Below are 72,089 nucleotides of genomic sequence, written 5' to 3'. Positions count from 1 at the left end.
CAATTTTAGGTGAATATAGGACGTTTTTAAGGATAAAAGGTGGGAAAGGTTTGGGAAGGTATTTTGTGCCCTGTCCTAATACCGGAATGGTGTCGCCATTTCCTACAATAATTTTTTGAGACGCGCACGAATTAGAAAAAGAATGGTAGTTAGCTTATTCATGAGATGTGTTGGATGTCGCTCTTGTATCCATATACTGAGTGGGGTCAGGCTGCTGCAAAGACATGGTGTACATGGCTTGCTCGATGTCCGTTGGGCTATAGACAGTATGAGCTTGAGAGGGGCGTGGGCCAAGAATGCCAGAACTTTGAGCCGAATTATTGTTGGACCGATTTGTAGTTGGATACGGGCCGGGTGGTATAGGCCAGTAGGCCTGTGGAGATGGACCGAAAGATGGATATGGGCCGTAGGGTGGGTTAGGCCCCTGCCGCCGGTCCAGTCATCTTGCCTGTTCAAGTCAAATGTTGTCGCACGGTGTGTGGTGGCGGTGAGAGCTGAACCAGCCGCGTTGGACGCGTGTAGAGCTTGTTCGGCTTTACGGCTTTCGACTTGAATAATCTTGGAGCGAGCAGTGTAGAAAGACGGCAACAGATCCTGTTGTTGTAAGATGGTGGCGATTCCGTCATACTCTTCATTTAAACCGGCAATCAACTGAAGCACCAGACGATCACTATCCACAGGAGCATTAACGTTGGCAAGCTGATCGGCCAAGACTTTGAGTTCCTGGCATTAGGCGGACACGTTCGGGAAGCCGTCAAGTCTGGTGTTCGAAAATTTATGCATGAGATGAATCGCCCGAGTACTCTTGTTGTCATGAAACAGGTTTTCGATGGCAACCCAGGCGTCGTACGCGGTGGCAGTCTTGTTAATGATTGTGTGTAAGAGGTCGTTTGAGATCGTGCTGTATATCCATTGTAGAACAATGGCATCCAGCCGCTCCCAATCATCCGACTGTTTGGTGGTTCCGGAGGAGGAAGAGGAGGTTTCCGGTTTGCTTTTGATATGGTCATAAACGAGGCAGGCTTTACAGTGCAGTTTGAAAAGGGTTGCCCAAGAGTTATATTGCCCAGATTCTATTTCGAGAGTGATAGGTATAACGGTTTTGATGTTGGTAATTGTAGTAGCAGGGTGAATCTTGGATTCAATGGAGATTGGAGGGGTGCTGTTTGAGCCAGTCATGGCGGCAGAAACAGATCAGAAGCAGAAGGGTGAGCCGAGAAGGGTTAGAGAGAAATAAGGAGAGGATCGAAGGGGGAGGGTGATACCATGAAAGAGTTAATTCGTTACCTTTCTCTATTGATACACATGACTATAAATAATACAATGAGATCCACAATTTTGGGAACAAATATTAACCGAATGATACATATAATCGATACTAAATATATATGCTATTATAATTGTTTTGATCCTTTGTTTTATAAAGCATATATCACTTCTACGAAAATATATCGGAAAATATGAAAACTTTATTGCTCTAAAGATAATTTTATCGAACAGTGACAATGACGTCACCACGTTATTTATTGATGTTCATTTACGTTTGTTTATTGGTGTTTGTTCATTCAAAGGTTTTTTATTATGTTATGTTTATTGGTTTTAGTTTCTAAAATTTTTAAATCATAGTTATACTATACGCCTCCGTCAACATCATTCATTTGACTATTTCAATTTCAGTTTGTGTTAAAGATTGACAAACTTATTAATTTTTGTGTTAATTATGCTTATGATAATTATATCAAGAGTAAATTACAAGTTTTGTCCTTCGTCTAGATACCAAATTGCAAGCGGTGTCCTTTACATTTAAAATTGACGAGTTTTGTACTTAATGTTGCAAAATTTTGCATGGTATGTCATTTGAACCTAACCCAATTTATTTTTATTGTTAAGATATGTCACATGAGGGCAAGTCAAAATCAAATGGTGGGTTTGGATGTGGTGGAGAACAACGGGGAGGAGAAGCAATGGAGAAATTCATGAAATTTGGATGGAAATCTTCATCATGTAATTGCATAATCCAATTCTTAGCATCATTTCCTCCATACAAGTGTAAAATCCTCTCATAACACATGTTCTTTCCTTTGTGAGAACTCAAGTAGGTTTTGATTAAGGTGAATGAAATTATGGACTTTTATGATGTTAATTGTTTAAAAACTTCATATGATTGGATTATGTAAGAATGGAATCCATCAATTTGTTAATTGGGTTCATGTTGATGGTAGAAGCTTGCTAAATGCTCATGTATGATGAAGATACTAAAAGTCTAATATAAGTGAAGTATGAATCTATGTATAAATGGTGTGGTATCTGTTGATTTAATCTAAACGCATGTTAATCTCTTAAAGGCTTGGTAGAATACATGGTCATGATGCTACGAGCTAGGAAAATAAGCATGAGTTACTTGTATATTGTGCGTTAAAATTTGTACACATACCAAGTGTTTGATGAAAAGTTTAGGTGACAATATTAGGTGGAATTGTATGCAAATAATGGGTGAAAATGCGTGGAATGTGATAATGATATAATTGATAGTAGATTAGCATGAGGAATGTGTCTTTGAGGGAAATCCATGTGGGGATTTAGCTGATTGTATGATTTAGTAGAAGTATGCATTGGGGAATTGTACTTCATGCCTTAAAGGCATGATGCACACCATATGTAGAATTAATCACTTAAAGAGTGCTAAGGAAATGAATGTACACTAAATGCGAAGCGTGTGGACTTACTGTAGGATCGAATGCTGACCCGAACGAGTCGTTCAGAGGTTAACTCTTGCAATTCAGATGCGGAATAATAAGAAAAGCAAGTAGATATAGCTTGTTCTTCTTCCTAACTGCTTGTTTTACTGATTTGAAACGTTTTACAGCTCAATCTTCACACCGGCAGAGCTTCGGCGTGGAATACAATGTATCTCTACTGAGGATCGCTCTTGATATACCTATATATAGTGTTCTGGGTCCGCTCATGTGGACATGTAACACATGAGCGGTCCAGGCTAGTTCACATAAGTGATCCACAAGTGCCATATAAGCGACCCAAGACACCTATGACCCTATGAGCGACCCAGACTCCTAAAACATATACAGTCTACCGTTTTCTCGTATTTCGTGCCCTATGCTATACAATACAATGTAAGACTTGATCCTAGACACCTAGACGGAATCAACAGATGTAGTGCACCAACAGACTCCCCCTCAGATGTTGATGGAGTCGCCAACACACCTTGACTTCAATGCTGTGTCTTCATATCTTCAAGCTGGATCAGTCTCTGGGCTTTCTCTTCTTTCAATCTACAGACTCCCCCTCTCGATTTACTGGCATTCTTTTGTTCTTCAGTAACATCTTCAGGATCTTTGTCTGGCTTTCAAACACTCTAATTCTCTTGATCTGATCTCTTGATTCCTTAAGTTCATCAGCATCAATTTATAACCAAGATTTTCAGAATCAGAATCGATCAACCTGGCTCTCCTCTAATCTTTAGAAACCAAAACCTGATTACCTGCACAATCTTAACCTGGAAATAAATTTTCTAATTTTATCACAAATCAAATACCTATGCACCAACATATGACTCCCCTCAAAATACTCTATGATGAACCACTTGAAGAAGGTTAGATTTATACAAACATTTAGATTTTCACAAACACTCCCCCTCAAATTCTGCTCATCATGTTTAGCACTCGGAATTTTGAAAATCAGTTTTCCAACGTCAGTTGTCGAAAATCTTTTTGATTTTTTTCAAAAAATATGCTAAAACACACACAAAATGTTTTTGGATTTTTCAATGTAAAGTAATGAAATGCACACAATGAAATATTTACAAACAATATTTTTGTGAGTTCGTGCAAGAGGATCATATCAGCTTATGAGACAAATCACCAACACCGTTAAGCTTGATTTCATTATAAGCTTTAAACAAATTTACCTAGATTGTCAGTATGTTTGTCCTCTTAAATTTTCAACACAAATTTCAATCGATTCGAGATACGATATTAATGTTTTAGAGACTTAAACTTAATTGTGTATCACTCCACTTGAATATACTCCTGTATCCAGATCCCAAATATTCAGTCTTACAGGTGAGTATACCACAGCTGATATCTGTAAAGGGGTTAAATGCGAAACCGTGAGAGCTCAGGTCAGAACTTCCGTTCAGCAGAGAGATGACGGCTCGACTTTTGGTGGGTCCCCTTTAGAGGATCTTTTTGCATTTCAACAGCAGCGACTATCAATTTTATTGTTTCATCAGCATGCTGAGGGCGAAGCTTATGTTTCAAAGCTTTAGCAGAAAGTATTATCCGGGGACTAGGTCAGTATTTCCATACAGCAGAAGTCCCGGGATAATACCCCAGATATCACTGAGTATAAAGACCTAGTATCTCAGAATACGGGACCTTTCAAACAAGATTTCGGGGTTTACCCATATATTCAAGAATAGTTACCCACAAATCAAGCAAGTTTGAATTAGGTTTATATCTCGTTTCAATTTACTAAATGTGTGAAAATCTACTGACACATCCGCAGTAAGATTGTTTAACATTTTTAATCTTTACATTTCTTTAGCATGCCGTGATAGTCCACTGATGTACTATCATTTCCTCTTTTTCGCAACAAAACTCATTTTTGAATTTTATAATGTTTTTGGCTTTTTCAAATTTTCAAATGTTTTTGGATTTTCAGAAATTTCCCTACTCCCCCTAAAATGCAAACACATTTTAAAGAAAATTTGAAAACTTCAAGACTCTTGACCTACTAGAAACATAAAATGCAAAAACAAACTGTACAGAAACTTGACAACTGACACTGAAACACATCAAATCGCCATTCACTAGGCATAAACAATCTGAACTCCCCCTATCACAAATCATTTTCTCATTTAGATTTCAAAACACTTAAGTTTGTTTTAATCAAAATGACTTTTCCGGAAAATGAATTTGTGTTGATAACAACCACTTGTAGGTTTATCAATTTTAAGAACGGGGATGTGGTTCATCATCTTGTCTATCTTTTGCCATGAATAGTAAATCAAGTACAATTTAATGTCCCTGATTTACCATTTGCATTTAATAGCCTCCTGTACCACTTGTAAATGTAATCACTTCAAAGTATCCAAACATCTCAAAATTTAACCACAAATACCACTTGTAGGATCAAGATTACCACTTGTAGATACCCAAAAAACTACCAATTGTAGGAATGTTACGTCTACATCACCATTTTACCAATCAAAATGCCGATTCCTACTTCGCAATTAACCACCTGGAAGCTCCGGCGTAGTCCTTTCACCTGTAAAAACATCCAAACATTAATCACAAACATTTAAACTTCTCAAATACTAGAAAAGTGCCGATTCCTGATCCACGATATAAACTTGGGATCTCCGGCATAGTCCTTCGACTATTATGGGAAACAAACTTCCCTCCAAGTCTTCTCAGACTTGAGGACTTTCAACTCTTCAGCTGTAGGGTTGTATGTCTCCTTTTTAGTTGCGTAAAAATCTTTTACCCCTTTAGCTTTCCCACTCAACATTTTCCCAAATATCTTCTTAACATTCCCGTTAAATGTTTCCCGATATCAAATTCTTTTTCATCGTTATAAAATTGATTTGAAATTTCAATTTTACCAATTTTCTTTTTAACTTCCTCAAATTTCAGTGATGGAAGAACATCATCATTTACTGAAATTTTCTCCACAACTTGTGGCTCTTCTGGCTTTGTGGAACCAGATTCATCGCCGACTTTTTCTTCTACCCTTTTAGCAACCCACACTTGGTTGTCATTTCCTTTTCTTTTGTAAAATTTTTCCTTTTTCGAACATTCCCCAACCTCATTTTTCGAATTTTTAAAAATTTTGGATTTCTCAGATTTTTCAACAACTTTTTCTTCCAACTTCTTAGAAGCTCCCTGTTGTACTTTGATATCTTTCGGACAATCCGATGCAATGTGACCAGCTTCATTACTTTTAGAACAGGTTTGAGTATTTCTCGGATGAAATACTCCAGTTCCATTCTTTTTCCTCTCAGCAAGAAACTCTTTGTTAGTCTGTTTCCAAAATGGTTTCTGCTGTTCATCTTCCGAGCTTCCACCTGATACAAATTCAGTGTTTGAATTAGAATTTTTCTCATTTTTATGATTTTCTGGTGGAACAAAACCTAAACCTTTCTTTTTGTAGCTACGATTTTGGTTAGGTTTCTTTGGAAAACCAGGACCAGAATTGTAACCTTTTTTCTTGTTTAGACGTTGTTGAACTCTAGAAGTATATTTTTTAGGTTTATCAAAACTTTTCAAAACTTTTAATTCAGGAATATTAACCTCTATTAGTTTAAAAGTTTTGTTGATTAATTCTGTTTTGATACTCATTATCGGAAACTCTTTGTTGTAATATAATTTGTCAGAACCATTCAAAGTATACACAACTTCGAATGTTTCATCATTCAAATCTGCCTTTGATAACAAAAATTCTTTACTATAAGACCGTTTAACCGACGAATTTTGACTGTTGACTGACAACTTTTGCTTTTCAGACTCAGATTTCGACTCTGTCTCCTCATCAGTATCTAACACCTGACCGACCACCTTTTTGATTAATTCAGACTCATGATCAGTATCGGATGAGGTAAACGTCACATCAATGTTTTCTGGTAAGACGACAGTTTTGTCGGTTTTAAGCTTTATATTGACAACTTTTGCAAGTTGCTCCTCATTTGGTTTCCTAGGTGAATACCCATCCCAAATTGGAGGCGGACACTTGTTATAGCTAACAGTAGTTTTCTTACCACAGTCTCTCTTTTCTTTCGGCTTCTCGTCTTGAAAAGCTTTCAATCCTGCAACAGTTGGGTAAACACGATCAATAAGATAATCAGAGGTAGAATAGCTCAACAATAACCTCCTAATCCTCTCATTTTCAATCTTTTTAGTTTCCAACTCTTGCTTCCATTTGGCACTTTCTTCAATGTAGAAATTTATAGCTTTTTGCTTCGACATTAAAGTTGCATTCATCATCGTCAGTGCCTGTTCTCTTTCTGTGTTTGTCTTTTGGAGACCAGTTACTGTTTTGTTCAACACGTCATACGATTCCTTCACATAATTGAGATTGAACAGTAACTGTTCTTTCTTTTTCTCGTACTCAGCTATGATATCATCTTTTGCTGCACACTCTTTGCACGCTTCCAAACACTTTTCACAAGGTTTGACGACTTCAATAATTTTTTCAACTTCGACTGTTTTAATAACTTCAACCACTTTTTCTACTTCAATCACCTTTTCTACTTCTTTCACAACCTCACCAATCTTCTCAGCAACATTTTCAGCATTCTGAACATCACCTTCAGATTCAGATTGTTGTTCTTTAGTAGCTTGTTTCTCTTTCAGTTTCTCCATTCTTTCTGCAAAATAAAAATGAAAACTTTCAGGAGACATATGAGATTTTGCAATATTTATATGTTTCTCTTCCTCATCATCACTGCTACTATGATCTGGTGATTGATCAAATTGAACTGATTTTTCAGAATCAGCATCAGATACACTAGAATCAGATGGTGTTTTGTCAAATACAACATCCTGTTCTTGAACAGTTTCATCTTGTACAATTTCATCTGAACTATCTGAAACATCCTCAGAGTGTTCTGAAAGTCTATCAGTACTATCTGAACTTTCATCAGATGACACAGATTTTTCATCTCCACTTGACACATTCTCTCCAATAGATCCCATCCAAGTAGCAAACAAATTTGGCTCTCGGACGATCTTGGCAATGAAAGCTTTAAAACCTCCCTTTTCATCCACAAACATATCCCAACTGAAACCTTCTGGTAGTTTCTCATCATCTTGATCGATAACACGTTCTGCTGTGGCTTCAGATGATATGTAATCACTCCAGCTGAAATCTACAACACATGCTCTTTTGGAGTCTTCAATCTTTCTCCCATGAGCTGTCTGCGGTTCTTGGGATTGACCAACTTGTTGATAGATAGCTTTGCGGTAGTAATCATCTTTCCCGAATGGATTCTGTGCTCCACTAGCTTCTCTTCCTTTGCATTCCCGCTTGAAATGGCCTTTTTCCCTGCATCGAAAACAAGTAACTTTAGATTTATCAAAACCTAAAGTTGAAACATGAGCATCTAAAAGGTCATTTCTCCCGATAATGGTTTTGAATTTCTCAGCCCGACGAAGAACACTTGCAAGACACCATTTAATATCCATTAGTTCCATTTCCTCAGCGTCTATTTGATCGTAATCCTCTTTGGTGAGCATAGGATTTCCGATTCGACCAGCAACAAGACCTTCATAAGATAACAGAACTGAACCCAGAAGTGCCATATGATCTTTAGCAGTGTCTTCGGAGAAGCTTTGACCTTCTGGAAGGTTGAGAGCTATGTTGCATTGAATCACATATCCGTTTCCAGTTTTTGTACTCTGAGACTGAAAACTAGTGTTAGTCTCTTTTGGATTTACACTCGGAAATGAGGAAAACCCGCTGCTGCTCTTGTTAGAACCCTGATCAACTTTTTCTGATGAATCTCCAGCACTGAAAGCGGTTTGAATCTTTGGACTTCTTTCAGCTTCAGAAACTGGAATACTACCTTTATAGTACATTTTAACATCCTGTTGACCACTCGGGTTATTCATCCTCGCGATCTTTTGCTGCTCAAGATCCTGACTCTCAATTTTCTCAATAAACTGACCAATTGTTAGTTTGTCATAAACACCCGTGTTTTTCAGTATCATCAAATACGTTCCCCACTCTTTCTGAGGTAACGCATCAGCCAATTTATCAACCCATTCCTCACGACCTTTTTCAACTCCCAACATCGATAACGATCGCACTAAGTGACAGTATCTCTCAATCAGCTTTTTAGTATCCTCTCCCGGCAAACTGCTAAACAAATCAAATTCCTTTTTAAGCAATGCCTTCTTGCTTTTGATCATACTTTCACTACCCTCGAATTTTACTTTAAGAGCATCCCAAATTGATTTTGCAGTTTTGTCGTGTTGTAGCAGAATGAATATATCTTCTTTAATAGCCTGCTGTAACAAACTGATCATCATTTTCTCTGCTCTGTACATTGCACGTTCTTGTTCTGAGAATTCAGATATCTGTTTAATGACTTGCAACTTTGTTCGAGGCAATGTGTACTTTTCCAATATGCATTCCCACGATCTGAGATGATTTGCCTGAACCCAGTTTTCAAACCGATCCTTCCACCCATAATACTCCTCAATGCTCATCAATTTCGGGGGTTTTTGAGTTGTTCCCGTCTCATTTTCTAAATTCATTGCTTGAGCAATTGCGGCTGGAGTAGTCGATGTAGCAAAGGCGTTGTAAAATTCAGAATTCATGATGACTTAGCACGATTTTCAAGGCAACTGACAGAAAAGCGATCCAGAGAAATTCTTAGGAGCGGTCCAGTACAATGTCTTTAAAGTAAATCAGAAAAACTACATTCGAGCGGTCCAGGTGACTAATTTTCGAGCGATCCAAAATCTGTCTTTCAAGCGGTCCAGGGATATTCTAAGGGCGGTCCAGAAAGGAACAAATGAGCGATCCAGAAAATCTTTGGAGCGATCCTAAAATGTTCTTACGAGCAGTTCAGGACAATTCGTTCGAGCGATCCAGGGATTGATTTATGGAGCGGTCCAGAGGCAAAACTGTACGAATGAGCGGTCCAATACGTTGACCTAAAAGCGATTCACAGTGACGTCACTTCGAGCGGTCCACAATCCGAACATGTTTTGATCTGTTTTTAAGCTGAATTTCGGTCTGAAACTTCCAAGGATTTGTCTAAGTATGATGTTATACAGTCTGTGAGCTTTTGAACGAATTTCAACCGTGAAATCTCCCGGAAATAAGAAAAGAAGGTGTAGAAGTGAGAAGAAATGATGAAAAACAACTACAATCTGCAGAAAACCTCCTCCAAGGCTCTGATACCAGTTGTAGGATCGAATGCTGACCCGAACGAGTCGTTCAGAGGTTAACTCTTGCAATTCAGATGCGGAATAATAAGAAAAGCAAGTAGATATAGCTTGTTCTTCTTCCTAACTGCTTGTTTTACTGATTTGAAACGTTTTACAGCTCAATCTTCACACCGGCAGAGCTTCGGCGTGGAATACAATGTATCTCTACTGAGGATCGCTCTTGATATACCTATATATAGTGTTCTGGGTCCGCTCATGTGGACATGTAACACATGAGCGGTCCAGGCTAGTTCACATAAGCGATCCACAAGTGCCATATAAGCGACCCAAGACACCTATGACCCTATGAGCGACCCAGACTCCTAAAACCTATACAGTCTACCGTTTTCTCGTATTTCGTGCCCTATGCTATACAATACAATGTAAGACTTGATCCTAGACACCTAGACGGAATCAACAGATGTAGTGCACCAACACTTACTAGTAAGTAAGGATGATAGAATTATGTTAAATTGGCTAACTTTGGGTTTTGATGTCAATTGTAGGATTATGAAAACATTAGTATGTGTAGAATTGTTTATGTGTATATATATGTATGTAACTAAGTGATCACATGATTGTGTGTGTGTTCTATAACATGAGTATGAGACGTGTGTAGTGTAGTGCATATGTTATAGCATGAGAAGATGAACATATGTTTCTAAAGTGGAAGTTAGCATGCTTAATAGTTAATTTTTTTGAAAAGTCAACGAACGTGGGAATGATACGGTAGGCTTTCTAACACGAATGTAAGATTTGGGAGATCATGGGGTGCATGTTAGATCAGTATTTGTTATACACAATGAAATGTTGAATTGTGTGGGTTGAAATGATTGTGATTGTTAATGAAAGTATAATGTAAGATATGAGTTAGATATGATTGATGATATGTATGATCGTTTATGCTAACAAGTATATGTCACACCCCAACCGATGGCGGAATCATCGGGGCGCGGCACTGAGCGAAACAGATTGTCCAGAAGTTTCCACAACAACTATTATTACAAATTCAGTTAAATGATACGTCCCATACCGTATCCCAAATAAATAAACAAGTTATCATAGAAAGCAACTAGGCAAGTAATTCCGTTCCGACAACTCAGATTCAATTATTATTACAGACAATTGTTTATTATATCTAGACTCCCTAGCCTCGATTTCATCACCACGCGCCTAAGCATCCTAGCAACTTAAGCACCTGTCACATACGTTAAAATAAAGTCAATACATAAAATGTAAAGGTGAGCACAGAAGTTTGATAATAGCATATAGAGTTCGAATAGTTTACGCATAACCAGGCACGTACACAGGGGAAAACGATGCATGTTAATTATCGACATGGGACCATCGATACCAACGACTGCGGGTTGACCATCCGAGACGGTTCGCAATACATGATTACCACCGTAATCCATGCAAGTAATTGTCCTTAACAACCCCCGTGTGAACGGGTGCTGAGTCCAAACTATAGTACTATGTTGCTAAGGCAGGTAGATAGCATTCCACGTGTAAACATAATAAACAACATTCATTTAGTCAAGTAGCACATGCAAATGGTTAGCGTTCAAATAGTTTGTGTTTGATCGTGATTTGATAGGTAACGTATGTAACACCCAAAAGTGCTAAAAGCAAAAGGGATCGAGAATACTCACAGTGATTGATTGTGGATTGAAGGGAGCGCTGAGAGTGAGATTAGCCTGAATAGTTCGATAGCATAACAATAAGTAACGCGGAAAGGTAAACAAGTATGGATGGATCGAATGGGCTGGTCGATCGAACGGCAGGTTTGATCGAACGGGCTGTTCGGTCGGCTGGTATGTCCGGTTGGACAGTCCTGTTCGATCGGCCGGCAGGCTCGATCGGCTGGGCCATTCGAGTGGATTGTTTCTTCCTCTGGTGTGTTTGTGTTTGAGGATTTGAACTTTTTAAGTTTTCGTTGTAGTATGTGAGAACACTGAAGTGTTCTTACCTTTCAAGTCGGTCGATCGAACGGTTCGTTCGATCGGCTAGCTCACTCGATCGGCTATCTCACTCGATCGGCTAGGAATTCAGAATTAGTCCTCAACTGAATGTCACTCGATCGAACAGTCTGGTTGATAGGCTGGCATTCCCTACTGCGAACGAGTTGTGGAAACGATTAAGTGTTGAAGCATAGTATCTCATGATCCGAACAGTAATGTTCACCAATCGAGTGACATATTCGATCAAACACTACTTCGTCAATACTATACCTCAAAAGTTTGGAAAAGTGAGACGCCATGTACTAGCCGATCGGCTGGCCCGGTAGATCGGCTGGTGTGTCCGATCGGCTGGGCTGTTCGATTAGCCTAGCCGTTCGGCCAGCAGTCTGACCTGGTCGGCCTTTCGTCTAACACTTGGTCGTCTGGTTACTTGTCATTATATCGAGGTAGTTTGATAACGAGTTGAACTATGATACCTTCGTTCTTACCCGTCTCTCCGGCTCGGACAGGAATCACCCAAGTCCGGCCAGTGAACGGTTCGGAACGTTGGTTTAGAGTCTAACCCAAAATCGGTGAACCTTGTATATAGAATCCGAATCTTGAACCTTTTAACTTGTTAGAATGATTAGTTAGCCGGTTCAAGCTCCGTTTCTAGCGGTTTGAAGGCATTTAGTGTAAAAGAGTTGAAAGAAAGTTGGGATTCCTTCTTTCAATCCTTCACAACTTGTGGATGTTTAGATCTTTGATAGATCTTAACTTGTTTATGTGGAAATAGGTTAGATCTAAGCCATTCATAGTTGAATGAGGCCAAAACATGATGTTCTTCAAGAACACCATGATGACATCACCCAAGAACACCTAGATCTTGGTGATTTCACGGTTAGAATTCAAGTTTTGAAAGATAGAAAGGTGTAGAATCAAGTAATGATCAAAAACGTACAAGGATTAGGGTGAAAACTTACCGGGATTGAGAGAAATCTGAGAAAAGATGAAGAATAGGAGCTGGCCGGTCAGAACTTTCCAAAAGTGGAAATGAAGACAAGGACAACCCTATTTATAGGCTTCCAAAAGAGGAAAGTGGCAGCCGATCGGCCAGGAGCTCCGATCGAGTGGGCTGCTCGATCGGCTGGCAAGTTGCTAGCCGATCGGCTGGCCTGTTCGATCAGGATGCTTCCTGTTCGATCCGCGACATACTTTGAGTATTTCACGACGATTTTCGACGTTTCGATTTCGATAGACGCTGATACGAATACGATAGGGTTCTTAGTCAAATTACTTTTAATCCCAACCCTATATCTAACATACAATCTTCTATAAGTCACGTTTCGATGTCGGTTTCGATTGTGTTGATTGCTTTTCGAGTTTCGATTCGATCTTCGATTGTTTTGCTTGAATACCACACCAAACATAAAGTAAACATGCACAAGTAACACATAAGGCACACGCACACGTATAACAATACCAAAAATTCGCATAGTTCGAGTCTCGAGTTCGATGATTGTTAGATCGGTTTGATTGCTGATTAGTTAACTTTATCGCATTGTTACTTCCCATCATTCACAGTCGTAGATCGGTTCGCGTTAAAACACATTCGATTACTTCGATTCTTGCTGATTACAACACTTACTCCACATAATACGACTAAAACATAAATCGACTATCTACAGTCAAAGTAAGTCAAAGTTGACTTGGACTTTGACTTTGACTTTGACATTCGAAAACACGGGGTGTTACAGTATATGTATGTAATGACATGTAAGGGTAAGAATCATGTCAAAATAGACTCAAGCACGGAAGGCTAATGGGTCAAGACGAGGCAAGGAAGGAAGCATAAACATGGAAGCTCAAGATAAGTGATTCCCTAACTATATTTCTTACTATGTAATGAAGTCTTGTATGCAAGAGAAGTGGCAATCATGAAAGGATGGGTAAAAAATGGTAGGACCAAGGTAAGTTAGGTCGTAATGGGTTCAATGTAGTTTATTTATGGTTAAAAACACTTGGTGGGAGCTAACGGGTCAAAAACCAGAAAATAGTGTATTAAGATGTGGATCGTGGATGTTGGGGGGTATGGGGATTGGTATTGGACTGATTTGGGGGCTTGGAATAATGTTATGTTACGTTTTGGGACTCTTGGTATGCGTTAACACGGTCGGAATGGGCAAAAGACCAAAATCCAGGCGCCAGACATGCAACCTAAAGGGTCGTCTACGCGCCAATCAACGCCGTATGGCGTCGGCGACAGCCTGGGGACCCGTTTTTACCCTGTTTCTTCATTTCTTCGACTACCAACCCCGTAGCCTCATTAAGCTTTCGAAATGCACCCTAAACTTACCAAAGAGTTTTTGTGAGGTGTGGGTAAGGATAGAACTCGTATATGAGCACGTATAGGGATGAAATAAGTATGGGTGCATGTATGTATGGATTTAATTGTGTGTGTACATAGATGGGATTCGCATGGGAGCATAATTAGGGGTGGATATATATATATATATATATATATATATATATATATATATATATATATATATATATATATATATATATATATATATAGGGTAAGGTTCATGCGAGAACCACCTTATTGCGAGAACCGCGAGAACCAATGTGAACACAACCTAAAATAGCTAAAAAAAACCTAAAAAAACCCTAAAAAACCTAACCCCCACCCCCCACCCCCCAAAAACCTAAACCCCCCCACCCCCCCCCCCCAAGCTAAATGCTAAAAACTAAAACCCTCAAAAAACCTAAAAAAAACCTAACCCCCCCCCCCCACCCCCCACCCCCAAGCTAAAATGCTAAAAACTAAACCTCCAAAAAACCTAAAAAAATAAAAAAAAATCAAAAAAAATCTAAATTTTTTTTATTTTTTTACTATTTTTTATGTTCAAATCGCTACCTTTAGTAGCCAAAAAAAAAAAATTAAAAAAAAAAAATTTTTTTTTGGATACTAAAAGCAGCGATTTTTATATAAAAAATAGTAAAAAAATATAAAAAATTTTTTTTTGGTGTTTTTTAGATTTTTTTAGGTATTACTGTTTGTGTTCACACTGGTTCTCGCGGTTCTCGCAATAAAGGGTGGTTCCTAACGGATCTTTGTCCTATATATATATATATATATATATATATATATATATATATATATATATATATATATATATAGAGTAAGGTTAACATACAAAAAGCCTTATCATACATCACGTAGGAGACAATGGTAACCGTTGGATCAGAGGTATAATCACGCATGGGACCACATAATCACGCATGGGACTATAATCACGCACGTTCTATGATAATAACGCACGTTATATTTTTTGTCATGTATGTTAATGTAGGTTAAGCCTTGAAGTACATTATACTTTCCCTATATATATATATATATATATATATATATATATATATATGTGTGGGTATGTATGTACGGAATTTATATGCATGGATTTATGTGGCTAGGACTTGCAGGTAAGAATGTGTTAGGATGTAAGTTACATATATGTGTATGGATAGAAATGTATGTTTGTACGTATTGGAATTTAATATATGTGGACGAATGGAACTTGAATATGTATACATGGGTTTAATTATACGAATGAGATCTAACGATACTAATCATGTTGCTATTGAAAATAAAATGGAAGTGCAGGCAATTAATAAGGGGCTCTTAAAGGTTCGACATTGGAAACCAATGATAGGATTCGGATAGATAGCCACATAGAGCAGTATAAGTGGAAAGAATGCGATGTGGACATTTAAGTATACATGTTTTAGTTTATGTATAATGTCACCAATTACCAATGATGTAGATGTGCATGGTGACTGCAGGTTACACGCATCATCATCATCATCATGGAGTGCAAGCATTTGAAGATCGAGTTAAAGAATGTGGATTGTACGGAAGGATAGTCACGTAGTTTTGTAATTGTATGTTATAATCGATATGTTAAATAAGAAGGAAGGTTGTAATTCTTTTGAAAGAGTCGTTTAAAAAAGGTTTACAAGTATGCCAAAACATTTGTATAAAAAATTATGGTTTGCTTTTTCCGATGCGTGTTTTCGATTAAAACAATACAGGGTCTTACACTTGTGTTCTTTCGGTTTGTTTACATTCCTATATACAATTCTAAGCTCTTGTTTAGAATATGAATTTAACGCGTACTTTTATTAATTTACTCTATAAGAGTAAAAAAATAACTTAATTTCTTAATCAGGTGGATTTATGTCATGTGGTTATCAATACAAAATATATTAGAGCAAAATAACAAAAAGAATTTATTGACGAGCTAATGTCGATTTAGGCTATTCAATGTTTTTGCGATTGTATGCATGTGTTCTTCGTGTATATGTATCTATGTTCGATTAAAGTCATTGAAATCGACATTTGGATTTTGGTTAGTTTCTTCACACGATTTATGATTCCTACTTCCGATTTAAATACATAAGCACGCACCGATTTAGGCTTTTCAGTACGAGTTTCAAGTGGGTATTTTAAAATCAAAATCTGGGTATAGTGTTTGCATAAGGTTATCAGATTCTGATGATCGATAATGGTGGCGGATGTTGGTCTTGCTAGTGTTCTGTTTCAAGTTTGGTAAATAGTTAGTTTAGGATGGTATACATCTAATCATATAATTAAACCAACTATCATAAATATTATAATCGCACACGCATGTAATTAGTATTAGCTCTTGATAGGGGTGGTTTGATATCTAACCGAACCTAAATTCAAAATTTCGGTTAAGAGATTTTGAAACCGATTATTTTTTTGGTTATTTATGTTTTTGTTAATCGGTTATGTGATATGATAAAAATATCACTTATCAGTTTCTACATGAAGAATGATGCATTTGTAACATAATCTTTGTTGTAGTATTGTTACACATACTTTGTCTCTATTATTAAGATAATAAGATCGAATAACATAGTTTCTTTATGTGATTATCCCATTATGATCGAGCATGCCTTGTAATTTTTCTTGTAAGTTTGGTACCAAAAATAAAAAAGAAGACCGAACAAGGGGGCATGATGATTGATGAATAGAGAATTACGAGGGATAAGAAAAATGAAGTTATCTCTATTTATTATTTAACAAATTAAATATTTTTTTTTTCTAATTTGGATTAGAAAGCACAAAATTACAAATTATATATCACTAATCTTCTCGTGTGATTGCATGATTACTTCTCATGGAATTCCACACCAAGTTGGTTAAAGCTTGGCTATTACAAAAGCCATAAGGGTGTACGGGGCACTCTTCGGGGACCCCATCGGTGACCCAAAACCCCTATTAGGGGGGTGCTGCCAACCTTTAGGTGAGTTAGAGAGAGGGAGTGAAATGGGTGAGTGGTTGCCGAAGAGAGGGGAGGAGAGAGGGAGGAGAGAGGGTGAGTTTGACCAATCAAATTTTTTTTTTTTTTTTTTTAAAACCAACTCCCCTAATAGGTGAGTGCCGCCATCAAAAAGGGGTATTAGGGGAGTGTTAGAGGGGAGTTGACGTGGCTTATTCTGGTTGGTTGTGTGTAAGAGGGGGGACTCACCTAAGAGGTGAGCACCCCTTACACCCTAACTGAAATCAAACATTGGTTTTTGATTGACTTAGTTAGTTAATTCAGTTACATTTCGATTATGCATTTTTTTAGCTCCCCTCTATTTTAGAGTAATGATTGTAAATATGTTTTTTTTTGAACGGCTAGTAGACCAACAGGTTGGGCTTTCGCATCAACTTCAGTGGTACACGAAAGACCCGGGTTCGAAACCAGGAAACTCTCTATTTTGAGTTAGGTACATCCAGACCCTCAATTCACTCGTGGATAGTGTAAAAAGAACTTGATATGTTTGCCATTTAAGTAACTATGTATCAAAATAATTTTTATATATAACTCTTCTTTCTACCAAGAAAAAAATGACATGAATTTACATCCTTTTCTTTCTTTTATTTTTTCTATTCATACTTTCTTAACAATTACATTAGTGAGACATGCAGTAGAAACAATATTACAATTCTTAAACCAATTATAGCATAGCATAAACCAGTGATGAATCCAGTAACTTTTTTCAAAGGGTTTCTTTTTTGCTAAATTCACAACAATTTTCATCATTTTTACCAAATCATACAGGTTTACATTAAATTTTTCCATTTTTTTTCAAACCAAGTGCCATTTATGTGGAATTTTGTATGCCCATGTTTAGTTGATGTTAGGTTTGTTAATTACACTTTTTAGAAATTTTTAGATTGAAGTACACAAATTACTAAAGAAGACCAAAAATATCACCATGGGTGTCTTTTTATTTAGCATAACCTGTTAATAATATGTACTCTATATCATTATATTATTATCATAAATATATACAACCGCATTATCCATACTAATATGTATTTATCTACAGTTCTATATATATATATATATTAGTAAAAGTTAACTCACCAAAATCATTTCATTTTGTATTTGTTCACATAACTATTTGCAGTACATAACATATCATTTTTCATCCTCTGTTTGGAGAGAATATAAAATGTTAAAATAAAAAAAAAATGTAAAGCATTTTTAACAATGTACCTATTACAATAACAAATTCTTTTTATTGTATTAAAATTATTAACCAAAGAAACTTATTACAATGTACCTACATAACAATGACAGAAGTGGTGGGTTATCGGGTTTTCCCCGGAAATGATGGTGGACTCGGGTTACTTTCGGAGTACTCCGTTTGGTTCAGTGGGTATCCCGAGAGTGCTCGGGATTGATTCTGTTGGCCGTTAAAAAAAAAACAATAACATATTTTTTTATTATATTATTAAAATTATTATTAACCGAAGAAACTTAAAGTTACGTGAGATATTTAGGCTTTTAGAGGACACGTGTCAGCGAATAACTGGTCAAAGCATCACAATCTTGCTCTCACCACCTTCTTCATGAGCAGAGCAGCAATTGCATCTTCTGCAACACACACACTCTCTCTCTCTACTCTAAATTTTCTCTCTCTAAAAATCTTTATAAGATCATCTTCTGCAACACACGCTCTCTCTCTCTCTACTCTACATTTTCTCTCTCTAAAAATCTTTATAAAACACTTTCTCATCCATCATTCACTACATTCTAGGGTTTCTTCCTCAACATTTCATTTCAGTTTCTTTGCGGAAAGAGATACATCAAGTAGGTAAATCATCTCATATTTTCTCTATTCTTCGTGTAGTATGCGTGTGTGAGTTTGTATATAGTATGTGTGCGTAGTGTGTGTGTTGTCTAGTATATGTAAAGTGCGTGTAGTGTAGGTGTGTGTAATAGTGTGTGTGTAGTGTGTGTGTAATATGTGTGTGTTCTTGTAGCATGTGTGTGCAGTGTAGGTGTGTGTAATATGTGTAGTGTGTGTGTTGTGTGTACTGTGTAGTATGTGTAGTGTGTGTTCTTGTAGTATGTGTGTGTTGTCTAGTATGTGTAAAGTGTGTGTAGTGTGTGTTTGTGCGTGTAGTATGTGTGTGTGTAGTGTAGGTGTGTGTAGTGTGTGTTTGTGCGTGTAGTATGTGTGTGTGTAGTGTGTGTTTGTGTGTGTAATATGTGTATGTGTGTACTGTGTAGTATGTGTAGTGTGTGTTCTTGTAGTATGTGTGTGTTGTCTAGTATGTGTAAAGTGTGTGTAGTGTAGGTGTGTGTAGTGTGTGTTTGTGCGTGTAGTATGTGTGTGTGTAGTGTGTGTTTGTGCGTGTAGTGTGTGTTTGTGCGTATAGTGTGTCTAATATGTGTAGTGTGTTTTTGTGTCTGTAGTGTATTGTTTGAGATTTTCTGGGTTTTTTTTGAAATAAATCATGATACTCATAGTGTATATCTTTTGATTTAAGTGTGTGTATACTACACACACAAACACACATTACACATACTACACACACAAACACACATTACACATACCACACACACAAACAGACTAAACATACCTGTATATAACAAACAGGAATCCTTGTGGGATTCTGTTATTCTCGGAAACCTGAAAGCTATAATCAGATTATGCCACTTTTTCTCTGTATATACATACATGATGAGGATGATGATGATATGATATACACGCATATATATACATGGATGGAATGTCTGTCTTGTATGTACGGACGTCTGGCTTCTGATTTTCTTTCAGAAGTCAAATAATGAAGATATATTTTATAATTTGGATAACTTATTTGTTTGTGTTTAGTAAGTTCTTTATAAATTTTGTTGTTTATTACCAGATCTAATTACTCTGTGTGTGTGTGTGTGTTTATACATACATATTGATTTCTCAACTTGTCATTAAAATTTCCTTACATAATGCCAGATTTGATAACTTTTATAAGTTATTTGTTTGTGTAAGTAAAATGTTTACATACTTTGTTATTTTTATTAGTATTATTAGTATAATAATTATTATTATAATTTTTGGTTTATTATCAGATCTTATTGTGTGTGTGTGTGTGTATCATGTATATACTGATTTCTCAACTTGTATAATTAAGATTATATCTAACAATTGTTGTATATGGTGATAGAAAAACCAAAATGACAGAAGCAGAATCAAAGGCACTGCCACCATCTCCACCGAAACATATTCCTAGCGGCTCAAACCGCAGCCCCATGGCTAGAAGAGGGTCCGGCACCAAAGGCCAGAAGATCCAACTAGTGACCAACCATTTTAATGTGAAATTCAGCAGCACCACTGACCACTTTTACCAATACAGTGTATGTCTCTAGCTATTCTTATATATACTACTATTTTACTAATTGTTGCATAACATGTTACCCAAACTAATATGATTGACATTAATTGTAATGCAATTTTACAGTAAATAATACACACCTGGAACAGGGGCGTGAATATCAGACACGAATGAACACGTTTAGCTAAAGGCTTTGTGTTTGTGGGTTGACCCGTTTAACCATTTATTTATTAAAATTAACAAAAACCGTGTTTTATATTAAAAAATAAATTGCTCAGAGTATTTTATCCTAAAGTTTAAAAGTTTTAAAGAATAAATTGACATAAGATTTATGGTTAAAATATAACTGCTTTATATACATTTGCAATGTTTTGTGGTAAAATTGTAATTTTATATACTGATATGCAAAAAAATAATTAAAATATTTTTGTCAATCCACAAATATTGGTGTTGTGTTCAGGTTCTAATGTTCGACACGATTTTCGGGTTTGTGTCAGGTTGGACCCGCCAACCCGTCAACATGACCCGTTTAGCACCCCTATTTGGAAAACATACAATTCATTCTGATCAGATTATCAAGTAAACTATCACTGATTTATATGATTAAATATAATTATATTAAATATGAACCTTTATTAGATATGAAAAGGTAAAGAAATCTAATCAAAGTTGTTGGCTAAAGAAAGCTGCTATCTTTGTATAATGATTCAGGTGGCTCTGTTCTATGAAGACGGGACTCCTGTCGAAGCAAAAGGTGTAGGAAGAAGGGTACTTGACATGCTTTATACGCTATACAGTTCAGAGATGGGTGGAAAAGGATTTGCGTATGACGGTGAAAAGACTCTGTTCACTATGAGCCCGTTGCGTGGGACTAAGCTTGAGTTCCCTGTTTTGTTGGAGAATCTGTCGTCAAACCGGTAAACAATGTTTTATGCATATGTATTTTTTGATCCATTTAAGAATCTAGTTACTAATGAATAATAACGATCCTGTGTTGTTTGTATAGAACTGTACGCGGAGGTGGAAGCCCAAGTGAAGGGGACGCTAAAAGATCAAGGCGTCCACCGCAATCCAAATCATACAATGTGAAGATCAATTATGCGACAAAGATCCCCATTCAAGCGATATTCAACGCACTCCGGGGACACGATTCTGAGCAATTCCATGAAGCCGTAAGAGTGCTGGATATCATGCTGAGGCAGCATGCAGCAAAACAGTAAGCATACTTAGAACTAATGACATTCACTTTATAATGTTTCTGTTCATTAATCTGAATCATTCATGTTTGTTCTGTATGTATATGTATGTGCAGAGGTTGTCTTCTTGTGAAGCAGTCGTTCTTTCACAATGATCCGAGAAACTCGATAAGCATTGGTGGTGGGGTTGTGGGTTGCAGAGGCTTTCATTCCAGTTTCCGGGCCACTCAAGCTGGTTTAAGCTTGAACATGGGTAACTTTAGACTCTACACTCCGATTATCTTAATTTGTTTAAATCAAAATATTAATCAATTATTGATCATTTTGCAGATGTTTCTACAACAATGATAGTCAGGCCCGGGAAGGTTGTGGACTTTCTTTTAGAGAATCAAAATGCGAAAAGCATAAGGGATATTGACTGGATGAAGGTAACCAACCAACCCACTAGTCTGTTCTGTTTTATATCGTTTTAAGTAGCTTTATTAATCATGTGTTTATAAAAATGACAGGCTAAAAGGATGTTGAAGAATCTTCGGGTCAAGACCTTTCCTTCTAATCTTGAATACAAAATCATCGGGTTGAGTGAGAAACCGTGCAGACAACAGATGTACATCCTTCGTTAATAATAAGTCTGCAAAAATATGAATGGTTTTAACTTTTAACAAAATGGTTTACATGATTGTTTTTGTAGGTTTCTGATGAAACAAAGGAATGCAGACAGTCCTAGTGATCCCATAGAGATCACAGTCTCTGATTACTACGCTAAGTACCGTAATCAAGAGCTCATCATGTCTCACGATTATCCATGTCTAGATGTTGGGAAACCAAAGCGTCCGGTTTACATCCCACTCGAGGTAATCTATAACCATAATCTATGCTAATTTGAATTAAATAAAATTTACATAATACATATAATGTTTCTGTGTTGGCTGTAGCTATGTGAATTGATCTCGCTTCAACGGTACACAAAGGCGTTGTCGAGTTTGCAAAGAGCTAAACTTGTTGAGCAATCCAGACAGAAACCAAAAGACAGGATGAACTGCTTGATGGATGTAAAAATATAATATTGACTTATATGTTATGTCAGCAAAGATTGGTAAAAAGATATATAGAACGCTAACATGTGCATAATTTGTTGTTTTAGCAACTAAAGAGAAGTAACTATACTGCTGATCCTTTGATCAACTCAACCGGCATCACAATCAACACTGCGTGTACACAAGTTGAGGGCAGAGTTTTGGAACCACCGAAACTGAAGTTCGGAAATGGTGGAGACCTGGTTCCTCGTGGTGGTCGTTGGAACTTCAACAACAAGGTAAATAAACTCAAATTTAGTTATTTACAGTTCTAAAATGATTAAAAGTTCAGGTTTTAAGGAGGTTATAATATAAATTGCATGCAGACACTTGTTGAGCCAACAGCGGTTACGAGATGGGCTGTTGTGAACTTCTCTGCGCGGTGCGACACCAATAGCCTATGCAGAGATCTACTCAGGTGTTGTAAAGCAAAGGGAATGGTGAGTTTCTTTGTTTATGGCGAAAAAATAAATAAAAAATATAACTCAAAACATTATTTTGGCACTTGCAGAATCTTGAGGCGCCGCATTCTGTCATCCAAGAGAATCATCAGTCTAGCCGCAATCCCGCTCCCGCTCGTGTGGAATTGATGTTCGAAGCTATCAAACAAACACTTCCGGGCCCACCTCGGTTTCTTCTGTGCATCCTGCCCGAAAGAAAGAACTCTGGCATATATGGTTTTTGGCACTCTTTCTTCATCTTAATTTTGCTCTATTTTTTAATTAATTTATAACTAATATGAAGTTTATTTATGATGATAGGTCCTTGGAAGCGGAAATGTCTTGTGGAAAATGGGATTGTTACGCAATGCATAGCACCCACCAGGATCAACGATCAATATCTCACAAATTTGCTCTTAAAGATCAATGCAAAGGTCTTCATTTCAAATTAATACAGTTTTAGTTTCTCGCTTCTTGACTTTATTTTTTATAATTTTTAGATGGGTGGTTTAAACTCGGTGCTATCAGTCGAACATCTGCATTCAATACCAATGGTTTCGAGGATTCCGACAATAATCATTGGTATGGATGTGTCACATGGTTCACCTGGCCGTTCTGATGTTCCGTCAATTGCTGCTGTACGTTTTCTACTTTAAGTTCTCAAATCCATTATATAAATAAAAATCTGAACTTGTAAAAGTAAAGACAATAAGTCTTGTGTTTGAGAATGTGTAGGTTGTTAGCTCGCGAAAATGGCCGTTGATATCTCAGTACCGAGCTTCTGTCCGTGCGCAATCTGCACGATGTGAGATGATCGATGCTTTGTTTAAGCCTGTGTCACCTAATGAAGATGAAGGAATGATAAGGTTTAATTTATTATATAAACATTACAAAATCTTTTGAATTTTCAGTTCTAGAACTAATTTTATAAACTGTTGTGATTTCAGAGAACTGTTAGTTGATTTCTACCAAAGTACTCCTAAGCTGAAGCCGGCGCATATGATCATATTCAGGTACGACAGTTATTTTGATATTTCGATTTATATACCATTTTTAATGGATTATGATCTTATTGCAGGGATGGAGTGAGCGAATCGCAGTTTGACCAGGTGCTGAATATCGAACTCGAGCAAATCATGCAGGTTTGAGCTTTGAACACATAATTTCAAGATTTTATAACTTAACGTGCTCGTTAAAAAAAATTGAAAAGGTAAATTTTGTGTAATGTAGGCCTGCAAGTATTTGGATGATAACGATTGGAACCCAAAGTTTTTGGTAATTGTGGCACAAAAAGCTCACCACACAAGGTTTTTTCAACCCCGATCTGATGCGAATGTTCCACCAGGTTAGGTATCCAGTTCTTGAAAATCTCATGATCAGGAAGTACAAGTACTCAGTATTTTTCCTTTTTTTATGTTAATGATTTCAGGAACAATCGTTGATACCAAAGTCGGTCATCCAAAGAACTATGATTTTTATCTGTGTGCCCAAAACGGACCAATCGTGAGTATTATCCGAACACTATTATCTATTTACTTTTTATACATATTCGTTGTGACTAAAAGTTACATTGGTATTAAGGGGACTACACGGCCAACGCATTATCATGTTCTGCTGGATCAAATTGGTTTCTCGCCTGATGACTTGCAGGAGCTGGTGCATTCATTGTCTTATGTGTAAGTTAAATAAAGAATATTCACTATGGAAAATAGTTAATTAGTGACTGATTTAAGGGGTTATGGATTATGCAGGTACCAAAGGAGCACAAGTGCTATATCTGTAGGTAAATAAATTAACAAACTGACCTCTTTTTGCATATGGTTTGGTTAATAAATAATAACAACCCAATGAGATAACATGTGTTGGTTAACATGTGCAGTTGCTCCAATTTGCTATGCCCACCTGGCGGCGGCTCAAATGTCCCAGTTCGTGAAGTTTGAGGATATGTCGGACACGGCATCTAGTCACAGCGGTGGTGGCGGCGCTGGTAGTAGCAGTGGTGGTGGGGGTTTTACCCAAATTCCCAAGCTTCATGAAAATGTTTGCAGTTCTATGTTCTTCTGCTGAACACCTAGGTAATTGACAAGAAGTGGATGATTTTTGATGGTATTGTCTGAACATTGGTATTTTAGGTTTATCTTATTAGTATTTTGTCTGGATGTTTTTATTTTGATCTGAACAATGGTATTAGGTTTATCTTATGTGGTAGTATTTGTGTGGATGTTTACATTTTGGATCTGAATATTATCTATGCAATGCCCATTTGAAGTATCTATATATATTTTTGTATGATGTGGGAACCATAGTTTTTAGTTCTGGCACAAGCAAATGTCACATGAACCTAGCTTATTGGTTCTTGGCAGAATAATAAATAAATACACATTCAAAAAGAAGTAGCCCCATGGACTTGATCACATGTATAAAAGTTAGGATCAGACTTGACTTTTGACAGAGTAAACATATGCTGGGAACGTGATGTTTGGGATGAGGACGGATGGCACGTATCATATTTGTAGGACTTTTATCTTCGGTTTTTGCCTTTTCTTGATGAATCTTTCTGATTGGATCTTCATAAACCTTAAGTAACTTTCTGGTCATCAGGATATTAATCAATCCGTTGGGGTGTCATTAAAGCAACCAGTGGTGCATAATCTTTTGCTATTTTGTTTAATTTCGCTCTCGTCGCTTCTCAAAAGTCCTTTAGATTGCATCATTTTGATGATTTCATCTAATGAGACATGTTTGATCCAATTTCCGCACAAAAACCATGGTTTCTTGCCTTTGGGGCAAATCAACATTGGAAACGGGCCTCCTTTTGCTACTTATTTTCCTACTGTTTTTTGGCAAGTGCGAACGACCTGAGCCTGAGCTCGTGAGAAGTTTTTCATGCTCAGGTTTGGCTCGGGGGCTCGGCTAGCTTGTCATTTATTAGTTAATTTATATACGTTTTTATTATTTTTATATCATCTAATTTATAATTTTTATTTTACTATATTTAGTTATTTCTATTATAATTTATTATCATATAGATATATACTTGATATATTAAACAAAAAAAATATAAATAAAAGGCTTTTGATTAAGTTTGAGTAGCTTTTGTATGCATTTTCTGCACTCACCACCCAAGTTGCAAGGTTTCCAACAATGGATTGTGTTTTTGTGTTATGTTTGAAACTGGACGAATCTTGTTGTGGAGTAATACTGTAACGATTTGTATCATGTGTAATAACGTTATTTTACTAATTTCGTGAAAATAACATTAAAAAGCGAGGGACGGTTAATCATGCATCATGTGGTGGCGTTGATAGCCGAAAGACAAGGGGGGTACATGCGCTAATCAGCTTTTGTCCCAATTGCTGAGTGTTATGTGTCTTATGTCCAAGTCTTGATGCAAAACTACTACCGAGCCGGGGATCTCACTGGAAGCAACTTCTCTATTCCTACGGGGTAGAGGTAAGGTTGTCTACATCTTACCCTCTTCAGAGCTATTGGTGGGATATAGTGAGTATGATGATGATGATGATGATGATGATGATGATGATGATGATGATGATGATGTAATAGAGGTTGTACTTGTTATCATATTCTTGTTAACACAACCATGGTTGCAAAAGTCGCTAGGCGCTCCCTAGTCGGTAGACTGGGGAGTTGAGAGTACTCGGTCTAGGCGGAGAGTACTCGGGGAGTACTCGGACATGTAAAATTACAAAGAAATTACTTTTTGGAGATTAAATATATGTCAAATAACATAAATTTACTAATATTTATAACAAAATACGTGAAAATGATATTCATTCTTTAATATAATAGACATAGAAATTATGTTTTATTATTATTTAAGTCAAACTAGGCCCGAGTTGACCTACTAGATCCAATTTTGGCCGAGTTTGACCGCGTTTGACCGACTCCTAGTAATTAGGCGGAGTCGAAGAAAGTCGCCTCGGCAGCCTACCTTGTAGCGACTACTCGGGGAGTACTCGGCCTTGGAAACCTTGTTTTACAACCATGAACACAACCCTCCAAACATATCATAAAACACCAAGAAAAAATCTGAAATCTGAACAAGAACCAGAAAGTCTTCATAACCAGTTTTGATCATCACTGTATAATAAAAAGTTCAATATATATCTAAATAACCAAACATAAATTCACCAAATGAGACCATAGCCCATGTATAACAATGATAAATTGATGATGATACTACTGATGCTATAGAAACAACCTTCAAAATCCGGGCCAACAGGCAATGATACAACAAGCCATTGGCTAATGAATTAAACTTGCAAAGATACATAAAAACTCATCTCTGTACCATATTATATATGTTACCCAAACTCATCGTGCAGTACAAATGTAACTTCTACTCGGTTTGTACCACAATGGCTTCTTCTGCTACAATCCAGCCTTCACTTTCCAGCTTCGAGGAGGGTGCACATGCCTTGAACCAAAAACCGACATAACCAATAAGAGGAAAAGATTTGCATCAAGATAATATGTAATATACACTAACACCAACCAAACTATTAAAGAAAGCTGATCGGTAAGAAACTTGTATGAACATACCTTGGAACAAGTATAAACTAATACTGTCATCCAGTTCCAGTTTTCGAGGGAACAGTTGTTAGTTGCTTCCTGTAAATAATACAACAACGAAGGCATGAGCTGCAGTTCATAGTGCCTCGGTTCGCCACACAGTGAGCACCTTCCAGGATCTCCTGCTTCTATACTCGCCAAAAGTGGCTTCCCGCCATATGAGTATCTGCAGAGTATACAACCCTTAAATTACAGAATATAAATCACAAACTCAAGTATTATATTACAAACATGCCAGTTTTAACACTGCATTTTATATCTAGTGTATTGTACCTGAAACATTGCTCTGGATGTAAATCCACCCGTTTCTTGAACTTAAGGTAGGTCCGGTCAGCACTAAGAGCTCTGTCATATTCATAACTTTCTCCTTCCCACGCTTCATCAGGTTCATGCTCATTACCATCACTTTCGTTCGCTTTGATATTAAGTGAAGAAACGCTTGCAGACAAAGAGGCAACATTTTTTGAATAATTCTCATCTTGAGTGTAGGTATAAAAGCACGCTAACACTGCAACCAATAAAAACATGTGAATTATTTCATTTAACCTACAAATAAAACGGAAAATAATAATTATCAACAGTTACTGTAGTTGAGAACGTACCTGCTGACTTGTCATCTACTGTTCTACTTCTTAGGCTTATAGGTGAGTTTTTGTCGGTAGGTTCTGGGCAAGTGTTCTGCTTTTTAGTTTTGGAAGCAGAAGCCAAAGCTGTGGCTTCAGTAAGTGCCCGACCTAAATCATCTAGATTTATGTCATCATCTTCATCATCAACGTCGAATGACCATGGGTCAGCCTGCAACTTAGTGGTTGATGGTGATGCAGAAGCGTCATCGTCTAAAGGCTCTGGTTCTTTCTCAGTGAAAGGTCTTTGAACACGAAGAACACGCCATCTGTATATGAAGAAAAAATATAGCACCAAATTCAGAACTCAAATTAAGAAAGGTGGCAATCGGCACTTACTTCATACATCACAAATTATATGACACTTTACTTTGGTAGCTTTTCATGTCTTGGATTCTCAACAGATCAACTAGATTTATTGATCTACACATAAAAACTCTAATATCCCTAATATTAAAAAAGACACCTTTTGGTGAACATTTGACTTTTAGTTATTATACAGGAATCATGATTTGAGATAACTTACATACCAAAAACGATAGAATATATAAGAATTACCTACCTCAACGCCTCACAAGCTGGTGCTACACAAGCAAGTATATAAATCACACGCTCTTCTACCGTTAACATCTTGCTGGAAATAGGGGCATAAATCTGAAAATAACGCAATAAAATACGCGTGACAATAAACAAAACACAGTTCTAACCACTCATGGGCGAAGCTTTTAAGGGGCGGGAGGGGGCGGCCGACCCCCCGAACTTTTCGCTCGGTAGTGGAGAATATGTAGTTTTCGTATAGAAATTTTTGGGTATATGTGTTTTCAGCCCCTCGGTTTTATAGAAATTTTTAGGTCCGGTGACTTCCGCCCCCTTGCTCGGAAATCTCAAGCTTCACCACTGTAACCACTCTAATATCAAACAAAGATCCAACACTCAAAATCTCAACACCATTCTAGTAAAATTTTAAAATTTAACCTGAGCCACAAGACATAGGTGTTCTCCACATGAATCACACCTAAGAAGATCCGGTCTAATAGCAGACTTAGAACAAGGAAAGTCCTGCAGCAGAATAATACACACTTTCAATCAAGTTGCAGTGACACAAACATGTTACAATATTATTCGAATCACTAACCGGAAGTCCACCGATTTTTGTAGTAAAATGATCAGCTATTTCATAATTATCATCAGCCCAAGGCCCTGGCATTCCTAGAATGACGTCACCCATCTTCACCAACATAAAAACAACAGTAATAAGGTAAGATGAAATTTCATGAAATTGAGAAACTTAAAAGCTACTTATCAATATTAATTGTCATATCTATAGATATTTGTATACACATATCACAACCCTAAAATCGAGAGTGCAAATGAAAGCAAAAGGAAGGAGGAAACGATACCGTTTGGATGAATTATATACACCAGAAGTGATGGAGTGCGGTTGTTACGGCGGCGTAATATGTGTGACAAGAGTGTACGGCCGTTTTGTCCCTCCTTTTCTTTCCGGTTAATAAATTACAAAACTCATCCCTAGACTATTGTACAACTTTCATTTGTAGTCCACCACTTTGTAGCTTTTAATTATAACAATTAGGGATGACAACCGAATCTGAAGTGGGGAGGCAAAACCGAAATTCATAACATTTTGGACAGGTATTAGATTAGTTTTAAAATATTTCATGGGTATAGGATTAGGTGATACTCGGCCCGATTATCCGATTACATATATTGTCTATTCAAACTATATACCTAACTTTTTTAATTTTTATTTCCATTAACCCTAATTTAGTAACAGTTCATTCTTGTATCCGTTTTTAGAAGGTTATATATTTAGGTGTTTGAAGTTAGTTATAGTTTCAAAATGAATAAAAAGGGGTGTTTATTGAAGAGGTATGGTCCCAATTCCCTGCCTACATGGCAGGGACCACACCTCCTTTCCTATCATACATGGCACCCACATCAGCAAAGTAATCCATAAGCTTCTAGAAGCTTCTGAAAAGGTCAAGGTGGCAACAAAGATGCTCTGTCCGACAAGAAGGACAACACATGTCACCAGTCGCAGAGCGCCACATAGACATGCGATAAATCAGGGGGCAGAGCTGACAACACTAGTACGATGTTTCCAGCGTGGACAAACGTAAGCGCGCCACGTGTACCACTACACCGGCTATGGCAGAGGAGACCAAGAGGATATTCCCCTTGGTCAGACAGCTGGCGCGCAACCACAGCTGGCACAGCTGCTCGTCCCTTCTTCACCCTCCGGTTATAAATAGGACCCTTCATCATTCAGGTTGGATCATCTTGCTCTCTATTCTCACACTCTTAACACACACTGTTTATTCCCCCTCAGAACAATACTTATTCTCACGCCGGAGCCTGGTTAAGAGGAAAACCCCCATATTCCCCTCTTAACGAGACTAACGGTGTTGCTGTTTTGCAGGATCTAGGTCATTTCAGCGAGTAAAGAAGGAGATTGAACCTACTAAGTGAAACGACCCGGCAGTATAACCTTGGTGTTATCCTGTGTTTCATCATTATGATAGTGAATCTAATGGATAAAACTTTTGATAATGGTCGTTGGAAGTTGAAGGGTTAAAATCTTCAGAACTAAAAAGATTGAGTCAAAGGGATGAAATTGCTATTTTTGCAAAGATTGTTGATCTGTTTTTGGATTAAATATAGGAGGATTGTTGAGAGACAAATGTTAGGGTTTTGAAAGTAACAAAAGGAAATAAAAGAATAGGACTGTAGATAGTTTACTAGTCAAGATATGATAAATGGATCGAATAGGATCCATGAGTATCATATCGGATAGTATCCGTGTATCAAAAAATGGAGATAGTTTGGACGGAAAAGTAAGTGATTACATGGACTCACGATTAGACACATGTCCAATATTATTTTGATTTATTAGGTATGGAGATATTTTTTTTTAAACAATATTGATTTTTGACAATTTATATTGTTAAATATAGTGAACTAGTATTAAGCCCCCCGCGTTGCGGCGGGGGGCGTTAAACCATGCCAAAGTGATCACTTAAGCCTCCCTAAGTGAGTATCAGCCTTCTAGCTTTATGTCCATGATCTTGAATAGTTTCTTTGCTTCTCTCAATTGAGACCTGGTCCAACAAATTGCACTCTTCACCACACCGTTTATTATCAATGGCACGTTGCTCTGTAATGAGTTCTAACAACACTTATCTGGTAATCTCCATTTTGAACTCCAAATACTAATACTAAAATTCTAATAAATAAATATGATGATATATGGGGGAGGCAAACGTTCCTGGATATCACTATACAAACCAATTATTAATTCCTCATGCAAATTAAGTTATGGTCATTAGAATATGACATTTGACCCATGTAATGGTAAAGGAAGTTTATTGACTTGCAGCCAATTTAAGTCAATAAATACACCCATCCCCTATGTCTAGAATCATTCACAAACAACAAAAACTAAAACCCTTATATCCCATCACCTAGATTATATATATGAATATCACAACTTTTCTCAGAGATAACAATCTCCCATCCCTTCTCTTCCTGCTATCAACAGTCTTCTTCCTCTTATTCGTCTTCAAACAAAGAAAATTGTTTTTTTTTTCTAAGAGCCTCAAAAACCTTCCACCAGGTCCACCAAAGTTGGCAATAATCGGAAACTTACATCAAGTGGGGACAGGCCTCATGTTTCCATCGCCAACAGGGTGACTTTCAACGTGTTATAAATGTTTGACCTGTTCTACCTGTTAGCTATCTTTTTTTAGTTGACCCGATTGAGAAAAGGCGGAATCCAAATTGACCCATTAATAAGCAAACATGTTGCCATGGCTACTTGTAAGCAAAACCATACAAACCCGCTGGTGCAATTCAGAGTTTGCAATAGTCTTGGTAGAGCTCGAACAGGAAATTTTGCAGCGGCACAAAGAGGGCTATGTCTTATCACGCGCGCACACGGGAATACTCATACCTGCAATTTGAAAAAAAAAAGTTTTCACTTCACTGCATAATAAGTGTTATTCAAATCTAAGACCCCACATGCATTATAACACTCATCAAATCCCACACTTAAACAATAAAACATCAGTAAATGAAATTGTATAAAAGAAATTTAATCTTAGATATATAGCAAAAATGAATGAACGTTGACAAAAAAAACAAAAAAGTTATTCATACCTCACGGGTCAAACAACGGTTTCAGTGGCTGAGGCTTCTCTAAGTGCTTGAAGGGCAATCTTCTGAGCGGTTTCGCGTTGCTGTATAGCTTTCTGAAATGATATATTATTATTTTTCTCATAATTTAAATAACATAACTCAGAATCGGTTTCTTAAATTTGAATACAGTTTCAAAACTTTTGAATTTGAATAACCCGTGGAACAAATTATAACTTTTGAAGTCTGTTTATAAGGCCAAAAACTCGAATAGGATTGTAAAAAAAATGCAGCCTTTTAATTTACCTTTCCCAGAAGGCCAAGTTCTCTTGGTATATTAAATGATATGTCGGTGTCCCATTTGGACAATTATGTTGTGAAGCCATATATGAGTTTGAATAACTCTTCGTCTTTGAACCAACACTTTGTGAAGACGACACTCGCGTGTTCCTAGAATTTGGAGACGGTGTTGTGCCTTTCTTTTCTTTCAATAAAGAGTTTCAATGTATTCAAGATAACGGAACTTGGTCATTCTTCAAAAAGGTTACAGGACATTCACATGTCTATATGCTAAGATAGTTAAGATTTCAAATAAAAACTAATAACCATAAAGTTAAAACTATATGTACTATGATTCACGGAAACAAACCCTAAAATACGGCTGCGATCGGCGGCGGATAGAACCACCGCCGCTTGAATCTAGCTGCCTAACCTTTGATCTCTTCAAAACATTCAATGCAGAAGGATTTGTCTGCCAAAAAACAAATTGTTAGTTTAAAAACGTAATCAATCAAAGAACAAATTTTATCAAGTTTTCTTTTTTAATCCAATTTCTTAAACCAAAAACAAACAATGTCAATATTCGTTATGGATTTTAAGTATCAATCCATTAGCCTTAGTAACCTTAAGTTTTCATTTCCTTTGCTATGTAGAAGTGTTGTAATACTTTATTTTAGAACGCAAATCTACACATCTCTACATGAATCTTGAAAAGTTTCAAACTTTCTGTTTTGAAAATTTTGTTGTTTTGAACTTTTCTCTGTGTTTGTGGGGCTAAATAGTGAGGATCTTTTAATCTTTAACCATTATGAAGCACAAACACATCATAAAAATGGCAGCCGTTGCCCACAACATCAAAAACGCAATGTGTGACTTGCAATGACTCTATTTTTGCTATCTCCACTAAGACATTGTGGTCACTTCGCTTGCTACATAATGCTTTAATTTTGGGAAAGATCTCCCAAATAGCAAAAACCCAAGGTTTATACAACTCCAACATTGATGCTAATGTGGATGGACTCACTGTGACTGCGGATGCCAGAGTTAACATAAGCATTCCACTTATTTACCCTCCCCAATATCTTCATGAAAGCATAAAAGTTTGAATAACATTTGACCAACATTCTAACTCAGTGAGCAAAAAACCCTAGTTTCACTTAACCCTCTATGCAAATATTCAAGAATGATGGGAGGGTTGATAAAAAGACAAACCTGAAACACCAAGAACAAATCAGATACGTGAGAAGCTAAGCAGATAAGATCAGACATGAACCATTCTGAGTTTACCTTCTTGGCGGCGGATTGCGACAGAGTTACTGCAGGTTTTCGTCGGACGAATGGGAGTTAGTCGTCGGATAACGCGGCGTAGAGACCGGAGGTGTTGTGACGATGGTGAAGTGGAGGTGTGCGACGGAGACGAATGTGTGTTGTTTTGGAAGCGAGAGGTTTCGAAGTGTTTTGGTGGTTGTTGTTGAGATGTTGTGACGCATGGGTTAAGCTTCTGCAAGAATGGAACACGTATGTACAGGCAATACGTGGCAAAGAAAACCACACAACAGAGTAGAAGACCATTATGGCAGAACCGTAAATAGCATCTTCATTTTGGCCCATTAATACACTGTTCCTAAGCATCTACCTGAATTGTATATATATAATAATGCGGGTAGGGCGGAATCGATCAAGTCGCCCAATGACTTTTTTTTCTACTATTATAACATGTAATATCGAAAGCCTATTCATTCATAGGTTTTCAGATGATAACTCTTTTAAAAGATTGGTGGAGATTAAAGCAAAAGTTGATAATAAGTAATATTATGGTAAACTTCGCTTTCCCTCAATTGTAGGGAAAGAGTTCAAACCAAGCTCAGTCGCCACCCCTACCCCTTATATGCTAGCATTCTATCGCTGTCTGATTCCCCGATTATGTTATATATTAGTTTTCCATCGCTACTCAATCATGAAAAGAAGGGTGATGATGGATGGTGCTTGATGGTGATTAAGGATATTATATTAGGGATAAGCACTTGGTATTGGGTACTGGTATGAACCTGTATCGAACTGTACCAAGTATATTCGGTTCCGGCACAAACTTTTCTCGTTTTCGGTACCGGTATTTACGGGTAAAACACCGGTAAATACCGGTACCGTACCAGTACTGGTACCCACTTTTTCTGTTTTTCGTTACCGGTACTTTCGGTATCGAACGGGTACCGTGCTCATCCCTATATTGTATATACTTTGGACATTGATCAATCAATGACTTTTTATTAGACTGTCTCCAATGCTTCAAGTGAAGGAGGTGCATTTGGTGACGTGGAGGCTGCATGTGGGAAGGATGCAATGGAGTGGGTGATGAAGGGGAATGCTTGTAAGTGGGGAATTGCAATCAAGTGGAGAGAGAGAACGTGGGCCCATTCAATTTTAAGCTTAAAAAAAATAGAGGAGAGAGGGTGCATGTGGGAAGGATGAGTTGGAGTTAAAAAGAGGAGAGAGAGTGCATTTGTTAAGAATGAGTAAAAAGCTGATGTGACAGTGATAACTAGGATGCATGTAATAAATGCAGGCCAATGCATTGGAGACAGTCTTAGAAGTTTATACGAATGTAAAATTAGAGATTTTAATATATTAAGAGTTTGTCATATAAAATAATAAAAACAATGATATTTCCTTTTAACATCAACCCTAAAAATAAAAGTTTGAGTATTACATGACTGATCAATAAAATTTCATGAATAGGACTAGCAGGGTTGCCAAACAAACTCGATCTAATAGGTAGACCATACATTAAAATGCAAATTGAACGAGTAACTACGTATACAGTTGATGCTAAAAAAAACTGTATGAAACATGTACAATAATAGTTGATACCCACTAAATTACATTAAGTTATATTGAATTTTTTTTAAAAAAGAGGAAGAATGTATTTTGACATTCTAACATGTAGACTTAACAAATAGACGAGAATACATGAATAACGAGTAATCTGGGTACTCTACAAGTACGATACACGATCTCAGATTTTCAAACATTAGACTACCAATAGGTCCAATACCCAGTTCAAACCGTACCGTTAGGCTAGAAGTCCCTAAGGGCTTTATCACGCCACATCAGCGTCATGTCACATAGAGGGTTTTAAAGTCGTTCCCTTTAACTTGCATGCAATGTTTTAAATCCCTTTTAAAGCCCCATTTATATATAAAGAAAAAGGAAAAAAAGAAAAGAAAATATGATTGGCTCTTGAAAAGTGGCCCCACATACACCAGCCTTTAACGCCCACCAACCCCATGGCGAAGCCATCTATGGCGCCCCCTTTGGCGCCTAGGGAAATGGGAAAGGGGCGCTAACAAATGTGATATGGCAAGGGCGCGAAGCAACACCCACCAGCTTAGGGGCTGTTTGTTTACCTCTTAATGGGGCTCTTAATGGTTTAGACCTCTTACTGGTTCAACACTTAATGATTCAGACTGTTTGTTTCATAAGCAAATATCTGAATGATTCACACATTTGCCTCTGAATGGTTAAGCATTATACTAGGAGTGGCAAAATGGGTGGGTTGGGTAGGTTTGGGTAATGGGTTAGGATGGGCATGGGTTAGAATGGGTTTGGGTTAGAATGGGTTTAGGTCAAGATAGGTTTTTTATCAAGATGTATTTGAGCATGATAAAAATTCTAAGAAATCCAAAAAGATATAAAAAAATCAAAAAAATAATAAAAAATTCTAAAAAATTCTAAAAAATTCTAAAAAATAAAAAAAATTCTAAAAAATCAAAAAAATAATAAAAATCCAAAAAATTTTAAAAAATCAAAAAAATTCTTAAAAATCGAAAAAATTCTAAAAAAATCAAAAAATTATAAAAAATAAAAAAAATCCAAAAAATAATAAAAAATCCAAAAAATTCTAAAAAATCCTAAAATCATAAGAAATTCTAAAAAATCAAAAAAATAATAAAAATCCAGAAAATTGCAAAAAATAAAAAAAATCAAAAAAAGTCTAAAAAATCAAAAAAAGTCTAAAAAATCAAGAAATTCTAAAAAAATCAAAAAAATTCCAAAAAATCAAAAAATAATAAAAAAAATCCCAAAAATTCTAAAAAATTCTAAAAAAATCCTAAAATCATAAAAAATATAAAAAATAAAAACAATGTAAAAAATATAAAAATTCAAAAATATCAAAAAAATTAAAAAATCAAAAAAAAATTCTAAAAAATCAAAAAAATAAAAATTTTTTCTAAAAATCTAAAAAATCATAAAAAATCCAAAAAATCCTAAAAAAATCCCAAAAAATTCTAAAAAATCAAAAAATTCTAAAAAATAATAAAATCCAAAAAATTCAAAAAAATCAAAAATTTCAAAAAATAATAAAAAATCAAAAAAATTATAAAAAATCAAAAAAATAAAATTCAAAAAAAACAAAAAAATCAAAGAAATTCTAAGAAATAAAAACCCTAAAAATCAAAATAAATCTAAAAAATCCAAAAAATTCTAAAAAATCTTAAAAATCATAATTTATTCTAAAAAATAAAAAACCTTAAAAATCCTAAAAACATTTTTTAGAATTTTTTTATTTTTTATTATTTTTTTATTTTTTTTATTTTTTAAGAATTTTTTTGATTTTTATGATTTTTAAGAATTTTTTTACTTTTATTGTTTTTTTGATTTTTTAGAATTTTTTGGATTATTATTAGTTTTTTGATTTTTAGAATTTTTTGGATTTTTTATTATTTTTTATTTTATTTTTTGAATTTTTTGGATTTTTTGAATTTTTGTTATTTTTTTTGATTTTTTAGAATTTTTTGGATTTTTTAGAATTTTTTGGATTTTTTGGATTTTTTATTGTTTTTTTTATTTTTTTAGAATTTTTTTGATTTTTTATTATTTTTTGATTTTTTTATTATTTTTTTATTTTTTAGAATTTCTTGGATTTTTTATTTTTTTTTGATTTTTTTGAATTTATTGGATTTTTTATTATTTTTTTGATTTTTTTGAATTTTTTGGATTTTTTATCATTTTTTGGATTTATTATTATTTTTTTGATTTTTTTAGAATTTTTTGATTTTTTCTTATTTTTTTTATTTTTTTATTATTTTTTGGATTTTTAGAATTTTTTGGATTATTATTATTATATTTTTTAGATTTTTTTTTTATTTTTCTTATTTTTTGGAAAATTTTTATTATTTTTAAATTTTTATTATCTTTAAAATTTTTATTATTTGTGAAGCCAACATGTACGAACACTCGAATAGGATTAAAAATCTGCCTGTGATGCTTTTTTTGAGTTATCCATGTACCGTGCGTAATACCCATCCTAACCCACGAATTATTTTAAGAGTGAATTGCAAATTTTGTCCTTTATTTATATACCTAATTGCAGGCGGTGTCCTTTATCTTTAAAGTTGACGAGTTTTGTCCTTATTGTTTCAAAATTTTACACGGTATATCCTTTGACAGTAACCTAGTTAATTTTTATTGTTAAATCATGTTACAAAAGGGTAATTTAGTCTTTTTATAAATGTTTAAAAATATTTACATAATAAAACAAAACTAAATTTAAAATATTAATTTTAATATATATAGAGAAACACACTTTGTCTCATCTGTTTCTCTCTACCCAATCTCCATTGCCACAACCAGCCCTCTTTTAATTTGGTCATCGTCTCTTGATCTGTTCATCATCTCCGGCGAGACGCCACCACATCTCCGGTCAAATCCATAACAGCCACCACCACATCTTCGCCTCCTCTCCTTCTTTTTGATCTGGTCATCGTCTCCGGCGAGACACCACCGCATCTCCGGTCAAATTCATAACAGCCACCACCACATCTTCGCCTCCTCTCCTCCTTAGGCAATCAGTTCATCACCAATGAACGTTTAACTTAAGGCCGCCACCATATCTCCGGTCAGATCCACAATAACCACCATTAGTTCAGCGTAATCTAAGCCCCCCGCCGCCGCCTCCGGACCATCTGTGTATTTACTTGCCAGTTCTAAACTTCTAATTCATTTAATATTCAATGTAAGGTTTCAGGTGATTGCACATATTTCGACTGCAAAAGACTATCATCAATAACGGAAACCGAGTCACTCACCACCGTTCCAATCGGAATACCTATTCCCAACTGTGAGGTAACGCTCGTTGGAGCTATTAATTTGGTTTGAAAGTAATGAATGGGTGTCTGTTTGATTTCAATTTGTGGAAATTTCTGTACCGTATTGCTCATTCTACTAAAGAATCTTTAATGTGTGGAAGGTTAGGGTGTTAGAATGTTGATGAATTTATGCAGTATTTTGTGTTTCTCTAGACATGGTGGTGGCGGTTGGTGGATGTGGCTGGATGTGGCTGGTGGCAGGAGAAAGGGTTAATATAAATTGGGGAAATAAAAAGGGTATGTGAAAAGACTAAACTGCCCTCATGTGTTTTGCAAATGACCTAACATAACAGAAAAAATTAACTCGGTTAGTGTCAAAGGACATACCGTGTAAGATTTTGAAACAATAAGGACAAAACTCGTCAACTTTAAAGATAAAGGACACCGCCTGCAATTAGGTATATAAATAAAGGACAAAATTTGCAATTCACTCTTATTTTAAATAGATATCATATAACCCATCCTGACCCATCCTTAGTTATTTCTTAACCCATCCTAACCCATTCTCATTTTTAAAATGACCCAAAATAACCCAAAAAACCCAAATGGGTTTTATTTGCCAGGCCTACATTATACTGAGTCTGAATGGTTAAGACATCTAATCTGAATTGATTAGACATTTGCCTCTGAACAGTTAAGCATTATACTGGCTCTTAGTGGTTCAGACATCTTACTGGTTCAACACTTAATGATTCAGATCTCTTACTGGTTCAGCACTTAACCATTCAGAAGTTGTCAAACGTCCCTTACTAGCCTAACCCAACACCTGAAATGGATCCGACCCGGCAAGAGAATGAACTTTGTTTCCAAAACCCCTAAAACATAAACCCTAATTTACATCAATAATGTGAGTTAAATGTAAATGGCAGCAATCAGGCGTACCGTCTTCTCCGCTTTATCCAATTCTCCATCGAATCAAGTGCTGAACAAGTGGATCTCCACAACAACCCACCTTAATCAGTCATGGGTGAATAAGATCAAAGGCGTCTTCACCGGTAAAAAACCAGATTCATCCAGTAACCAAGACGCCACATCGCAATCATTCACTCTCCTCCGTAAGTATCACCATCTGTCAGCTCCGATTTGCCCTATTTTAGCCCTAATTATATACACAAAGTTGACGATTGTGTGAAGCACTGTAATTAGAGTTGTATTAGTAATGATGAATTAGTTTTTATATAGAAGGAGAAGTGGTAATTCAGTTATTATGTCTGGTCTGTTGTTGATGCATATATGTAGACTAAGTGTTTGATGAAATGATTGTATGTAGAGTTTGCGGACCAGTTGAAAAATGCACGGAAGTTAGGTACATTGAAACAATACGTGGTCGGCCGAAGCAGTGAGGCGACATTTTCGGATGCATTTACGAAGCAAGAGGCTATAATTAGGGTTCTTGGTGGTTTTGATCCCACTGGAGAGGTTATCTTCTGTTAGTTATGAACTTATGATCGAATGTTTTAGGTTTGTTATGTTTTTAGTGCATTGTTTCGGTTTGATTGACTGACTGATTTGGGTTTTGATATGGTATAAGTGTAGAATATACAACCTAGTCAAAAGCAAGAAGCGGCAAAATTGTGCAAATGCACGATAGCTGATGTGGAAAATACTTTGGCAAAGTTTACTTGGGCTAGAGAAGCTCATAAGAAACTTGAAAAGATGAAGGAAGAAGGAAAACCGATGCCAAAGAGCTTGGGTGAGGTATTGCTTAGTTCACTTGACTATCATTTCGGTTTGACTGTGTTTGTCGGTGAAACGTAGTTGATGAATATGATGGTAACTTCATAATGTTAGCTAGCCATGTTTGCATAGAGACCGGTTTGTTTTGTTTCTCCGCTCCATTTTTTCACAGCTCGTTTCATATCGCTTTTCTCTTTGATTTCAATGTGATTTGATTTTTTCTCTCTATATAAACCACGTGATAGAAAGAATTGCACTTTGGCTCTATAGTTTTGGCTACTCTATAGTCTATACACGTGCCACATCTTAGCTTAGAGAAACGGTGAAAAAAAGGATAAAAATAAACAAACAATTTAGAAGTCAATGTGTGACAACTGGGGTTCAACTAAAAAAGGTGTATGTAAGATCAATAGTCTCAAAAGATATAGTAAAGTTATTTTACTAGAAAGGTACTAAGTTAGAAGTGAACTAAACTGATTTGTGAAGAAGACTTTTCTAGAAGGCTTTATTGAGCAACAATTTTATAAAGTTAGGATAAAACTAATGGATGATAGATAGTATAATTTCATAAGCTAAAGTTATCTTAATTAGGAAGAGGTTAGTGTAACTAACTAGTATGGTATTGTTTTTCAACAGAAGGCTACTATGGTATTGTTTGAGTACTTAAGGCTGAGGATGATGCCCCACATCATACATGCATATTAAAATGATTATATAATGACTAGAAATCATGAGTTTATTTAAGTGGCATATGGGATATTGTCCATCTATAGTGTACAAATCTTTTTTAATTATGCACAAGCCTCTTGCAGTTTTTTTTAGTGATTCTTTCACACCCACATAAGCTAAGACAAATCTATACGCCTCTTTAGAAATCAACAAGACATGTATGTTTGCAAATTGATGAACTTGTAGTATTTATACTTCTTCTGTAGGTTCAAAAGCTAATGGGATCAACACCAATGGATATTGCTAACTCTAGCATGGCTAAGAGTGGGCAAATAAGCAGAAATGCACTCTGCCCTTGTGGATCTAAAAAGAGATATAAGCGGTATGTTTTCATCAACTATGATATTTGAATTTAATGTGTTAATTTGAATGATGGTTGGGGAGAAATGATGTCGAGTAGCTGACAGTCTAACACATCATTTTTCTGGTTATGAAGGTGTTGTGGTGCTTAAGGGAGCACATTCAAGAACAAATTCCATACGTAATCGTTTGCTTGTATGCTTTAAGTCCTTGACATTTTTGTCTGTTAACAAGGTTTGAAAAGTTTAAAGCGATCAACCATTGCCTAGCAATGCAGCTGCATGCTTGAGGGAAAAAGATATACATTTAAATTGTTGGGTTTGATTTTGTAGTGTTGCTTTGATTTTCAGTAGTAGTTTAGTTTTTGGAATAAATGCGAAGTCGAAAGCTAGCTCGAAACTATGGAGATTATTCATTTTAGTTGGACCACTCAAAGATAATGTTGAAATACAAATTTTGAACCTTAAATATTTCTCTACATGTACTATGGAGATTATTCATTTTAGTTGGACCACTCTAATTTTTATTAGTCAAGCAGGGAAGTGCTAGAACACATACACACTTTTAATATTGTTTTGATTTTAAACATGATATATAAAATGATTTTTAACCGCTCATTTCTTCCTCTCCTTTACTAGATGTGGTTATTTTTCATACAGTGCATATTAATGCTTGTAACGTTATCTCGATTCTTTATTCAAAATTGATTACCTACTGAAAGTAAATTTAACCAAACTATAAGTACTAATTATGAGAAGACAAGTCAACCTGTCAACCTATCAACCTCAAATATAAAGTTGCGAGTCTTCTAGAAGCTGCTATGAGTAGAAGTGTTAAAAGAGTTATCGAGTTTGAATGACAATCATGTTTAAGTGTCAAACTAAAAAACACGTTACCTGCCATTCAACACGGTTTTATTGACTTATGGGGATCATTATCACACGCCATTCCAACAAATTTGTATTTATTTCTATAACTAACAAAGACCTATTTTACATCAAATCATTGTATTGATTTCTATAACTAACATAGTCTATGTTAGTTATAGAAATCAATACAATGATTTGATGTAAAATAGGTCTATGTTACATAGACCTATTTTACATCAAATCAAATCTTTTTCTTTGACAAAAAAATATACAATAAGAAATATTAATCTTTGATAAGGTTTTTGTTCATAAATATTGACAGGACGAGACCAAAAGCGAAACGGCACAAAACTCAGCTTGTGGGTGTGAACAGTTTGTCTGGTGATATTCAATTCGGTCTAGCAAACGGTCGATAATGACCCATTTTCGCTCATCCCTATTAAAGATTGCACATGTTGATGATTTTAATCCATCAATATCATTTTAGTATAATTGGATTTACTAAAAACCAAATAGGAAACTGAAATAAATATTCACATAAATTAAGAGGTGTAAAGTATACACTCTATCAAGAATATTTTGATTTCAAGTACTCGAGAACCTTAACTATTCTTAAGGGCAAAACTCCTGGACCATGGAGGTTCAAAGGGGACACCCACCCCCTTGGCGATGGCCCATGGGCTGGCTCATGGTGGGGTCCAAGGGACAACGCCCTTGGCGAGGATCGAGCTGCCTGACCAACACGAAGAAATTTAATTTTCCATTGTTAATTCTAGAGATTACTTCAAATATGTTTGATTGGTGAAAAATGTATGGAAAGGTGGTTAGTGGGAACTGCGTGTTAGTGGCAATGATCATCATCATCAATTGCAGTTGCGCATCCGTGGCAATTTGGAGCAATCATAACAAATGTTGTTGCACTAGTTCACGAATAGTTGCAACGTTTCACCATAACCATGATGGTCCGACCCCTCTATAAAAGAAATCATCTTGATATGTTTTTTAAACGAAATTAATTTTTTCACAGAACGGAACATCTCGTTCTTTGCCTAACACCTTTATGTTTTATCCAATTATTTATTTCGTGTACCCACAAAGTACTTTTTTTTTAATCTGATAGTGAATTATCCACAATTCAGAAAGCTATCCAAGTTGACTGAAAGAGGAGACCTACAACATGATCGTATATAATATCGAGTGATAAACAAACCAAACGTTCCATGCAAACCAAAATTAACCCACAAAATGAGGTTAACGACACTGTAAACACCTCTACTTATGAAAAGGATCGAACTTTATGTCGTAAACAATGATGTTTTACTATACATGCAAGTCCAAGTGACATGCTTAAATAATGATCAAAACTAAGTACAAAACCTCAAAAACTTATATGTTCTGTCCTTAGGACAGAAGAAAACTACACAAAACAGGCACAGCAAGAGAACACATCTCTAGCAACCTAAAGAATTTAATAAAATGAACACACTAAATGAAGGAATAACATACAACTAAAACAAAAACATTTCACCTCTGAGGCTGGTTCATTTCTATTTCTGCATTTCTTAACTCGATTTGATCCTCAAGTTTCTCAGCCTCCCCCGCGATTTGAATGTCACTCGGTCCATAATGTTGAACCAATGTTTTTACAACAAAGCGTGGGACCAAAGAAGCTACAATGATCGCGATTAAGCAAACCCAGAACTTTCCATCGCCTGCAAGATGAAAGATTGCCCTGCAAACACACAACAAAACAGTTATTTTTTTTTAAGGTCATCGAATTCGGGGTGTTTGGATGTGCGTTTTGAAATAAAAATAAGAGTTAACTTTCGTTTTCCTCCCTGTGGTTTGGTCATTTTAACGGTTTTGCTCCAATAGTTTAAAATAGTCATTTTCCTCCCTGATCTTTCGAGTTTGTCGCCAGTTTGCTCCCTGGCTCTGACGCAGTTAAAACGTTCAATTAAAAGTAGGGGTATTTCGGTAGTTTACTCCCTGGCTCTAACTCAATTAAAACGTTTAGTTAAAAGTCGCGGTAGTCGTGGTCGGCAGGTGGTGGTGAATGGTTGTGGATGGTGGTGGCCGGTAGAAAAAGTGGTTGGAAAGATGGGGGATCAGAAAAGAATTACGTATATACATGTAAATAAACAAGTTATAGGTTTATTTAGGTGAAAAGACTTACATGCCCTTGCTTTTATCTATAAAATTACCAAAATACCCTTCTAGTTAATGGATTTTTTGGATGGAGTTAGAGGCGGGGAGCAAAATGACAATAAGTTAGAAAAATCAGGGAGGAAAACGGCTATTTTTAAACTATTGGGGCAAAACCGTTAAAATGACCAAATCACAGGGAGCAAAATGGAAATTAACTCTAAAAATTATTACTAAAGAGTAACCAATATCATATATGATCCATCAAGGTCACTTAATTTTAAAAAATATAACATGTATAAATTATTTTCACGACAATGGAACAATAACAAATCTTTTCGTAGTTTTGATAGTTAAAAAAACGTATGAGTGACTCTGGTGGAACACTGAAGAAACTTGGTTATTATTATGTAAAATGTGAAATATATTTAATTTTTTTACTTGGCATAAGAAAATAAGTAACCAAAGGTACTTTTGAATTTCTTTTAAAAAGTATAAGGTTATATTTGTCAACCGGTCTATTTATTTACGGATTTGATACAAACAAAACCACATACGCAACAATCAGATAATCTGTGAAGGATTAACATACCAGTATCCGGGCAAGATGGGGATAACATCAATGATGATAACACAGATAATGGTTGCAACACATGAACCCCATATTGACGCGTGAATGATCCAGTTCCACGTGTTTACATCCATGGCTAAGTGAAGGTTAACTAAGAACACGACCGCTAGTGTCCAAAGATCACCAATACTTGAACCATCAACGTCGGTTTTCCTGTACGCTAGTAAGGGAACAAAGAAAACCACAACACTTTGCCACACCGTGTCTGCTATAGTGAGCCAAAACAACTTCCCGTTGTAGCTTTCTTGTTTCTGTCCAGACCCGTAAAGCTGAGGATACTTTAACAGAGATGTTCTAGAAAGATCTTTATCGAGAATTCCAACAACGATTGTGGGTACTGATGTGTAGATTACAGAATATAATACACTGTTCCATTCGTTAATAGCCGTTGATAACGTGAAAGCAGTGTACAGTGCATACCTGGATAGGATATTATCGTATTATAATCATGTACAGGTTAGAAAAGGATGACTTTTTTTATATAGTTGAATCAGAATAAAAAGGATAATAAATAGTAATTAGTAATTAGTCATTTTACCAGAATAAAACAAGGACGAACACTGCATTTCTGTAAAAATTGTAGAGTATCATGTAGCCCATTCGTTGGTAATTCCAATGACCATGAACCAACAAAAGCGGGACCAGAAACCGGAACTGTGCCATCGCAAAATCAGACGCCATGACAGCTTGGCGGCCCTCTTGGCCACTGATGCCGATTCCGACATCAGCCTTTTGGATCATTGACACATCATTAGCACCTGAAACGCAGATTCTTTTCAATAAATATCGGTACTTACCACATTCTCATAAACTATAATAGAACTGGTGCTTACCGTCGCCAATTGCAAGGGTTAAGTCATTGGTTCTTTTCTTTATCAGCATGACGATTCCGGCTTTTTGCAGTGGAGCCACTCGACAACATAGTACCACAGCACATTTACTGGCTAACTCGAATAACTGATACATGAAAATACTTGTAAATGAAGAATACACAAAATAGATACTAGTTTTGAACAATTTCCTTTTGACTTTCAATGTGTTACCGTTTTAACTAATAACTTTTAAGAAAGTTAGTTAAAAGGGAAACACGTTGAAAGTCAAATCTATTTTAAAGCATAAAATATCCTACTTTTTTTTTAAATGTTAGAATCTTATTGAAATGGTAAAAATTTTATATCATACTAACTGGTTATAAAAAATAGAGTAAAGTACACGGATGGTCCCTGTGGTTAACCAAAATTTTAGATTTGGTCCTTAGCTTTTCAAAAGTACTCATGGTTTGCACTTTGTAAGACATTTAGTCCCCAGCTAACAAATCTAAAGGTTTATGGACTAAATGTGTTAAAAAGTGCAAACCACAGGGACCATCCATGTACTTTTGGCAAAAGTTGGGGACCAAATGCGATACAAAGTGCAAACCATATGGATCATTCGTGTAGTTTTGGAAAGCTAGGGACCGATTCCAAAATTTTGGTCAACCACAGGGACCATCCGTGTACTTTACTCAAAAAAATAAAAAACTTTTTGAACAAAGAGTGTTTCGGGTCAAAATTTACCCATTTTGACCCAGAACCGATTTTTTACATGTTACCCAACCCACCCGACCCGTATACAAACTCAAATTGAAGAAAACTTGAGGCTTTAAGATTATTCACCTGCTTTTCAAGTTCAGAATCAAGAATATATACAAGACTTGTTCCGTCAATGATCAACGCAAGCGGTTTTGCATTTTCTCCAGAAGTTGTAGCTTTTCGAGATATAATCAACGCCTCTTCCAAACTCCTTCTGCACGATTCTGTAGAATTATTGTTTATTATAATCTGAGTCATCTTGCTAGTCAACAGCCTCGAAGAATATCCGATCGAAATCGCAGTTTCTTGCTTATCACCCGTCAAAACCCACACTTTTATATTCGCCATTCGTAGAGATTCAATTGCTTCCGGTACACCTTGTTGCAATTTATCTTCAATCCCAGAAGCTCCCAATATGCTAAGATTGGTCTCTAGATTCATGGCAACTTTTTTAAGTATACGAGCCCGGCCCATTAAAGCATTGGTTGCAGCTTCGTAAGAAGTCCGCCATTGCTCGAATTCATGAGGACTTAAACCCTTCATTCCCATAACAAGTGTTCTTAAACCGACAGAAGAGTATGCATGTAGATGGCTTTCGGTTGCTGTTACTACATCTGTGTTTTTTGATTTGTCTATAACGGTAAACATAGTTGTGTCGGCACCTTTAACGAATACTTTTACCGTGCTGTCGGGACATCCTAGAATAACAGACATCCGTTTCCGTTCACTGTCGAATTCGTGCATTCCAAGAACATTAAACCTGTGTTGTCATGATCCAAGTATGTCAATTGAATGTTCATGAAATTAACAGATATAATTACCAATAATCATGAGTTAACTGTCATTTTCGTCCATGTGGTTTGTCCAATTATGTCAGTTCAGGCCAAATTTCAAATTTGTACCATTTCCGCCCCTGACATTCTTGAAACATATCAGTTCGTTCAAAAAACTAACGTCTGTTAAAACCTGCTGTTTAAGAATTTCAGGGACTGAAATGCTGCAAACCTGAACTGACATAATTGGACAAACGACAGGGACGAAAATGGCAGTTAACTATATAATCATTTCCAAAACACATATCTGTATTTATTTCTATAACGATAAGTTTCTTCCAATAAAATGAGTTTTAAACATACCTTTGTCTATCTCCAAGAATGTCGATAACAATATGGCCAGAGGTACGTTCTATAAGCATAAAACCGTAAGCAGCAGCAGCATAAACAAGTGCCTGTTCATCGGGAGATTCCCCTTGGTAATCGATCAATTTCTCAGCAGGATTAGCTGTATCCACCAAAATCGGAACAATTGTGTTGCAAGAAGCCAATGCAAGAAAGAAATCATATATCGGTTTGCCAATCTTTACGTCGTCTCCAGTTCTTAATAACCGAACCAGCTCCTTGTCCACCTGTACCGCCATTTTTGGCCTCAAAATTAACCCGTCCACTGTAAAAAACACACACACACATCAAGATTAAATAAGCTTTCACTATAAACAACTGTTAAAAAGTGAAGAAGCTAAAGAACACACACCTTTAGCATAATATCCACCTTGTTCTCCATAAAAATCTGTTTTCTCCCCGTTGTAATCAACGCCGAAAATGCTAGCATATTGAAACTCCATCTTGTTTTCAGTTAACGTACCCGTTTTATCCGAGAAAACATACTTTACCTGTCCCAAATCCTCGTTCACATTCAACGCCCGACACTGGAATCTCGAGTCTGTCGATTCCTCATACATGTTATCATCCCTGATCATGAAGTAAGCTTGACCAAGGCGCACGAGCTCCATCGATATATATAAAGCAATCGGTATCATAATCTGGAATACAATAACCGACATAAGAAATGTGAAGAAAATCTCCAATCCCCATCCGTAGTACTTGTAATTATCAACATCTTCACCGGAGTAATCTTTTCTTCTGTAAAACGGCATGATATCCAGCTCATCTCTATGCCGCCTTAACCAAATACCCGCAAGAATCGAGACAATCGAGCATAACGCAACTAGAAAGAACGACAAATAGATAATTTCTCGATTCATTCGGTCCTCAAGATGACTCCTTTTCGACTGTGCACCGGAGTTATTAAGCATAACTTTGGTTTCCATTCCGGTATACACCACAACTCCTACCGCCCAACTCGTGTTCTTCAGCACACAGCCACGAAGAACAATGTTTGATGGCCCGAGCGACACCTGCTTCTGATCGATCTCCATAGTCCCCAAGAAACCGTATATGTTTCGATTGGGCTTTTCACACTTAATAACTCCACTAATCCTTTCAACTTCATTGCTTCTTAGGGTCTCCTGTTTGGCGTATCGCGTCTTAAGATTCGATTCGCCATCTAGATTAATAGTCTGGATGTAAGCGACACCTGTCGGATCACTGGTCGAAAGCAGCACTATATCACAAGGAATGGTTTCATTTGCGGAAAATTTGATGATCTCGCCTACCTGAATATCTTTCCATTTCTTATGCTCGAATGTACCGTTTACTAAAACAGACGCCAATCGATTGTTTTCTATTCGATCTGACCGGTGTCGCCTCCAGTCTTCATAACCGTCTTTAATAGCAGTAACTAACAACACCATGGATAACGGTAATATGGAAGCAAATCTTCCAAACACTGCAAGCTGTGGAAGCTGGTTAAGAATAGCAATTATCAAGAAATAAACATATGCAACCCTGTGAAACTGCTCGAATAGATTCCGAGGCAAGAACGTTAGAACCGAATACTTGCTTGTTCTAACCGAATTACCAGAAAAGTCAAACGATTCATTCGACTTCACCGGATCATTAATATACACCTTCCTAGAATCCTCATCACTAATCTCCCTTCTGGACATAGACATACTACTCGAACCCCCTTTTCGAGATCCATACCTTGCACCCTTTGATCCCAACTCAATCACACCAACTTCTTTAATTGAATTGGCACGCCAAGTGTTCGACGAAATGCTTCTGTGAGAAGATGAGCTGTTTGATCCCCCTGGCTCATCTTTCTCCTTCTGGGATTGAAAATCAACAGTCTTGAGCTCATCTGAACTCATTTCAACAGTATATGATGAATGATCAGAGGTCATGATCTGAACATTTACAACAACTATTTACAAATAAAGGAAATGAATTTGTGTGAATTGAACCAAAACAAGAAAAGGGTTTGTTTTTACGAGATTGTTGAGACTGCAAATGATGAAACTTGAAAGTAAAATAATGCATATATGGTATGATGAAAGAATAATTGTCAAAAGTCAAAGATGGCATTCTAGAAACAGGGGTTATACGACGGCTAAGAGAGGAAGAAATGGGTTGGAATTGAAATGTATGCAAACAATAATTTAGGGGTTCTGGAAGGGGGGAAGAAGTCATATTTTTCCCACGAGGTTTTGTGGGACAATTGTTTTAAGGAAAAGGTTGGTTTGATTAATGGGTCGTGGGGTCTGGTTGTGTGAATACTGATAGGAGGAAGACGCATGAATCAATGACTCACAGGTGTTCAATTTTGACTTTGAAATGAGGAGGAATGTTCTATTGACTTTGTTCTTGCACTTGCCTTCCCTTTCATCCGGAATGACGGTAATTTTTCAGGTCTGAACCGATTATTGAACCGGGTGTTTTTTTCTTTTTATTGGTGGACTATTAAAAAAGATTATTACAGACGGTTTAAAACTCTAATTACATATTTAGCCAATCTAAAAATTTAATTAGATATTCCCCTGTTATAATAAAAGGACATAAATACCCTCTCAAACATGAGAAAACCTACGACCTGTCATTCCGACGACCCCTCGACAAAATATGTAATTTATTAAGTTTGTAGGGGGATATATGTAATTGCCCCTAAAAAGGGTCTAACTTTTACCCATTGTCTAACATTACTCTCAACTTTAAAAAATATCTCTGATAATCCCAACTTATAAAAATTTGGCTCTCATTGATCCTTTTCTAACTGAGTTAGTTTTTTATTGACGTGACACAAACTTAGTTATTGGCTTATGTGGTTGGTGATCTGACATAAACTTAGTTATTGGATATTAATAATCCAAACTTTTACCACCATCAGCCGCCACCCACAACCACCACGTGTATGGTGAGTTGACATCTGACGTGGAATTTTTTGATGACGTAGCAGCTGATGTCAAGAAACTGGGTTAGTGTTGGGTTAGTTTGAGAGTGTTATCTGCCAGTAAGTTGAAAGTGGAGAGTGGTTTGGTCCAAATCAAAAGTTAAGAGTGTTATCGGCCAATTGATGAAAGCGTAACTTATTTAAATCCAATATCCCTAAATAATAGCTGTAAATAAGTAATAACCATAATAACTAAATAATATCCACTTATAATTAATAACCATAAGGTTTATTAAATAACTACAATACAATTGTTTCTAGATTTTTCATTTTCATTTAATAGTAATCATTGTTTCTTAAGTACTTAATTAATCATTATTATACACTAGGGAGAAAGCCCGTGCGATGCACGGCATGCATAATAGCTATTGTTTGTTCGTGGTAAGACGTCTGATACGACCGGTGCATAACATGTAAGACAATACGCCTACAAAGGGGCGTGCTTAAACTTTATTAAATCATGTACCATAAGTTGTTTCCTTGGCAAAACTTGCCGGCCAAAAAGAAGTGAAAAAAGATGTCTTCCAAGAAATTATGTGCAATTCTGGTTTACTAATTCTCAGTATTCGGTAGCTATTTTTCGTTTTACTGAACCCGGCGGCCCGCCTTTTGTTTTTGTTTTCTTTTCCTTTTCTGTTTTAGCAATTCTCGGCTCCAGGTATACATGGTCTCACATTATGAAATGCACTCTTTAGTTCAATGACAATATTAATATGAACATGTGACATATATGTTCAACACAAAGACTCTTATGTGGTGTTAGCAACGTCGGCTCTAGGGTAGTGTGAGCCGGACAATCAGCCAAGCCCGGTAATTTTCGAGGCAAATATTTTTCTCTATATATTTAAATTTATTTTTTATAAAATAGGTTTGGATCTTAATCATCGTAAATATATTGGGCCCAAAACCTTTTATATGAAAATTGGTTACTACTTCAAGTTAAATGTATACATTCCTTTATGCTATTGAACTTGTTGTTTTGAATCATGTTAAAAGTATGTCAACAGCATGTAACCCCACTTGCCAAATATCATGCTAAACATGTCAATGTTGTGCAACTTTTCCTTTTCCTTTATGTCGTATATTACATGTTTAGCTAAATATGATAGTGTACCCGATGTTAACACGACCCATTTTAGCAAACAAAACATATCGCCTGCTCTACCCTCACCAAATAAAAACGCCAAGTATTGCATTTATGATTTAATGGCCACATTGCACCCATACTACAAACCATGTTGTATTGTTATTGTTATGATCAACTTACCAAAACGACATATATTTATAAACAGAATACATTTTTTGTGAACTTTTACTTTGCTGTTTTACCTATGTTAAATGAATCACATCATTAATTATTTTAAAACACGTAGCATATTGATGATATGAACCGGTAACATCTAAATGTAATAACTGTGTCGTGTCTATAATCTGCTTTAAGTTGGTCTTAAAAAAATTACCATGTATAATTTAGAATATTCTTTTCACACTCATTTATTAACATTACTAAGTATTATTCTATTTATATATTATTATTACTATTAATTACTATTATTAATAATAATATCATTAGCATCTTTAACCAAAAAGGCGCAGCTCTGCCGCCCCCTAGCCGCCTACCTACTCGTGTTCGTAGCTTGATCGGAGGTATTAACACTATTATTATTAAAAAATATAAAAATTATCATTATTTATTTATTTATTTATTTATTTATTAATATTATTACTATTAATATTACCGTTTTAGCATTTTCTTTTAACTAAATATTACTCTATCGCAATATGTTACATTAAAATTTTTGTCTCATGTGTATAACATTAATAAGAAAACCTGGATTCTGATGATCATAACTATGATTATCATGACTCCTTTTTGTTGTAAATATCAATGTCGGTAACATAATTATCAAAGATTTATATTTATTTCGATGTAGATTGCATTTAATATACGCCCTAATAATATTTTAACGACAAATACCAGGTGGGGTATAGGAAACATACCAACGAAGTACTTGTTTTCGGTTGGTTGGAGATCCTTAAACGCCGTAAGAAGGAAAGGGTAGCGTTCAAAATGACCGCCGTCATCATCAACCCGCTTCACAGTTGTCGAACCATGCAACCCAATCACAAAGGGGCTGTCTTTAAGAACCCGATACTGATTTGTAGGTTGCACGGTGAAACCGTTGACCAAATATACACCGCCCTCTTTGAGTTTGTCAAAGAAATAGTGGGCAATGTTATTCCTTGCGGTGCAACGCATCACACCTCCCTGCGCAAATAAAGGCGTAGATTTTTGTTTCAGAATCAAAAGTAGAAAAACGTAAGAATGTGAGATAGCAGAGGGTAAAAAACTACCTTTATGTCAGTGACAATATAGTCGGTGCTCATGTACCTGCCGTTAACACTTGTGACGTCCCATTTTCTACAAACCATTATCATGATAGGTCCGGTGCTCCCTTCACGGAGTTCACTAAGGAACATATAACTGCTTGTACCACCGTCGGACGTTTGCAAACTAAGGGGGCTGGCCATGGCAATAGAGGAGGAAAGGAAACTATGAACCTACAAACATAACAAAGCCGACAATCTTATAGCATAACCAAAGACCGTTCAACTGTCTACAAATTAATCATATCCTAATGAATGATATTAAATGACAGGGATATTCAAAGAGGCACAATAAAACAATGCAATTTAATTAATTTTAAAGCGACTTTTGGTATCTTAGCTTGTAGTTAGAGTTTCTTGAATTAATGTTAAACTTTATAAAAGAGAACAATTTATTAAGAAATACATACCACTTGTACATAACTATTAATTATGAATGTGATGTTTCATTTATATGGCTTCGGACACCACATGATTTATAAAAAGTTTAATTCTTCTAATTTGATTTAAATACAGATTTTAGAGTTGTGTGGCTAACCTAAATATAGTATCATTAATGGACCTTAAAAACCATTACCATTTGATCTCATTCATTGGTGTTTGAATTATTATTATTCTTTTCAGTTATTAAATTGTTAATTGTTTTGTTATGAAATTATTCTTTTCAGTTATTAAATTGTTAATTGTTTTGTTATGACTTATGATCTTGTTGGTTTGGGTTTCTAGGGTTTTGAAATTAAAAGTGTTTTTTTTTTCTTATGAATTGTTTAAAATTGAAATCTCGTCTATTGTTATTGATTTATAATATTAAATTATGACTTAACTTATGAAATTTGAGTTATTAAATTGTTAATTGTTATTGTTGTGATGAATTTTGCTATGACTTATGATCTGGTTATTTTGGGGATTAGGGTTTTGAAATTAAAAGTGTATTTTTTTCTTTTTCTTATGAACTGCTTAAAATTGGAATCTGTTCCCAAACATAAATTCGTTAAAATTATTTAAAAGGTTGAAACGGTTTTCGGTACCTGTGTCAAATATGTTGTTTAAAACAAAAACTTAAAAAAGCAAAAAGAGTGGGCGTAACTTAGAAAAAATGGGACAGGTTAGCAAACTAATAAAGTGCACATTTGCATTTATCTATATACTATATATAAGCATCTCCATTGTCTACAAATGTAATTTACTATCATATTTTTAAGATGGCATACCAAAAGCTAGAAGAAATTCGTATAATTTTACACTTTCCTTCCTTTTTTGCCCCTGCTCACACACACACACAAAATCATTTCCTTGCCTGCCCTAAAAAAAACCCAATAGAACAGACGTCCTCGTAATCAAACCCCCTCTAATTATATTGCATTATTGCCACATTCAATAAGGAATTCCAAAGATCTTCCTCATTATTTTTCTCCTCAAAACGTCAGTCAAGTGCCGATTCCATCCCACCCCTGTTAAGTTGTGTTCCAGCCTCTTGAGTTTTCATTTTCCTTTCATGCTCCCTAGATACTAAACTCGATCTAGGTTGTTTTGTTTGTTGCAGGAGGCAAGGTTAAGCAGGTGAACGACCAGGTCTCGGTGGTCTGCAAGGGAGGTGATGAGTGGTCTGCAAGGGAGGTGATGATGGTGGTTGTTCTGCTTCCTTAATTCAAAATACACAATAAAGACAAGATTCTATTCTTTTATTGTAAGTTTAATATTCCCCTTTCAATTGAGGCCTGGTTTAATCCAATTGAAACCAATGGTCAACCCATTATTTGGGGATTTTTATCATGTTAGGGTTCGCCATCGTTTGGGGAATTTTAGGATCATCGTCAGTCGTTTAGGGTTCGAGAATCAAAACCCCTAAATGTTAGAAATTATTCGTTCAGGGTTATAATCGTGCCTTCAAAGACGCTCTCAATTGGGCTTCAACAATGAATATCTCTATTGGCTCAGTTCAGCTAACTCAAGCAACATCGCCTAAAAGGAGGATTTATTTAGAGAATTTAGTAAACTTCAACTTTGGAGGTGGCAATAATGCAATGGCTTAGTGGTCAGTTTAATTTTCCGATGTTCAAGTGTGATTAAGTTTTTTGTTTCCGTTTATTGTATTGTTTAATAGTGCGACTTTCTGTTTGTACACGGCTTTTGTGTTATGAGAACTATACTAAATTGGTGAAATTATGTGTTAATGGAAGTCTCTAATGTCGGCTATGTTGTAGATACTTAGCAGTAGGATCTGGCGAGCAGAGGTGGCGTTGATGTTGGATGGAATACTAAGCGAAGACTGGTGGGGTTTATCAATCGGAGTAAAGTGATAATTCGGAAGAGGTTTTTTCATCTTCTTTGTAAATTCTCATATGAAGGTATGATGTTTCTGGCTTCTTTATCTTCTCATTAGATTTGATTTGATCTATTTGTCTTCTCATCAATTCTGTATATATATATGGTCTTTAACTTTTTTATGGTTAATGTAGCTGGCATAGTCCTAAGTGAAATATATGAGGTAAGTATAAAAGATTAAACTAAACTGAAAATGGAAAAAAGAGGTTGGTTACTCTCTACAGTTTGCTGCAATTTTCTACCTTAGTGATCAGATTATCTCTCTTTTAAACATTCTTCTAAAGGTAAGATTTTGACGGTACGGTTGTTGTTCTAATATATTTGAGTGACCTGTGATGTATAGTTCCGCTTCTCTTGGAAACCCTCTACGAGGAAGAAATGAAGAGTGTAGAAGGCCAAAGTTTGAACTATGTTTACTACAATAATTGGAGGGGAACCACGCCTGCTAGCTCCAGCTTCCCATGCACAAGAACTCCCCAAGGTGTACAATTTGAGATATATTAACCGTTACAATGACATGATTCTGCGGAGCAAAGACTATCTCCTCAAACTATTTCAGTTTATAATGTATAAATGCTTTTACGCTTAAACTTGTGTTTGGTTGAATGTAGTCGAATAATATGGCATGGTGACTTAAATTACCGGATTGCCCTCTTTTACCGGTCTGCAAAGGATCTTGTTGAGGTGCGCAACTGGAGGGCTTTATTGGCAAATGACCAGGTAAGCATTTTTAATGATACTTTGGTAATGGTTATGTTTTTCAATCTTTTACAACATTTTCTTGAAATTGTTAGTTTATATGTTTACAGCTTCGGTGTTAAAACCTATTCTTTTTTGTAGGTGTGAATCTTTCTTGTTAAAAACATCATATTGTGGGTAAAATTTGAATCTTTTTTTATCTATATGGTTTGCAGCTTAGATTTGTGTATCAGTTATTGCAATTGCTGGTGGTGGCTTCTGTTTAGTGGTTTTGGATCTTTACCATACAGGTATGCCTCTTTTTGTTTATATTTGAACTGATTCTTTAGACCTAGGATAATCAAACTAGAAGTTAGTCGTATCAAATTTAAATCTTTAATCAACTGGTTGGTGATTCTTGAAGTGATCTAAAGAACCTTTTAGTGGGTACCCCTATCTTTCTTTCAACATGATTCAAGAATAGCCAAAATGAGCCACCTATTGACTCGGCATGTATTATTATCATAGTTTTATTTGCCACATTAACTTTTTATAAGAAAATAAATAAAAGGTTGGGCAAAAGTGTCCTGTGTGGACCTGTTTGGACCATAGTCACATGGATCGTGGTTCGCTCCGGTTCGCGGAACGAAAACTGGTACGTGGTTCGTGAAATTTTAAAATTCGGTACGAGGGGGTAGGTTCATTCGGAACACCAATTTGGTACGCAGTACGGCGTACCATATAGTTTGGTACGTCGTATTGTATATAAAACAATTATTACAATATAGTTTATAAAAAAAATCCAATCTGAAAAACAAATTTGATAATCATATCCAATATTCAAAAGCATTTCATAACCATAATCATAATTCTAAATAGTAATATCAATTACAAATATATCTCCTACATTATTATAGGTCGGCAATTAGACTCTGGACCTCCCATACATTCTACTTGCTAAAAGTCACCACAGTTCTTTTTTACTTGCTCCATATATATAAAACATAACCTGAATAGTTATAAGTAAATTGATTGGCATTGCACAAAGTGTTATGTTTACATGATAAGAATCTCATTAATGACATATTTTGTTTAAACTGTTAAGATTGCTCAGACGAGTAGATTGCATGCTGATGAGGAGGTGAAATTCTATGATAAAACTGTTAAAGAGCTTCAGTTTACTGTGAATGCCCTTGAGAACCAGGTGAGCAAAAAAGCAGTTAATCTGTCCCATGAATGTTTTAATATATCTTTTGGGAAACTTTACAACTTACATAACCTCTTCGTTTGGTGTCATGATGATATATAGTCCATTTGAAAAGGGTATTTAAAATTGAGTCATATTTATTGTGTTTTAGGGTTGACACGGTCAAAGGAGAGGAGTTTGATTAAACTTGGGGTAGATGGTTGTAACCCACTCCCCTATTTGAAATATAATCTAATGCAGGGAACCAGGGACATAAGGTTTGGATATGGGACAAGGTGAGACTTACGATGGAGACGAGGAGGATGGGCTCAATGAGAGAGTTGGACCAAGTACATGTGGGTCCGAGGTGTCGAGCGAGACCTTAGGTCCATATCTCTAGATAAAATTGAAGTTGTAGAATTGTCTTAAGTGCTCTAATAACTGATGTAAAACTTCCTTTTTTTATATATCTATTTAGTAACTTTTTGGTTCTTTCTCTAAATCTTTGTGGAGGTTCCAGCAGCTCTGTTATATATTTTAGATGTTTTGCCAATAAAAATAGATTGTCAATGAGCTTCTTAGCGTAGCCTCTTAGTATTTTTGTTTATATTGTTCATTTAACTATAAGTTTCGTATAAGTTATTATGACTCAATTTATGTTACATTATTATATGTGATTTAGTTAACATGTAGATATACATTGAGACAAATGAAAATAAAGATCCCCATCTAAAGGTGAATAGGTTGTTTTTAATGATAAATGATTTCATATAGTCAGAATTACTAAATGTATGTGATCGCAATTTTTATACTAGGATTCGGACCTAAGGTGGATAGTGTATTTTTGGTTACAAATAGGTTGTTGATTCCCGGACGCCATGACATTAGTCCATGATGCCGGCAAACCACATTTCTTTCTCAAAATGTCATGTAACTCACATTGGCTTGAAATTTGTGCTTAAAATTACCGTTAAAATTACCCTGCCACGAAGAGTAGGTGCTTATACACACACATTACTTATATAATTATCATCTAAAGTTTAAATTTTGAACCAACCTCGTATTGTCGATTCCGCTGCAACGCGCGGGTTCCCCACTAGTTAAGAAAAAAGGTGCAGGTTAACAAACTAAGATGCACATTAGCATTTAATAAGTATTAAACTTCTATCTTTTATATATAGATGTATTTAAGAGGCTCATAATGAAGGTTGTAAAAAAATTGATATAACTAAATTGTTAAATATATATATAGAGAATATATTGAGACTTGGGGTCAACCAAATGATGGAAGGAGATGAAGAGTTGTTCTTAAAATTCCTTTAATTCTATTATTTCGGTTATGTTATCTTTAATTATTGTAATTCTAATTTCTTCTTTAATTCCATTAATCCAGTTACTTTAATTCTATTATTTCAGTTATGTTATCTTTATTTATTGTAATTCTAATTTCTTCTTTAATTCCATTAATTCAGTTACGTTATCTTTAATTTTATTTTAAGTCTAACAAAGGAGATGAAGAGTTGTTCTTAAAATTCCTTTAATTCTATAACACACGTATATTTTAAAGTAAATGTTTAAAGTTTTTTATTCCTTTAATTCCTTTAAAATTCCTTTAATTCCATTAATTCAGTTACCTTATCTTTAATTTTATTTTAAGTCTAATTTGTTACAATTATAATATTAATTTTATTAATTGAAGAAAAAATGTATTTAAGAGACTCATGTATTTAAGAGTCTCATTAATGAAGGTTGTAAAATAGTTCATATAACTAAATTTTTAATTATATATAGACAAATTTGTTACAATTATAATATTAATTTTATTAATTGAAGAAAAAATGTATTTAAGAGACTCATGTATTTAAGAGTCTCATTAATGAAGGTTGTAAAATAGTTTATATAACTAAATTTTTAAATATATATAGATATATAGATATCAATTTAAATGCACGATGAATACTGTTAAGAAATTTTTAAATATTAAAAATGGATATATTGTCGTTATCGTACAAAATCGAATTGGAACCGACGATGTACAGTGATTTACATTTTTTTTAATTCAAAACAACATATTTTTTTATCGTAAATTATATGAGGGTTGATATCAGTATTAAAAACATATTTTTTTATTGTAGACTTTACAAGTAGCGATATGTGACGAAGTTAATCGATTTTAACCGAATAACACTAGTACCAATATCGGCAATATCAGAAACCGGTATTCGTTTTATGTTTTTGATTGATGTAAAAGACGCATCAATATCCTTTTGAGCATATCATGACTTTGTTTTCTTAGTTTTCTCTTTCAGTTACAAAAGTGAGTGTCAGTATCGAACCGAACCGATACCAACTGAGTTACCGCCGCATGGCGCGGGAGAAAACCCACTAGTTTTTAGTAATTAGGAATGATGCGAATTCTGGCTATCTAAGAATGCAATAATTAGTTTGAATAATAAATTTAATAGTACTTTCGATTTCGGATATTTAAAGCACGTTTTATAAAAAAAAATGTCATTATTTAGATACTAGAACTTCATTAATCAACGTATTCAAATCTGTAACTGATTTTCTAATTATTGAAATTCTTATTGTTTCATCTCAATAATCACTTCAAAGTTCAAACCCCAATATCAAACATTTCATATTGTATTTTTCTTTTTAACAGATCCTTGGTGATTCCACACAAATTTATACATAAGGTTTGAGTTAAAATAGTTTAGGTCGTTAATTGGTCAAAGCGTTAAGGGTTATATAGATTATAACTACAAAAGAGGTTATTTTTATTTTTTGTATAAGAGAGAATATTTTTGTTAATGATACAAAAAATGAATATTTTTGTTAATAAACTAGAATAGTACACAAGATGACAAGAGTCATATGCCCAACCTAAATGACCATCACACTCACATGGTTTAAACCAAAACACAAAATAGAACCAACCAAATGACTCAATAGTGACAAAATAATACAACCAAACAAACGCTACCATATGCTACAAAAGAAACAACACATACATTGTTATGCACGTAATAATAGTTGTATACAAATAAGTTCTGACGTGACTTCTTTTAAATTATGCTGGAATAGGCACGATTTCTCTTTGTTTGAAGATAAAAACAATAAATTTTAATACAATCGTTATGATGTATTTGTTTTACTTTTTCTCTCAATCTTATATGAAAGTACTATTTCACCCTTACATGAAATTATATATGTTATTTTAGAAAAGAGTAAACTGCCATTTTGGTCCCTGGGGTTTGGGCAATTTTGTCACTTTAGTCCAAATCTCAAACCTTTTACATCTGGGTTCCTGTGGTTTCAGTTTTATTGTCATTTTTGTCCAAAAATGAAATCAGGTCTTGTTTGTCTTATAAAACACTGCTATTTTGTCCTTTTCCCCAGGGGTAAAATGGTCCAAAACCTTTAAATCCCCTTATCCTATCCCCCCACCCCCTTTCTTCTTCTTCCACCTCTGCAGCCTCTACTCCAATGGCGTCTTTATCTCTCTCCACAGTTATCCTACGCACTCCACACCTCACTACCACCACCACTCTTCTCCACCAAACACGCTCTCAAATTCAACCTCTACCACCGCCCATCATTGAAACAACCATCCTTGTAATCACAAACACACAATCAACAATCTGATCCCTTGTTTAATCAATCTTGAATCCTGTGAAGTATCATCGAACCCTAACCAAAAAACTCCATCCCTGTTTTTCGATCAAGAATCAAAATCAGTCCGTTTCAAAGATTTGATCAAACCTATGATCAAATCCTGTTCAAAATTATCATATACACACCCAGATCGTTCATACAATCGAGAATCGTTTCGTTTTCAAAATCAAACGCAGAAATCAAACCCCTATTTTACGTTTTGACACCGGAGAAGTTTGTTTTCTGTCCAGAATCAAATAATCAAATCGACGATTATAATCAACACTCTGGACTGAATCTTCTCCGATCTCTCTCTCTCTCTCTCTCGTCGCTACCACCACAGTGGTGGTCAGCCATTAAATCGAGGTGGAATGGGGGTGGTGTGGTGTATTTGAGATGAAAAGGATAAGACGAGGCGCCGGATAGACAAAGAGATATGGGGTGCGGCTGTGGAGGTGTTGTAGATTAGGGTTTCTTCAAGAATGAAGAATGCAGAGGAAAGGAGATGTCGGCTAGTATTTATTTATAAAAATGAAATGATCATTTTGCCCCTAAGGAAAATGACAAAATAGCAAGGTTTTATATGACAAACAAGACCTGATTTCATTTTTGGACCAAAATGGCAATAAAACTGAAACTACAGGGAGCCAAATATAAAAGGTTTGAGATTTGGACTAAAGTGACAAAACTGCCCAAACCACAGGGACCAAAATGGCAATTTACTCTTTAGAAAATCTAGAGTAAATTGCCATTTTAGTCCCTGAGTTTTTGTTCAAATTACCATTTTAGTCTAAATAGTTTTTTTTTCTCTTCTGGGTCCCTGGCTTTTCCTTTTTCTTGCCATTTTGATCACATTGCCTGTAACACCTCGAAATTTTGTGTCCAATAATGTGTTGACACGTGTCATGAGTTTACACGTAGTATTAAACATTAAATAAAGGACTAGAGTTGACAAACCTTGAAAGTATGTAAATTCGAGGGTTAGAAATGTCAACGAGGGGTAAATATACGGTATAGTAACCCTAAATGATGCTCGTACCTTCAAACGAATAAATCATGGATCGTACGGAGCGAAACGCGGGAGAAAGTGAGAGATTACAAGCTCCAGGGGTTAATTGTGTCAACATGTTTAATTTATACCTCTGAGTGACCCTTTGACGAACCCGAGGCTTTGTAACGGTATTATACGCTCACTAAAATATACGATATAAATTTCGCGAAGTTCCGTTTTAAAACGAGAAAGTTATGATCAAATTCGTATGAGAGGGGTTAAAAGCGTCAACAATGAAAGTTAAGGCTTTTCGGATAGTAATTAAACTAACCGGGGACTTAACAATGCGGGTAAAAGTCACGAGGCCCTTAATTGTACATAATCGAGGGCCAAATCGCAAAGTTACCCCTTCGAAACCGAAAGGTCAGGTTAATCATTACAAAAGATTTGAAAATCTTAGAAATTAACCCTCAGGTGGGCCCCGTTAAGGAAATGGTTGAGCTAATGCGGGCCGCGCGCCAGTTGAAGATTCGTTTACTGACTTATGGATTCAGGCGGCCCGCGTCTGAGTTGCTTGAATCCTAATGCGGGCCGCGTGAAGGTCCCAGATGCAGAATTCTTGGACAGATTCAATGTTTGAGCTTGTAAACGATCATTGATGCATTAATTGAAGCATGGGCGCCCTCTACATGCCCCCTAGCACCCAGGGACACATGCTGATCATCCATGAACCATCCTAGAGTGAGTTGTAATGATCTTGTGCACCATAATTCACTATAAAAAGCAAGGCCTTGCACACAATTGAAACACACCTCAAACCTGCCTTCTAGTTCATCTCAGGAGCTCCAAAGCATTCTTCTAACATCCTTAGTCGTGCACCAAGCTTCTGTAAGCATGCCTACCCTTTTGTGGCTTAGTTTATGCATAGTTTAGCTTAAAAGTCAATCCGTTGTAATTAACGATTGACTTTGCGATAAATCACAAATGGTCCAGTGGTTTGTCGAATCAAAGATGGTTATATGTTGGTAATCATGTGGGCTTTAAACCCCTAAAAGGGCACCCTCTGATTCCCACTCTAACTAGTCCGAATGTCGAGTCAAACGTGCTTAGAAAAAGTCAACAGAAATGCCATTTTGCAATTTCATGCATAATCAGTAATGTAGATGGTATGTAACCTGTTTAAACACTCATAAAACATGATAATAAGTATATTAACTAGTCTAAGCTTGTTTGATCCGACCATTTACTGTTTTGACCCGGTTCGGAGCCGAAAGTCGCAAAACTTTGACTTTTGCTTTGACTTCAGTTCTGACCCGTTAAAGTATGTTTTAGATATGCCTTAGGACTCTCTTAGGACCAGGTTACATGATGGTATAACCCTCTGTGACAGGTTCGTTGTTTGTCCGAGTCTTTTACACCTTTCCGCTAAATGCTTAAAAGTTGACCGTAACGCCCTTTTTAATTTAAAACGAGAATTTCGGACATGTGAAAGAACCATAACCTTAGTTACTGATTTCTAAGCATGTCCCTAAAATTTCACATCAATCCGAGGTCCAGAATAGGAGTTATGCTAAATAGCGCAAATTACGGAAACTTTAGTAATTTAATAGCGCAATTAGCATAACGCCTATCTAAACCCAGATTTCGACACCAAACCTTTTACACATTGATGTAAAATAATATTTTGGGATTTTTAAAGATTTTCAATTATTTTTAACCTGCTCATAACCTGCGGTTATGGCAACGGTTCGGTAAATACCGAATATACCCTTTTCGGCCATAACTCGAGTTCTACAAGGTCTTTTGACCCGATTCCAGTTGCTACTGATTTTAAATAATAAATAAAGTATTTTGGACTTTATAAACTGTTCGGGAAACTCAGATTTCCTGTAGAACTCAGAAACCTCTTTTATAATCTTTAAAAAGACCGAAATACCCCTACGGGGCATAAAATGGACTTAAACTCGTTACGGGCATTATGGAAGGTATCCTACTGATACCACAACCTCTTTAAAGCATATTGACTTAGGAAACCAGTGTAGGACTCTTACGGTTACCTGTAGCGCCTTTTGCGCGCACGGTTCCGCTTATGTAACTAGTTTACATAAACTAGCCGAAACGGGTCAAACCATATTGTTTTGACCCCAAAATCCAGAGTGTGGTTATTAAACCCATATAAAACAAGTATTCAAACTTGTTGGGTCCAAATCACATTCCATTCCCGGTTTTCGCCTTTCAGGCGATTAAACCGTAACTATCCGTTGAAACTGACCGGTCTAAGCTACGGCTAAATTAAAGACCCGTTAGGATTCTAATAGGTTATTTTAAAACCTTCATTCCAGAATAGGAGACCAGTAAAAGCTATCTGCAATTTATTCGATTAAGGATTTATACTTGCAAAGGTAAATACTTTTAACTTATTTTCCGTTATACGGGCTTGGGTTACGGTATATAGCATACCGCTTGATCGGGCATCAAATTCTCCACCGTTGAGTGGGTAATTGAATAAATTTGATTGGCTCGTTTAAACAGTCTTGTTACTTAAAAGCCTTTGGGGGGTTAATGACCATGTCCCGGATATCCCTGGCAGCATTTTACGAAATGGCCACGACCTAAGCGCGGAGTGTAGGCGTACACTCGTCAGTGCAAAAATAGTTGATGTGGTGTGTCTATTGATCTTTAACCTGGACTTGATCCGGGCTACTGAACGCATAAGGAACATGTAATTCGTTCACAAGATTATAAATTTAAATAATTCTCCCAAGTTATAAAAGAGTTTGTGCCTTGTGCATTCAAATCAATTTTAATAAACATTTTTCAAAAGTGTCGGTTGAATGTATTTACCAGTGTAAACTGACGTATTTTCCCAAAAAGACTAAATGCAGGTACTATGCGTAATTGGCTGGATATTCTCCTTAGCATCATAAAGAGTCTCGCAAGCTTAAAATGCCTTCGTCTGTTGAACAAAACTTATATTTTTATTTGATCCCCTGTGGATACTTTTCGACTATTCGTAATACATTTGATATTACAAACAATGGTTGAAATATAATTATCTTTATGCTTCCGCTGTGCATTCATATATTGTGTGGTTTGACTATATTGTTGCCAACTACGTCACGGTAATCCCCACCGGGCCCACCGGTGAGACACGTGGAAATCGGGGTGTGACATTGCCTAACTTAGTCTAAAAACCAGGTTATAAGCAGGGGTATTTTTGGCATTAAATTATTATGAAGTTTATAAATTATGTTGCAAATTACCCCTAGTTATCACTACACAACAGTTATGCCAAAAATACCCCTGGTTATAACCAGATTTTTAGACTGAGTTAGGCAATGTGATCAAAATGACAAGAAAATGAAAAAATCAGGGATCAGAGGAGAAAAAAAAAACTATTTGGACTAAAATGACAATTTGGACCAAACCTCGGGGACTAAAATGGCAATTTACTCAAAAAATTTATATACTATAAATTTCAAACGTCTTTATGCGTTAAGGAATTGTATACAATGCTTCGGGCTGTTTTCAATTTTTTTTTGATATAACACTTTTAATCCATATATACTATAAATTTGCAATATCTTTATACATTAAGGAGTTCTACACAATGCTTAGGGTTGTTTTCATTTTTTTTTTTTTTTTTGATGTTACACTTTTAATCCAAAATTTTCAAATTTTTTTTGATGTTGCACTTTAATCCAAAATTATTTGATTTTTCACTTTTAACCAAAAAGTTTTCATCTTTTGCAATATAATCTATAATTTTTTACTTTGAACACCGGTTCACTATATTTTTCATATTTCACATTTTTTTGTTTTACATTTTGTTCTAAATTTTGCGAGTTAACATGGCGCAAAGTGCGTGTGTGGTTTAACGTTTTTATGTTTCGTTTAGCGCTTTGTTCTAAATTTACGAGTAACACGACGCAATGTAGGTGTACGGTTCAATGTTTTTACGTCGTTTATTTTTTCTCGTTTAACAGGTTCGTCGCAACGAGTGGGTAATAAGTCGACTTAGTTATTATTTTATATATTTAAGTTACAGTCTAGTTTCTTCACATTAATACGTGTTGGTTGTTAGCAGTGGTGTGACATTGGTACTATTTAAAACAGTTTTACGCCCCAACCGCAACATGATAGGAGTTAATACTAGTTTTACTTTAAAAACCAACTAAACTTTGAAAACTAACTAATATCCACTCCAAGAACAAAGTAAGTGTGTGACAGCTCAGGCTTATAAACTGAACCTATAAATGGATAAACCTTATCAAATATCCCGTTTAATTCTTTCTAAAAATAACATTCTTTCTAAAAAAATAATTATAATTTAAAGTAACCACAAATAACCTTTAGCATACGCAAGAATACAAGTAACATCTTCATGGCAAGAAAATGACAACACTTCATCAAAAAGTTTGTTCTAACAAGTTAAACTAATTTATTATTATACTTTATGTAAAAATATATGTTCCTTGTATGTTGTAAGCTTGTGTTATGTAATAGTATAAAAATAATGTTATTGTTGTAGCATATCTTTCTATACTAATAAATGAAAATCTTTTTTGGACACGTGTCACTTCTGGTGCTTTCTCACCTTATTTTCCTATTTATCTCTTATTAAATAATAATAATAATAATTTTAAACAAAAATATTAGATAAGAATAAATATATGGATAAGGATAAACATTTGTTTTAATTATAATCATATTAAATAATAATAATAACAATTTTAAAAAAAAAATTAGATAATAATATAAACGTTTATTTTATTATGATCATATTAAATATTAATAATAATTATTTTTTACAAAAAATTAGTTAAGAATACATATTAACAAAGTAAAATATTACAATAAGTAAATAGGGGTAGGGATAGTGTACATTAATTCAGAAGTGTGAGAATTGTGAAAAGTGTTTTAAATCATTAGATCTTTGATTTAGTAGTTGAGATCAATAGAGACCAAATTATAAATTGTGTTTTAATTATTTGGACTTATTTGAAAATTGTATGGGTAATAATGTCTTTGTATATGTTTCAAATTAAATAACATCTCCTAAATTCTAGCGATTTACTCCTAAATTCTAGCGATTCAATTTTAAACTTATTTTAAAATTCGGACATTCTAAAAAATCCAGAAATATGTAACTGCTACAAGAAATATATAACACTATGCGTAAGGGTGAGCAAGTTTAGGTCCAGACCGAAAATAACCGAGAACCGAACCGAAAATATACCCAACCCGACCCGAACCCAAGTACCTAGGTATTTAGATCGGTTCCAATTTTTCATATAAAATAAGGTCGGGTCGGGTCGGTTCTCGGTTCTTTTCATGGTGAAACCCGACTTGGACCTATGGACCGGAACCGACCCTATATTTAGGGTAGTGAATCGGTTCTGTATTTTATGTTTGATCAGTTCTCGGGTCGGGTCGGGTAATGATCGGGTCGGGTCGGGTTTTTCCTTTTGCTCACCCCGTCCATCATATAACACTATATAACACCATATAACATCGTATAACACTATGTAACACCATATAACACTCTATAACACTATGTAACACTATATAACATTATATAACAATATATAACACTACACATCTATCATAGACATGCTATCAGACAAATATAACACTATAACACTATATAACACCACATAACTCTAAATAACACTATATAACATGATATAATATCATATAACACTATATAACACTATACAATCATCATATAACTCTATATAACACTGTATAACACCAAAAAACACTATATAATACCATATAACACCATATAACACTATGTAACATTATATAACACCATATAAAAATATATAACACTATACAGTTCTGACCGAGATGACACAAATTCGTAGATTAATTCTTAATTCGTATTTCTATAATTAAGGGTGGCGGTTATGGAAGGTTATCAATTAATTAAATCAATAAGAAAATTACTTGTTTACCCTTTTGAATTAATTTAGATTGAGGACACATGTCATCTCCACAATATTATTCACACTTCTTACACTTTTGAATTAATGTACAGGATCTTCTACCAAGTAAATAGTACATTAAAGTTCATTTTTAAAAGATAAATTTTGATGACTATACGTGTTAACATATGACATTATGTGTTATTAAACACGTCCAATATACGAATTTTTTAAATATATATATATATATATATATATTTATTTATTATTTATTAAATTACATTTATGCAAAATTAAAAAAAGTAAAATATTATAATAAGTAAATAGTACATCAATGTTCATTTCTAAAAGATAAATCTTGATGACTGTTTGTATTAACATATGTGACATTAGATTTTATTTAACATATGCAATATACGAATTTTTTTAAAACTATTTATTTTTATTATTTATTATATAAAATCATATTTTAACCCGTGTAATACACGGGGTTTTAACCTAGTATGATAATATTCACACTACAAGTTTTATAATAATAGTAACTAGTATTAACTACCCCTGCGTTTTGGCGGGGGCGAATACTAATGCCACACTACTGTCAGCGACAACCGACACTGAAGTTGCGGTGTTGATGCGAAGAAATTGAACCGAAACGTAAAATATAGAATAAAATAACTAAGTTGATCTAGGACTCGCGCGTTACGATGAACCCGCGTCTATTTTTTCCCGTTTGACAGGTTCATCGTAATCTATATCTATATATAATATATATCATTACCACTATACAAACCATAATGCATACATTACAACAACCATTGCATCAATATGTTGCAAATTATATTTATACAAGATTTTGGCTAAATTAATTAGATTATTATAAATAATAATAATTTATAAAACAATACAACTTTGAATGGATCAAACCGATTGAATATAGTAAGATAATGAAACCATTATTTGATTAGGGTACAACCACTTAAGCACAATTTACAACCATACATGCATACAAAACAAATTGGATTTGATAAGGTAATGAAACCATTATTATTTGATTAAGGTACAACCACCTAAGCACAACTTACAACCTATATTTGATTAAAATACAACCATTTAAGCACAATTTACAACAAAAAATGCACACAAATGTTTCAAATTAATAGTATATAAACGGCACAAGACTAAGAACCCATTGTATATATCATCCCTATGCTAAATACTATTGTACAACTCTCAAAGCAAACAATACAACAACTGATGCACAACATTGTTAAAAATTGATAGTATATAAATAATAATAATTTAGTTCCGCTTATTAAACAAAACGAAACAAGTATTTATTTATTTAAATGATTGGAATATTTTGTTTTCTAATGCATTAAAACCTTATTAATAACCAACTATTTTATGCATATCATACTTGTACAATTGGCTTTGGGAGTTTTTCAAAATAAATTTGAAATTTTCATTTCTAATCCTAAAGTTTCAATTTTGGCAAGTTAAGTTTAAAATTTTAATCTTTGTTTCCTTTTTAACCCTAAAGTTTTAATCTTTGACAATTTAAGTTTAAAGTTTTAATCTTTGGTAATTTAACCGCTTTGATTAATTTGATTTTTCACTTTTAATTTAAAAGTTTCCATCTTATACAATTTCAACCCTTTGATTAATTTGATTTTTCACTTCTAATTCAAAATTTTCCATCTTTTGCAATTTAACCACTTTGATTTTTTTACTTTTAACTCAAAGCTTTTCATCTTTTGCAACTTTGGTCCCTTATACTTTTCATCTTTCGCGAAGTGTTGTAATCTTGGCTTTGGGGGTTTTTCAAAGAAAAAATGGTTATGCATATGGTTGTTGTAACCATGGCTTTGAGGGTTTAAAAAATTGATCTTTTTACTTTTCACCCAAAAGTATTTGATAAATTACTTTTAACCCAAAACTATTTGTTTTTTTACGTTTAACCCAAAACTTTTAATCTTTTGCAATTTATCCTCACAACTTTTTTTTCTTTCAACTTCGCTCCTTTATAGTTTTCATTTTCCGCAAATTTTCCGCATTATGCTTCGTTCTAAATTTTATGACTTAACACATCGCAACGTGCGTCTTTGGTTTAACGTTTTTACGTTTCGTTCTAAATTTTGCGAGTTAACACGACGCAAGGTGCGTGTGTGGGTGAACGTTTTTACATCGTCTATTTTTTACCGTTTGACATGTTCAACAAAACGTGCAGGTCCTAAATTGACTTAGTTATAACTAAAGAATCCCCGCCGCATTGCGGCGGGTCGTAATTCTAGTTTTAAATTAATTAAAAGCTTAGTGCATCAAAATTTATAATTGATAGACGTTAGAGATGCTTTTATATCATATATATATATATATATAACTAGTTTTTGACTTATTCACATATATCAACTAGAATTTAGGACGCGTGTGCTACGGAGGGATCGTTAAACAAAAAAATAGATTTAAAAACGTTGAACCTTCTACACGAATTACAACATGTTAATTCACAAAAAAGTAGACAGAACCGTAAAACGTAGAAAAGAATAAGTAACTCGCCTTAGGACCCCTGCATTGCCACAAAGTTGTTTAACCCGAAAAAAGTAGACGTAAAAACGTTGAATCACACACGCATGTTGCAACGTGTTAACTCGCAAAATATATACCGAAACGCAAAGCATTTTTGTAAAAAAAAGAATGATTAAGTCGAAACGATAAAAAAAAACTCATGTAAAGCCTCAACTCAAATAGTAATAAAACATAACAATAAGAGAAAAGTGCATGGATAGTTCTGTGGTTTGCCCAATTTTCACCTTTAGTCCCTGTCACACCCCTAATTTCCACGTGTCACCGGTGGGCCCGGTGGGGAGTATAGTGACGTAGTTGGCATCATCATAGACAAACAACACAATATATATAAATGCACAGCGGAAGCAAAGATAGATTCATTTCAACTTTAATAGAGTGTAATATTAAATATCACTAATAGTTGAAACGGATCCACAGACGGATCAAAATAAAATAAGATATTGTTCAACAGATTTATTGTCATCCAAGCTTGCGAGACTTATTGTGGACGCTCTAGAAGACAGCCAGCCTATTACGTGTAGTACCTGCACTTAACCTTTTGGGAAAATACGTCAGTTTACACTGGTAAATACAATTTAACTGACTCATTTTGAAAAGGTTGAAAATTGATTTGAATGCTCAAGGCACAAAACATTTTTATAACTTGGGATAATTATTTATTATAATCTTGTGAACGAATTACATGTTACTTGTGCGTTCAGTAGCCCGGATCTTGTCTGGGTTAAAGATCAATAGACACACCACAATAATGAGTTATACACTGACAGGTGTACGCCTACACCTCGTGCTCTGGTCGTGGCCATCTCGTAAGATGATGCCAAGGATATCCGGGACATGGTCATTAATCCCCCAAAGGCTTAAAGTAAAACAAGACTGTTTAAACGAGCCGATCAAATTATTCAATTAACCACCCAAGGATGTAAGATTTGATGCTCGATCAAGCGGTATTCTATATACCGTAACCCAAGCCCGTATAGGGAAAATAAGTTAAAAGTATTTACCTTGGTAAGTATAAATCACAACTAGCAAGTGAAGGTAGCTTTTACTGGTTCTTCTATTCTGGAACAAAGGTTTATAATAACCTATTAGATTCCTAACGGATCTTAATTTAAGCCTAAACTCAGACCGGTTAGTTTTAAGGACGATACGGTTCAAACGCACGATTAAGCGAAGACCGGATAGAACGTGATTTAGACCTGACA

General features: G+C 35.3%; 4 protein-coding genes and 1 long non-coding RNA gene across 10 annotated transcripts; 2 read left to right on the top strand and 3 right to left on the bottom strand.

Annotated features, from left to right (window-relative positions):
* Positions 1 to 18,659: 18,659 nt before the first annotated feature.
* On the top strand, positions 18,660 to 25,579 carry LOC110903655 (protein argonaute 4A). 4 transcript variants are annotated; one of them, XM_022149429.2, is made up of 22 exons: positions 18,667 to 19,069; positions 20,427 to 20,616; positions 21,306 to 21,511; positions 21,601 to 21,810; positions 21,907 to 22,043; positions 22,121 to 22,218; positions 22,300 to 22,397; positions 22,482 to 22,644; positions 22,726 to 22,842; positions 22,935 to 23,105; positions 23,193 to 23,306; positions 23,378 to 23,543; positions 23,628 to 23,740; positions 23,807 to 23,944; positions 24,042 to 24,172; positions 24,254 to 24,319; positions 24,385 to 24,448; positions 24,537 to 24,651; positions 24,736 to 24,809; positions 24,888 to 24,982; positions 25,058 to 25,089; positions 25,186 to 25,579. In XM_022149429.2, exons 1-22 carry the CDS (start codon positions 18,825 to 18,827, stop codon positions 25,371 to 25,373), a joined length of 2,931 nt encoding a protein of 976 aa, XP_022005121.1. In that variant the 5' UTR covers positions 18,667 to 18,824; the 3' UTR covers positions 25,374 to 25,579. The 4 variants fall into 4 exon arrangements, with proteins under 4 accessions (XP_022005120.1, XP_022005121.1, XP_035839134.1 ...); XM_035983241.1 differs by lacking the exon at positions 18,667 to 19,069 and adding an exon at positions 19,246 to 20,094; XM_022149428.2 differs by having other exon boundaries at positions 18,660 to 19,069; positions 24,736 to 24,982.
* Positions 25,580 to 27,412: 1,833 nt separating this feature from the next.
* Positions 27,413 to 30,038, bottom strand: LOC110903656 (programmed cell death protein 2-like). 3 transcript variants are annotated; one of them, XM_022149431.2, is made up of 8 exons: positions 29,923 to 30,038; positions 29,658 to 29,750; positions 29,498 to 29,581; positions 29,085 to 29,176; positions 28,502 to 28,791; positions 28,173 to 28,407; positions 27,870 to 28,065; positions 27,413 to 27,744 (listed from the first exon to the last, which is right to left on the bottom strand). In XM_022149431.2, exons 2-8 carry the CDS (start codon positions 29,748 to 29,750, stop codon positions 27,667 to 27,669), a joined length of 1,068 nt encoding a protein of 355 aa, XP_022005123.1. In that variant the 5' UTR covers positions 29,923 to 30,038; the 3' UTR covers positions 27,413 to 27,666. The 3 variants fall into 3 exon arrangements, with proteins under 3 accessions (XP_022005123.1, XP_022005125.1, XP_022005122.1); XM_022149433.2 differs by lacking the exon at positions 29,923 to 30,038 and adding an exon at positions 29,874 to 29,896; XM_022149430.2 differs by lacking the exon at positions 29,923 to 30,038 and having other exon boundaries at positions 29,658 to 29,858.
* Positions 30,039 to 31,821: 1,783 nt separating this feature from the next.
* On the bottom strand, positions 31,822 to 33,034 carry LOC110905870. Its single transcript, XR_002573487.2, has 3 exons — positions 32,981 to 33,034; positions 32,699 to 32,790; positions 31,822 to 32,492 (listed from the first exon to the last, which is right to left on the bottom strand). It is a non-coding gene; the product is annotated as an uncharacterized LOC110905870 (long non-coding RNA).
* A 5,532-nt stretch (positions 33,035 to 38,566) lies between these two features.
* On the top strand, positions 38,567 to 42,305 carry LOC110903658 (protein translocase subunit SecA). The gene is made up of 7 exons (XM_022149434.2): positions 38,567 to 39,076; positions 39,253 to 39,336; positions 39,969 to 40,154; positions 40,370 to 40,518; positions 40,636 to 40,797; positions 41,712 to 41,827; positions 41,942 to 42,305. Exons 2-7 carry the CDS (start codon positions 39,255 to 39,257, stop codon positions 41,955 to 41,957), a joined length of 711 nt encoding a protein of 236 aa, XP_022005126.1. The 5' UTR covers positions 38,567 to 39,076; positions 39,253 to 39,254; the 3' UTR covers positions 41,958 to 42,305.
* Positions 42,306 to 43,950: 1,645 nt separating this feature from the next.
* Positions 43,951 to 50,503, bottom strand: LOC110903659 (phospholipid-transporting ATPase 1). Its single transcript, XM_022149435.2, has 7 exons — positions 48,552 to 50,503; positions 48,158 to 48,464; positions 47,106 to 47,781; positions 46,284 to 46,407; positions 45,989 to 46,208; positions 45,412 to 45,870; positions 43,951 to 44,406 (listed from the first exon to the last, which is right to left on the bottom strand). Exons 1-7 carry the CDS (start codon positions 50,101 to 50,103, stop codon positions 44,199 to 44,201), a joined length of 3,546 nt encoding a protein of 1,181 aa, XP_022005127.1. The 5' UTR covers positions 50,104 to 50,503; the 3' UTR covers positions 43,951 to 44,198.
* Positions 50,504 to 72,089: the final 21,586 nt, after the last annotated feature.

This window comes from Helianthus annuus, chromosome 14 (assembly GCF_002127325.2).
Source record: "Helianthus annuus cultivar XRQ/B chromosome 14, HanXRQr2.0-SUNRISE, whole genome shotgun sequence".
NCBI classification, from domain to species: Eukaryota; Viridiplantae; Streptophyta; class Magnoliopsida; order Asterales; family Asteraceae; genus Helianthus; species Helianthus annuus.
Note: the sequence above shows the minus strand (reverse complement) of the source record. Positions and strands in the feature narration are given on the sequence as shown.

What these genes read in the sequence shown, in the direction of transcription:
- LOC110903659 (XM_022149435.2), bottom strand. Translation starts at nt 50,103, where the DNA reads ATGACCTCTGATCATTCATCATATACTGTTGAAATGAGTTCAGATGAG. An exon ending in ATTCTTGGAGATAGACAAAG is followed by an intron (nt 47,782 to 48,157) that starts GTATGTTTAAAA and finishes ATGACAACACAG; the next exon opens with GTTTAATGTTCTTGGAATGC. An exon ending in AACCCTTGCAATTGGCGACG is followed by an intron (nt 46,209 to 46,283) that starts GTAAGCACCAGT and finishes TCTGCGTTTCAG; the next exon opens with GTGCTAATGATGTGTCAATG.
- LOC110903655 (XM_022149428.2), top strand. Translation starts at nt 18,825, where the DNA reads ATGAGCAGAGCAGCAATTGCATCTTCTGCAACACACACACTCTCTCTC. An exon ending in GGGATATTGACTGGATGAAG is followed by an intron (nt 22,219 to 22,299) that starts GTAACCAACCAA and finishes TAAAAATGACAG; the next exon opens with GCTAAAAGGATGTTGAAGAA. An exon ending in GGATGAACTGCTTGATGGAT is followed by an intron (nt 22,843 to 22,934) that starts GTAAAAATATAA and finishes TTGTTGTTTTAG; the next exon opens with CAACTAAAGAGAAGTAACTA.
- LOC110903658 (XM_022149434.2), top strand. Translation starts at nt 39,255, where the DNA reads ATGGTGGTGGCGGTTGGTGGATGTGGCTGGATGTGGCTGGTGGCAGGA. An exon ending in AAATTGGGGAAATAAAAAGG is followed by an intron (nt 39,337 to 39,968) that starts GTATGTGAAAAG and finishes TGTAAATGGCAG; the next exon opens with CAATCAGGCGTACCGTCTTC. An exon ending in GTTTTGATCCCACTGGAGAG is followed by an intron (nt 40,519 to 40,635) that starts GTTATCTTCTGT and finishes GTATAAGTGTAG; the next exon opens with AATATACAACCTAGTCAAAA.
- LOC110903656 (XM_022149430.2), bottom strand. Translation starts at nt 29,762, where the DNA reads ATGTTGGTGAAGATGGGTGACGTCATTCTAGGAATGCCAGGGCCTTGG. An exon ending in AGTAGATGACAAGTCAGCAG is followed by an intron (nt 28,408 to 28,501) that starts GTACGTTCTCAA and finishes TATTGGTTGCAG; the next exon opens with TGTTAGCGTGCTTTTATACC. An exon ending in TAGTTTATACTTGTTCCAAG is followed by an intron (nt 27,745 to 27,869) that starts GTATGTTCATAC and finishes TTTTGGTTCAAG; the next exon opens with GCATGTGCACCCTCCTCGAA.